Raw genomic sequence first — 70,741 nt, forward strand, 5'->3', positions numbered from 1 at the left:
GATTATACCATGTCAGTCTAAATCCAGTGTTCTGACAAATCAGTGAATAAACTTTCGAACATATAATTAAGATTATATTCCACTGTGTTGACAACACTATAATCATTAACAAATTCATATGTTCTGGACTTAAATAGAATTCATACATTATATATATAATCATGAAATAAATCATGTGAACCATGCAACATAAAATGTTATTTCTAATCTTTATTAATAAGTAAATCTGATTATATTGAAATGGGTTTTATTTAGGGTACAAAACCCAACACCTGTCTATGTTTAAAAGACTAAGATTAGGAGAAGCCAATGCCACAACAGTGACTCTACAAATGGTGGATCGTTCTTTGACTCATTCTCGGGGTATAATTGAAGATATTTTGGTGAAGATTGGTAAGTTTATCTTCCCTGTTGATTTCTTAATACTTGACATGGAGAAAGATGAAAACATTCCCATCACTTTGGGAAGACCATTCTTGGCGACGGGAAGAGCTCTAATTGATGTACAAAATGGGGAATTAAAGTTGCGGGTTCAAGATGAAGAGATGAATTTTAATGTATTTACTCCGATTAAAATTCCTACCTGTTGTAAGGTTGAATTAGTGAAAGATTGTCAAGAAGTAACTGTCGAGAAGAAGAAAGGGAAGCGCAAAGAACGATTTCAAACTTTTTGACGTCGTATGAATAGACTAATGTGTGGGAATTGTGAAGGTGACTCTCATTCTAGGGATAGCTTCAAAATTTGCAACGTTGGAGGACAGTTCTCTTCATTTGGTACAAGGGCCCTTATGGATGCAAGAGGTGGATTGTATCCTAGTTGAATTTTGCAACCACCACCAACACCACCGTCGCCGTCATACTGATGTGGCGCTCAGGTAACTTCCTTATTCTTTATTTTTAATGTCACATTGGGGACAATGTGTCACTTTAGTTTGGGGGTGAATTTAAATTTTTAGTTTTAAAATTTTTAAGTCTTTAAATTTTTTTAGTTTTTTGTGTGTCTTTGTTAATTTGCTAAATATGAGTCAATTTGAAAGTAGGTAGATAGCATGATTTGAAAAATTCATTTATTTTTTTGAAAAAACCCGTGAGCTTGGTGATATTACATTCTTAACTAAATTTAATTTTTGTTTTAGAAGAGCATGGAATCATATTAGGTAATTTTCTAGTAATTGAAATGGTTTATGTAGGCTAATTGTGACTTGTGAAAAACTGTTTGAGAAATTCTAGAACTCGCTTGCTTGCTATTTGAGGCGAAATAATAAATTTTGTACGACTAGAAAAGTGATTTAGGCATTTTTTTTTTTTGGATCAATTGTGCCTTTTAAGTCATCACTATCATTTTATCCTAGTTACCATTTTTTAGCCTTAACCTATCCTTTCTTTCTACACATTTTGAGCCTAGAATAGATAAACCCATGGATATCTTAAATTTAACCCTAATTGTACCATAAGTAGATTTTTAGTTTGGGGGAATTTGGATGGGAAGTTTGTTGTGTGTGTGTGAGAATAAGTGTGAAAATTGAGAGAATATGAAAAAAAAAATGATTGGCAACAACTTGAGAAAAAAAAAAAAGAAAAATCTGACAACCAGTGTCAAATTCAGAAAAAAAAAAAATCAATATAAAGTTATTACAATCTTGTGATAAAATTCTATCATGTAATTAGAAAGAAAAAAAAAAGTATCGGAATTGTGTGAAAATTATTTTTGGGGTGACATATTGGAGAAGCTTATGGTATAGGCAAGCCTAAATGACTATTTCAACTACCCTTACCTAAGCTTAACACTACAAGTCTAGAAAGATCTTCTGATTCTTGGTTGTGCATTACTTTATATTAGTGGAAAATAATAAGTGTTGCAAGCATATAGAATTTTAGGTTAGTGGATTGATGACTGTAATTGGCATGCATAAAGTGGTTCAATTGTTAGTTAATTGCATTCTATGGTTTCGTGAGCTGAATGAAAATAAATTGAAGTGTGTCAAGAGCGTAATTGAACTGAAATTCTAGATTGTATGGATAAGTGAAGTTTTTCATAATCATGTTATTGAGTCTACTTGAAAATTACTCATGTTCCGGAAATTGACTTGTTTAACTTTTGCTTTTCGTTTTAGTGTTTTACTCAAGGTCGAGTAAATGTTTTTTGTTAGGTTATTTTTAGTATTAATTTTAGTGTATTTTTAATTTAATTTTACTCGTGCTTGGAGAAATTTTATGCTTGTTATCTTTTATTTTTACAGATATAAAATAGAAAAAGAATAAAAAATATCAATGGAAAAAGATAAAAAAAAAAAAAAAAAAAAAAAAAGATAAAAGATTGCATAAAATATCACTGTGCAAACTCAGGATCCTACCTAGGAAAAAAAGATTGCACGCCTTGAAAATGTGGGGGAATTGAACACGGGCCGCGGCCCAGGAATGGGCATTCTGCGACCCGTATTATGAAAAAGCAGCATCCTCGTGTGAACAATGCACACAGGTTGCGGGACGATAAAGGCATGTCGCGGCCTGCCCCTATTCTGAAGCAGAAACATATTGTTTTTCTCAACGTGGGCTTATTGTGATGGCCTAATTCAAAGCTGAATAGGATTTCTAGCATGTGTATTTTTTTATCTTTTTAGTCCCTCAATGGCTATATAAGGAGCTATATAAGGAGTGAACTTCAATTGATTTGGGGGAGAAATTCAAAAGGAAATCAAAGGCAGAAAAAAAGAGTACGAATTTCAGAGACCAAATTCAATACTGGAGGCATTCTTCAAAGGGTTTTCAGCATTCTCTTCTTCTCTATTTTCTTCTCTTTTCTTAAGTTAATATGTGTGATTTTGCTACAATGAACATGAGTAGCTAAACATTTAATTAGGGTCTAGATGGAGATTGTTTGACATTATTTTATGGTTCTAATATGATTTTATTTTCCCTCAATTTCTATGTATTCTATTTCATTCGTACTTAATTATTTTTAATTGCCTGATCACCAATTAATTGTCTATGATTTTGATGCGAGATCTGAGAAGTGAGTGTCAATTATGCTATAGTGAAATAGAACTGAATTTCGATATAGGACGAGAGTACATGTATGGTTTAGATAGCTTATAGGGCTTCTATGTTTAATGCATGTTGCATGTTTAATTTATCACGATAGTATAAAATTTACATTTAATTGAGGTTTATATATCTGAGAAGACTATAAGTTACCTTAGTAAACCTGCTATTACATAGAAATTGGTAATAGGAAGATAATCATATTAGGCCATAATCAATAGATACAATTGAAATCGAAGCCCTAACTTTAATCATCATTAATTTCTTTTTGCTTTATTTGCTTTTTAATTTCACTGTTTTTTATTGTTTCTTAGTTTTAATTTTCTCTTAGTTTTGACATAACCAAATAAAAGTAAAGATTTAATTTTAAAGTACTTAACTACAATTCTTGTGGGATCGACCTCACTCTTAGTGAATCTATTACTTGTAAACGACACGTACACTTACGTGTTGAAATTACCACAACAGATATTTTAAATAACTGTAACATATACGAATATGAAAAAATTAGACTAAAAAATTCTTTAGAATGTCGAAACAAGTAGAGGGTGCATCAGTGCATCTCTTTTAAGGGTGTGTGTTTACCCAAATTTTAACGACAATGACGAGTCAAGAGTAGCAACACGTGGCACAAAAATACTGAGACTAAATTAATGAAGAATATGTAAAGTCATGACTGTTGGGGGGACTGTTAATCATGAAGGGTGGTCATGACCGTTAGAATGGAAGTCAGACGGTCACATTTACCCTTAGCTTGAGTAAGGTGGGCATCTCCAAGAAGGAAAAACGATGGACTAACACCTTCATAAGTACGATGAACAATCACCACGCACACACCTACAGGCCAAGTTAGTCTAGGGGGTAGATGACACTACCCCCACCATAGACATAAGGACATTCTCAAAGGTAGATGAGGACATCCACACAATACTATGACTACCCACAACATACAAGGGGTCTCGGGGGGTCACCGTGAGATGACAATTTGACGCCCCCCTCAGGTTGGGTCTCGAGGGTGTCACCCCCAAGTGTTAGCTTTTATCCCCAAAGGTGGTCAACGACCGTGTCACACTCTTAAGAGACCCTCATCGTCAATGACTAGTTCAAATGTTCAAATCCCATAAGAAGCTCAAAGATAGTTATAAACACACGAAATTAACGGGATATTATCATAAAAATCAGACTTCAACTACCTCCAAAAATTATGGAGACGGTTGAGATAGCTCCGCGTTGGTCGTGTCTCTTGAAGCAAGAAGTACCGACCTTTTCCCCTATATAAGGGGTCACCCATGGCCTGAAAAATAGATTCGCAATTTTGAGTACTTAGAGAAAAAACACTCTTTATTCTTTGCATTCAAGAGTCTGTTCTTGACTTTTGCAACTTTGATTAATAAAACACAAGGGGAGTAGGCTATTACCGACATCTTGGGTCGATCGAACCTCTTTAAATTTTGGTGTCTTTCTTTACATTTATTGTAAATTCCAGTGTCATTACTTACATTTATTGTTACGATTTTGGTTTAAATCTCATTTATTACGACTCCACGTCGATTGGCTAAAAATCCAGTCAATAGTGTGCATTATAGAATCACCCTAAAATATAATTTAAATATTAAACCAAAAAATTAAAATAAAAAAATTATATGAAATTTTATTAGAAAAAAATTTAAAAAAAAATTATAGATAGTTTTTAAAAATTGTGAAAAAATAAATAAAACTAACTATTGGTATTAAATAAAAATAATGTGAAAAAAAATTCAAAAAATATTAAGAGTATTTTTCAAAAATTAATTTAAGTTAATATTTTTATAATATTGAAGCGCACTTATAATTTTATGGAGTGTAAATAAAATTTCTCTATTTATTTTCTTAACTTCTTAAAGTTTGAAATGTTATGACATGCATCCATTAAGTACAGAAAAGTAATTTGATTAATATACATTAATTAAATAATTTTCTAGGAATTACATGCAAATGAAATACTGGGATATATATATATATATATATATATTTTTATATATTAAAAGTGCCTATCTAACGGCATTTCTTGGTTTAACAGAATGTACTTAAAAATAAAAGAATATTCTGTTAAATTTAACGATTAGGTTTGATCTCCCGTTAATAAATAAACCCAATAATTAAACCCAAAAAATTAAACAATCTTTTAAATATTAATAATCTCTTTTTTAATTAAAAAAATCATCTTAGCCACATATCTCTCTAACCTATCTTGGGAGAATATTAATAATTTTTTTTATTTATTTTTTAAAAAAGAAAAATCTTTATATATTAAAGTTAACCTCACTTATCTAATGTTTTCTCTAGATAAGCATAGGAAGCAGAAATACCACTTCTATCTTTGTGTGATTGCAGATATACCACTTCTGTCATTGACCCACTTTTTAGCTTTATAGATGGAGATGTTCATATAATATTAACACTTTACAGAATATTTATAGATATAAACTTACATTACAATGCTATGTTAAAAAAAGAACTAAATAGAATAATCTACTACTCAAATAATAAATTTATTTACAATTTTATAATTACACTAATATTATTTTTAATACATTATTAAATAATATTTCAAATATAAATATTTAATTTTTTCAAACAAAAAATTTGTAATCTTTAAAAATAAAATACATTCAAAATCTTAAATGAAACTAGCAATACGTGGCTCGGCACGTACATTCACCTAGTATATCTATTCTATATAAAGTGTGCCTATATAACTGAAATTCTTGGTTTATGAGAAATTTATGGGTAACTTTTTATTTTTATTTGATAAAATAATAAAATATTATTTATATATAATAAAATAATAATAAAACAATCCTATTAATATTTGAATTGATATTTAGCATATTTTAACTCTATATATAATCACAACTATAACTCTAGAAATTAAAAATATATATATATAAAATAATCGTCCATTTTATTTATATTATTTAGAATACTTCATTGTGGTTCAAGATCACAATGAACAGAAAAAGTGGCAAAAACACAAATGTAGTTCAAAATCATAGTAAACTAAGAAATAATGAGAAGAGATTATTAATCATTAAATATTCTCAGTAAACACACTCAAAGAATCGCATTGAGAGAGGAAAAAAAAATACCAATTGTGATATATATAAATAAATAAAAGCGAAGAATATTATATAATTATTTATATTCTATATAAAGTGTGCCTATATAATAGGAGAAATTTATGGGTGACTTTTTATTTATATTAAAAATAAAATGATTTATTAATAAAAATAAAATAGTTTATTAATTTTGAAAATACAATTTTAAAAATTAAAAAGTAAAAAACCAAACCAAACAGATTTTTTAACATTACCAACCAATCAAAAAATTTCGTGTGGACTCATCTTTTAAATTTTCAGAAACATAAAATTTTTTTGAATTTTAAACTAATCAAGCCTTTGTATATATGTACATTTTGATAATAGATATATATGGGGTGGATTTTTAAATAAATTTAATTTTGTAGGTGAAAAAAATGACAAAATTGGTTGTAAATCACAAAGAGATAATTGAGGTTGAAAGGATGAGTAGGGAACCGAATATAGTTTATGATCGTAGATGTATATTTATATTAAAAATAAAATGATTTATTAATAAAAATAAAATAGTTTATGAGAAATTCATGGTTTAAAATATTTAATTTGATATCTTAATTATTAATAAACAATACCATAAATATACATCTACGAACATATAAGAATTTTATTCTAAAACTATACGATCATAGATTAAGTGGTCAAGGTCCAAAGAAAAATAATAATTTCTTAAAATCTGAAATCAAGACACGAAAAACAGAAACTAATTGAATAGGACTCTATTCAATTGAGGTGTCGACCATGCATGGTAAGTAAAAAGCTATATATTAAATTTTATGCCATGATACAATTAAATATTAAATAAGAATTTACTACTATTTATATATTATATATATATTGCTAAATATGCAAAAGTATTGCATTTATATATCCCACGATGTTTCAAAAATACTTATTTTGGCTTCTTTAACCAGCTGCCACACACAACTTACTTACTCTGAATTTATAACCATTTACAATTTTTTAACACTTAAAAAGTTACTGAGTTTGTTTTTAATAGCTCTACTTATTAAGGTAGAAAAATATTTTTAGATTGACTCCATTTTGTTTATTAAATGAATTATTTTCAAGTTGACACATTAACTTAAAAATGAAACAATAATGACCTACTACAAAGTATACACTTATATTCATTCTATTTATTGAGAATCAAAACTTCAATCTTCTTCACTAGATTAGCCAGAGACACATAATATTTAGACATAAACACAGGACACAATATTATAACTCAAACTCAGAAACACTTAGTCGAAACTTGAATGAATAATGCCACTCTTTTAAGTTTTAAGACTGTATATGACTAGGCAATTATGGTTATTGTATTATTATTCCTGCTACATAGTTGATCATTTTTAAATTTTTGATGTGAAATTTCGTATTGTGAGCTTTTTAGAGTTTCTTATAGACTTCAATGAGTAATAGATTTATATAATTATACCTGGAATAAATTTTCATAATGTTGTTTGGTGGATTCCTATTTTGTTATTAGGTAACATAATATTATTATTCGTTAGGTCTGTCACAATTATTATTAAGTGAGAATGAATCAATTTAAAAATCTTTTACTATATTAAAATGTGAGATTGATTTTAATATGAGCTTAGTTATATTTAATTTTATTTTGTATATCTATTGTTTTATTTGAAAACAGGTGAATAAATGACTACACTATATACAACAATTAAGGACATCACTCCAACTACAGAAAGTTGGAAGAATAAAATGAGAGTGTTAAAAAAATTTGAAAAGCGGACAAATAAGAGTTCACCACTCAAATATCAAAAGCTTAATGTTAGCAAACAAAAAAGTATACAATCAGTTAATTTACTGTTGAAATTGTCAATACTCTACTAATAAATGCTATATTTTCTGAATTTTGCCTGTACTCGCGTTGCAACAAATTATTATTTCATAAATATTTTTTTTCCTTAAAAATGAACACAGGATAATGATGTTGAACCTAATAACTAATAATATTTTTTTTAATTTTTAATTGTATCACTTTTTAATAACGTAGAAAAAAACTAGCATAAAATTTAGTATACGTGCCTCGCACGTAACTTTTTACTAGTATATATATATGTATTTATATATATATTTATAGAATAATTTTATGGTAGTGACTATGTTTTTGTCCCTATACTATATATACACTTTTTTAACCATTCATTTATATGACTTTTTAAAGTCAATATTGTGTAACATGTATTTGTTTGTAGCTTATTAAATTTACTATTTTTTTTTAAAAAAAAAAAAAGGAAATAAACACCAAATTAAAAAAAAGTTAACAACCAATCAAAATTAACTTTATCATTCAAAAAAATAATTATTTAAATTATTTTTCTGACCAAATAATAACCTTCCACGTGTTTAAAAGTATTATTTTATGTAAATTTTATCAGTTTTTCTTTTTGGGATTTTATTACAAATCTTCTTCTAAACATATCTTTCTCCCATTTAATTTTTTTTTTTTACCAAAACAATTAAGACAATAATTATTTATTTTGTTGAAATAATTAATTAGTGAAAACCCATCTTATCCCAAAATAAGAAAATAAAAAAAGGAGAATAATTAGAAGTAGAACTAAGATACCATAATTTTTTACAAGTAATAAATTTTGACTTATATCATTAGTACTTTTCATCAAACCTCACCAATTACATCTTAATTAATGAAATATCCGTAGATAACACTAAAAAAATATGTAAACATATAGATGAATAAACATGGTTCCCAAGCAGAAGAATTGGGAAAGAAATATAAAGTATGTTTGGTATTGTTTTTTGTTTTTTATTTTTTTGTTTTTAAAAAATTGTTTTTAAAAATGAGAACAAAAAATAGTTTTTGAAGTTTTTAAAAACAAGTCATGTTTGGTTAGTGTTTTTTAAAAAACAATATTGATTAAAAGTGAATTGGTTTTTAAAACAGAAAACAACATTTTGTTGTTTTCAAAATTCTTGTTTTTTGTAACTTTGTTTTCTGAAAACTGTTTTAAAAAAACAAGGCCAAACATGCCAAATTGTTTTCAAAAAATAATTTTCTGTTTTTAAAAACAAAAAACAGTTTTTTAGTTATGATGCCAAACATGCACATAATATTTCTAAAGGTTTGAGATTTTGAATGAAAGAGAGAGAGAGAGAGAGAAAAAAAAAGATTAATTAATTAATTAAAGGAAGTAAGAATAAATTAGTAATCTATTTAAATAATTATAATTTAATTTAAGAATATTATTAAAAAAAATTAATTTTATGAATAATCTAGTACATTCTACATATTAACTATTTATATACACTCGTCAATTTATTACCATTAGATTAAATATCTATGACTATAAAAATATGTCTAACATAGGAACAAAACTAAAGTGCTTACCATAGACATATCCTATATTTATATAAGTGCTAGATAATAATATGATACCTATTTTTATGATTGTTTTGCTCATACTGAAAAAGAATGTAGACCAAGAACAATGAACATAAATCTATTTCAGATTCTAAAGAAAAAAGGTTCAATCATTTAAAATTCATGAAATAAAATTTCTTTGTATCATTCTTGGGGAAATCCTTCTGCTGATTCCCAAGGAAAATTTTATTAACAAGGCAGTTGGCATAACAAAAATGCAACACTAAGTTTTTTCAGCTATTGTTATATATCAATGTGTACACTGATTATTAGAAGGCCTTCAGAGAGTATGAAAATTAAGGTAAATAATATTTTAGAACTTGTATTTTGTAAAAATTATTAATTGGACTTTCTGTTTTGTTAAATAACAAAATGAATTTTATATTTTTTAAAATGATAAAAGTAAGACATTGAACTCAATTTTCAACAATTTTATTTTTTAATATAATCAACTTTAAGACAATTTTTTACACGAACAGATATAAAAAATGTAACCAGTTTTATCATAACATTTTTAGATCAGATTATTATTTTATTTTGACAAAAATAATTCAAAATTCTATCTGTACAATTTTAGAAAATACAAGATCTATTTTGTCATTTAACAAAACAGAAAGTCCAACTGGTAACTTTTGTAAAACATAGAGTCCAAAATAGTATTTACCCTAAAAATTATGAAGGAAATGAAAGAGTCCAATTGATGATCATATCCAAAATCTTCTTTAGCTCGACTTAGAAAGTCTTGGAATGAGAGCAAAAATTTGTAATCGAAAAAGTCCTTTGCTTGGCTTGAACTAAGATAGCAAAGCAAAATCCCATTACTGTAAAATTTTGTAAGGAAAGAAAGAGTACAAACAAAGACATCTCAGAAAGACATTGAAGTGATCCCTTTGTTTGAAAACTGTGAGATACAAAAGGACCTCTAGCACACTATAGTTGCTGATTAGCACAGTCAGTATCATGAAGCACTTCCTATCGGCGGAGAAACTGTCATGTATTTGATGCGTCGTTGGCTGCTTCATCAAAAGAGGCAGCCAAATACTCTGCTAGGCTTGGCTGAGAACTTACATTCTTTGGAGTATTGTCAACTTTAGTTTTGTGCATCTCAAAAGAGGATCTCGAGGTTTCAGAAGTGTACAACCTACTCAATGGAGCATCCACCCCTTTCCAAGTAATAGGTGTCAAAAACTTCCATGGATCTTCGATCATGGAACTATGAGAAAACCTCTCGGGCCCCAATGGTCTCTCCATTGTAGAGAAACGACCACCCATGCCTCGTCCTCCTCCTCTTCGACCTGAACTATGACTCAGGCTGTTACCCTGCCAGCGATTTCCACTCCCACCTCTTCCTGTATTAAAAGGACTACCCATTGGACCAAATCTAGGACTCTGAAAATTATGCCCTCTTGGTTGAACACCAGGAAAATTATAACCCATTGTACTACCTGGTCCATTTGAGGGACCTAGATTTCCTTGATCAAGAAAGTAACTTCCTTGAAACTGATGAGCTATAGGGGTCATTTCAGCACGGGGTCCTGGAACAGGATATGGAGCTCTTAGCATGGGTGAACCACTGTTGATTGGAGGTGTGTGAGTATAATGATCTAAGGAAACATGGTGACTTTCTGTATTCCTTTTCTTGTTGGCAGTAAATGCTGCCATAGGATCTGTATAAAAATCAAACCTAGATGGTTCTTGCGGTGGTGTAGCAGCGGAGGTCTCGATCAGTGGATTCGATAGGTGAAAAGGCATTGCAAGAGTTGTTTCACTGTCTTTAGAATTTTCAGCCTGATCAGCTTTTGCACGCATTAATCTCAATCTTTCCTTCCTTTCTTTTGATTCCTCCATGTAAAAAGTGATGCCTTCTTTGCTGAGATAGGTGGTGGAGGTTTGGATTTGGGCCTGGGAAAGTGGACTGAAGCTAAGATTCGATTGTTAATAGCTTGGTCGCGTCGTTGTCAGCTTCTTGGATGGAAATGGCTCTGCAGTTGACCGTGTGGTTGCTTTAAAGAATGGATCCCGTCGTGGGACAGAGCAGCAGGTCAGGGAGGTTCTGTGTTATCAGGGTCAGTTTGATAATGTTGAATTCATTCCTGTTTTCGGCAAACTACTGGATTGAGTACTGAGAAAACAATCCAATGATTGGTACATGAGGGGATTGGATTTCATAACTAGAGTACTTTCATCATTTAATTTCTCTTCTCCAGGTTAATTTTTGTTCCTGGAAAAAACACAATCATCAATTATGTTCATTCCAACCCATAACTTTTCAACCATTAAGATAAGTACATGGCAACTCAAAGGTGCTTCCCTCATAATCATACTAAAACTAAAAACAAAAAACCTCCTCATGTAAACCCCTTTTATGAGAAAGTACCCTATTTACAATCAAATTTATCACAATCATCAATCAATTTCGAACCCTTAAATTATAAATCAGGAAAACATGTGATAATGATAACTTAGCAAACTTATTAAGAATGCCACACACCTGCTAAATTTCATTTAATCTTAAAAATAGAGCACAAACTCAACAATTCAAAATCTATTATTGAGAACAATTAATATCACAAAGTGTATCAGAATTCCAGCTTTTCCCTTGGGTAAATATGAAATTATTCTCATCTCAATGGTTATATGGATTATGAAAAATGGAGTACCATGTCACAATCTGAAGTCTTTATGATATAAGAAAAGAGAGGAAATTTACCTCGGATGGTGGCGGAGGGATCTGCCCGTCGGGAAGGGTCTCGGCGTCGCAAGAAGTCGGAGTCGGAGCCGGAGCTGTCTAGTGCAGGCAGGCTGTCGCGTGTCTGGGGTCAGAAGAGAAGCTGAACACGGGAAGGGAAAGAGAGTTGAAATGAGATTTTAGGGCTTCAATTTTTTAATTTTTTTTCTCTATTTTTAAGTTAAATAAATGGAAATTATATAATATGGTGATTTTACAATGCACTTTCTTAAAAAAATATGTATTGATGTACCTTTTATTTATTCCGACATCTAAAAGAATTTTTTAGTCTAATTTTTTTTTTTTCATTTTCATGTACGTTATTGCTATTTAAGATATCTTACAAAATTTTGAGAAATTTAGAATAATTTATAATATAAAAAACAATATTTAAACAGTTTATTTTACACGCGTATAAAATAAAATAGTCATGCGTGCAATCGTAATTTTTGTCATGTTAAACTTTTTTGAATTTCTTAAAATTTTACAGGGTGTCTTAAATAATTATAATTTATACGACTATGAGAAACAATTTGACTAAAAAATTATTTCGTATATAATATTTCTCTTAAATTAATTCATTGAATAACAATGGTGTCACGTGTATAGATGACTAAAGTATTAATAAAACTAAGTAGATATCTCTAAATGTCACTATTTAACGAAAATTATTAGTTTAACAGATTGTTTTATTTTTTCGTTAAAGTTAATTGTTAAAATTAATATTATCAAATCAATTAATTAATTATTTTTTTTTAAAAAAAAATAATTTTAAATATCTAAATTTAATTTAAGATAAAATTCTTTAAATACATAATATTTCAAATTTTATACACTTAAATACCTTATTTTTATTTTTTAGGTAAAAATACTTAATATTATTTTTTTTTGAAAATAATTACTTAATATTATAATTTTCTTACACCCATTCTACTACTTCTGTTAATTCATAAATATTGACACGTGGAGGGCTCAAATGCATTACATTTATTTATTTTATTTTAAAATTTAATATTTTTAATATTAGAAACTAAATACTATTTGTTTCAAAAAAAAAAAAATAAGAGAGATGCAATACTAGCTTACCATAGCTGAGTGAACCAGTGCAGTATGTGGAACATGGTGAGAACTGGTTTTTTTCGTTGAAAAAAGTACCATGTGCATTATTCAAATGTCTATCCGGCCCAAAGCTATCAGATCTATAACTTGAAAAGTTAATGGGATCACCTTTCTCAGCATACGTTAATGCACTACCCCTACCTAAGTTCAAGATGCCAGTTTGGAAAATGTACACCGGGAAGGAAGATCCCCTGGTGCACATAAAATACTTTGAGATGCAAACAGATCTCCAAAAAGTAACTAGAGATGTACGATGCCAAATCTTCCCAGCAACCTTGTCCAAGACGGCCCAACATGTTAGAAATTATTTTACCAGTATCTAGATTTACTAACATGTATGATTGATTATAATTCTATAATCTAACATCCTAAATATGAATTTCTTAAAACAATGAAATCAAAACATTGATTACAGAAGAGGTCGACAGTTCAGATGCCACTAACTTTCAAGAAACTATGAGAAGTAAAGATGCTAAAGCATGGTTGCAGGCCATCCAAGAAGAGATGCAATCTCTTAGGATGTATATAACTTGTATTGTTGTGAAGAAACCAGAGTTCTACTAGCTGGTAGGATGTAAATGGCTTTTTAAGCATAAAGAAGGTTCAGGAAATGAACCTACCAGATTCAAGATAAGGTTAGTTGCCAAGGGGTTCACTCAGAAGAAAGGCATCGATTATAATGAGATTTTCTCTCGAGTGGTCAAGCAAGCTTCAATCAGAGCCATGATGGCAAAGGTAGCAAGCATGGACCTAGAGATTGAACAGATAAATGTAATGACAACTTTCTTACATGGGAAATTAGAAGAGGAAATATATATGCAACAGCCCAAGGGCTTTGCCAATGGAAACTCGGATGAGGTATGCCTACTCAAGAAGTCTCGTCATGGCCTTAAGCAGGCACCTAGGTAATGGAATTCGAGATTTGACACTTATATGTTGAATATTAGATACACTAAAAACAAGTACGACTCATGTGTGTATATCAATAATCAAACATATTTGCTACTCTATGTTGATGATATACTGATCTTTAGCAAAGCTAGGTCTGAGATTGACAAGCTTAAAAGAAAACTCACTGATGAATTTGAGATGAAAGATCTGGGAAAAGCAAAGAGAATTCTTGTGATAGACATAAAGAGACCAAAACCTGGCATGATAATACTTTCTCAAGCTGCCTACCTACAGAAATTATTGAATAAGTTTGGCATGGTCAAGTTCAGACCAGTTGCAACACCACTTGCTCAAGACTTCGAGTTGTCTGCATCTCAGTTACCAAAAACAGATGCATAAAGAGCCAAGATGAGCAAAATTCCCTAGGCAAGTTGTGTTGGGAGTCTCATGTACTCCATGGTGTGTTCAAGAACCGACTTAGCTCATGCTATGAGTGTGGTCAATAAGTACATTTTAAACCCTGACCCTAAACATGGAGAAGCACTAAAATGGACAATGAGGTACTTGAAAGGTACTCTGAACACTGGAATTATGTTCAGTAAAGAGAACTGGTTCAAGGAAGAAATCACTGGTTTCGTGAACTCAGATTTTGTAGCAAACCTAGACACTAGAATGAGCCTAACATGGTTTGTGTTCACTGCTCTTGGGGACTGTATCAGTTGGAAATCTAACCTACAGAAAGTAGTAGCCTTGTCATCAACAGAAGTTGAGTACATGGTTGCTACAAAAGCCATCAAAGAGGTTATATGGCTTAAGGGGTTAACAGAGGAGTTAGGTTTCAAATCTGAGGACATCACAGTTTATTGTGACAATCAAAGTCCTTTGCATTTTATGAAAAATCCAATATTTCATGAGAGGTTAAAGCACGTTGATATCAAGTTACACTTTATAAGGGATATTGCGTCATCCAAGCAGGTGCAAGTGAAAAAAATAAGTACACATGATAACCTTGCAGATATTTTTACTAAAAGTGTAACTAGAGACAAATTTAGGCACTGTCTAAACTCGTTGATCATTCAGGACATTTAATGTCCTCACTCATTTCTTTTGAACTCACTTAATCTGTCAAAGTCAGTATGTCTATCTTTTCTCTCATCAAATAAAATTTGAAGAAAGCTGTTGTTAGTTATAACAGTTTGCTTTGTCACCAACTTAAAGAGGGTCCCACCAACATCTATAAATAGGAGTACCTCTACTCTCTCAAGTGATCTCTAATCTCCAATGCTCATATTTTAGATTTGGAGTCAAGTTTAGAGAGAGAGAGAGAGAGAGTCCAAGATCATAGCGAGCGACGTGTGGGAGGGATGTAATGGGAGTATCACTCTTGAAGTGATTTTTCTCAATGCGAGACATTTCTTTGTAATCGTTCATTGTGTTGAGTGTTAATCTTGTACATATCCAATTGTGTACTACTGACTATTTCAATCAATAAAGATCCATATTTCATTCATTCTCGAGCTAAGTTTATTTTTGTTTAATTTAAATTAAATTCTAGTTTTGATTTTGTGATTGGTTTTAGTTTTAATTGTGCATCTTGAATATTGTTACTGCTGTAACAAACAATTTTAAGGGTGGTTATTCACTACAAGAAAAATTTCCATAAGTTGAAAGCAAAATTGCAATAGAAAAAAAAGTGTTTTATCATCTTCTCACCAACCCCACATAAAAGACAATCAATATTGTTTATATGCATTCTCTTTGTTACAGGACATTGGAGAGAACGCTCCACCACATAACCTTATATCGCTTTAACAACTTACAATTTTACAATTTGTTCAGAGCCACATCATAGAGAGGAGCATTATCAAACACTTGTGTTATACAATGTTGGTCTAGACTATGTATTTAACCTTTGTGTCCTTGTTGGAAGATGCCTAAATGAAGTTATTTATTTCTTTGAAAGAAAAAAAAATTACTATATATATTAGAATATATCCATATGTTAATATTACCTAATAAATGTTTGATAAATAAATTCACAAACACTAAAAGAATAAATAAAAACATAAGATAGCTCAATTATAAAAACAAACACCAAGTCACCTTCATTACAACATTGTTCAGTAGTTCAAGACAAAGAAAAGTCATAGAAAGAAAATGGTAAGAAATCACTCCAATAGTGAATCAAGATATGCACGACGACGTTGATCATTCATTCTCATAAATATTCCACGCCATTCTGGATTCGCAACAAACTCACGTAATGCTTTGATGTATTTTCTGTCATCTAAATTCGGAATACCATCTAGAATATTTTGACAGTCTTCCACATTACATGAACTAGTGATATTGCTTGATTTTCCATTGATTATCTTCTCCCTTGTATCAATATACTTACCCATACTTTCACTTTGTACAAGTGATGCCTCAGTTTTAGCAGCTATACTTTTTGCAAGTTCCTCCATCACATGTTCAATGATAGAATTAGTCCCTTTGTTCTTTTTCTCCTTTGGTCTTGGTGCATCAAGTGGAACAGAAGTAGCTCGACGACGTACACCAGTAACTTCTTCTTCCTCTCCAAAATTTTCACCATCGCATTCAATACCATCATCAACATGTGCTCCAGTGTCAATATAATGCCGCTCTTGTTCATGTTCCTCAACTGAAATAGGTGGAGGTTGAGTGGAGGTGCAACTCATCCCACCGGTAGCTGTTGTGTTAGTGAATATTTCTCCAAGCATCTCATAATGTTGCAACCCTTTTTTTCGATATCTCTTTGCATTTGGATATTTCTATAAAATCAAAAACACATTAGTATGTAAAAAGCATTTCAAATAAACAAGTAATCAACAACACAACTATAACATAACTTTATTACCTTTAGATAAGCATCCCAAACTTCATCACTTGCTGTAACAGTACTTGTTTGAGAATCCCATTCCATTCCATTTTGTTCCAAAAGATGAGAAAATTCTCGATATGCCTTTCTCAACCGATTGAATTTTGATTTCAATTTATCTATTTTGTATCTCTTTCCAAATGTACTAAATATGTCATTTTCTATTTTTAGCCACCCTTTTTTGTCCAAGGTTCTAGTTTGCAATCCTTTTTTGGCCTCTTCATACAAGAGACTAATAAAATACGATTCAATAGCCTCAGGCCAAGAAGCATGATCCTCAAGGTCTAAATTTTTTGCATCCATCTAATCAAATTAACTTCGAGTCAAAAATAATACTTATAAAGTTTCATAAAAGTCATATAACTGTAATGCAAATCCAAATTTAAATATGTTAACAACAAAGATATAACAAGCATGCACAAATATTTTGAAAAACACTTTTAATGCCATTTTTTTTCTTTTTCTTTTTTTAAAAAAACATTCATTGACAGAGAACAAATGAGATATAGTGATGATATTAATGTTGAATACAATGTCGTCTATAAGTGAAATACAATGATGACAACGATTTTAAAATCATAGAATGAATTTTTTATACATTTATCAATTGTCTAATTGTTAGATCTTTTTTCTTTTTTTAAAAAAGATTGTTCAATTTCTGATATTTTTTTCATTATAACGTTTGTACTTTGTATAGAAGTGAGTACTTAACTTATTGTTTGATTAACGTTTTATGTATAGCAAATTTATTGAGCATGATAGTGATGATTACAAGTGAGACATAATGACACATCGACTTAAAATTTAGTGGTGCCTACAAATAAGATATCAAATAAGATATGTTGATAATAACGATTTTAAAATATAACTTTTTTACAAATTTATCAATTGTCTTTTTTCAAATCTCTATTTTTTGTGATGATTTTTCAATCTCAAATCTTTTCATCACTATAACATTCTATTCAATAAATGATTTATTAAAAAATTAAAATTAAAGTTAATTATTTAATATAATTTTATGACTTAATTAACACTAAACAAAATACAAGATGGAAGTTTTATTTCCTAGTTTATCAATAAACAACACACTATCTCAACGAGAGCAACTGTGAGATTCTAGAAATGGTTAGGAAAACATTAGAGCTTCTTATGAGACTACTTAGGATGGAAATATGTTAGGATCAATATATACTGACATGATATATCAGTCTACAAAATATATACTACCAAGTTAGAGAATTGTTTTCAAAAGAAAATATTTAGCAACTAACATATAAGTATACAAATATATATTGCAGACTAACATTTTCACTAAATTATAAAATCAAACAAATCAAACTTTAAAACCTATTACATAAAAAGTAATTCTCTAAAACTTTTTCTGTTGGCAAGATTACAGTTGCTTCCCTTTAAAAATTATTTACTGTTAAAACTAAGGACTTACTTCTTTTATTAAGAGGTTATCTATAAAATCTAACTTAGCACATTCTCTTAGTTAAGATTAGCAAATTTAAAACTTTTTGATGAGAAATGATCATTTGAGAGCTTTTGATTGTGATCTTAAAATGGTTTCTAGGATTGGTTAGAAAGAGGGTGGTTAGTGTTTGTGAGAGTGGTTAGTAGAAGAAGCCATTGTTATTTCTTATTCCATTGCTCAAGATATGGTGCTCAACGGAATAAAGTCTTATTGGTCATACCAATTCTTATTCTGTACTTTTCTTTTTGTTTTATGGGAAGTGTCGGATTAAGAGTGATTAACTTTGCGAAAAAATAAAACTACAACAGTTCAAACAGCTACAGCAAAATCAGAACAAAGAAACAAAACTAGCAACACACCAAGAACATGGACTCAAAGAAAACTAACAACAACAATCAAACAGAACTAGATGAAAACTAACACCAAAACCAGCAGCTAAACAGACAATTAACGAGATCAAAGTAGTCCCAATGGACAAAACTAGATAAATGTTCTGTACTTGGTAAATGAGAGACAAGTTCTTATTAAAGTCTCAAACTTTGTTCACAAATTAACTTGTCTACCTCAAGATGATTGACATAAAACCCCCCAACCCAAATTTAAAACCTTAGAAGCAGTGTTCTATAAGAGGAAAATAAAATATTTATCAATTAACATATCAGTATGCAAAATCTTGAATAAAACCCAAAATCAAATAACCAAACTATACTTTTTTTTTTTTTCCAAAATCAAATAATCAAATAACCCTTGGCTCCCAAGGCCACTCAGTTTCAAAATCTATGACAAACCCCACCTTCCTCAAGGTCTCTATGTTATTGATCTCAAACTGGAAAATGCTCAACGGATGAGGTGTTTATTAGCAGAGTTTTTAACAAAGAGGATGCTGATATAATTCTTCGAATCCCTTGTGGAGACAGACGATAAATGACACGATCATGTGGAACTACTCTACCTATTGTGAATATAATGTCGACGCAAGTACTAAAGTGGATGAAGAAGGTTGTTCTATTGCAGCTACTCAACTATTTAAAGCAGTGAAGACTACAAGCTCTTGGCGCAGAGCTTCTGGCCATCAAGCACGGGTTGCAGTTGGCCTCAAATATGGACCTCAGAAGCTATACTATTGATTCAGATTGCAAAGAGGTGGTGGACTTGGTCACTGACAATTGGAGAGGATGCTTTGACTATGATCCTATCATCTGTGATATCAAGCTTTTGCTGTCTAATCCTAGATGTAAAACTATTATTTTTTTCTGTTAGAGGGACAAACAATGTTGCTTATGTGATGCTTATGAAGAAAAACAGTGTCTAGTCCTTGTGTTGCAAGAACTGCTCTATTGGCAGACTTGCCATATTCAATGTAAGATTGCCTCGCTTAATTAATTGATCTTTTCTCAAAAATTAATAAACAATACTATTTTCCCAAATCAAACAATCCAAACTAAATGCTAACCCTATAAAATATTAGCACATTTATAGGGAGAGAAAGAAAAATGGCAGATGAGTAAATCTATATTAGTAATACCTTGTGTTAATGGCGGAGGAGTGTAAATCTGGAGCAAGTAGATTTGAAGCTTGATCTGAGGAGGAGGCCTGTCGAGTGGGAATCAGCGTCGAGGAGAGCTGAAGAGTTCGCCTGGTTTCGTTCTACGCTTTGTCGAGAAGAAGAGAGAACGAGAGCAGTGAGAAGAGGAGAAAAGAAAATGGGTTTTTAGGGTTTCGGAAAATAAAATCCAAAAACTGATTTTAAAAACAAGCGACCAATCACTGATTTTAAAAAGTTTGATTCAAATATATTACCAATCAAGAACTACTGGACTGGACTAGATTCCTTCATTCTGTCAATACGACGGCGTTTAGTAGTTGCGTGAGGATTGAGGTTGAGGATGATGAAGAACAAGAGAGGGTACGCGTGGGCAATATCAGCTGGGCTCAACGCTGCCTTAGCTGCCATATCCGCCAAGCTTTTTACCTCTGAGATTATCAGATATGGTTTGGTACTACTCTTCAACCTCACAATGTGGGCATCTTATGTCAACAGCCTTAGATCCCTCTCTTCTCTTCAAGCTACAGTCACCAATTTCGCTACCAACTTCCTCACATCTGGCCTTGCCGGGTACTTTTTGTTTGAAGAGCCATTGTCAATTCAGTGGTTTTCTGGTGCTTTGCTTATCGTAGTTGGGGTTCTCATCCTTAGTAAATCAAGTATTCACAACAACAAGGCCTTGAAGACAGAGTAAAGCTTAGCTAAGTGTAAATCTCTTTCTTTCTATCTTTTCTAAACTGAATATTAGACTTTGTTGACAATGGATAATGATTCTATATAAATCTGCCATTGCAATTTATTCATTTGTGTTATTGTTGGGGGAATTCTTACTGTTTGATATGTATGCAGTATTGGGATTATATCATATGCCTTTACAAAATTGTAGTAATCAGTGGTATTTGTTAGCTTTTGTTCTACAATTTCTGTATGTTTTCAATGAAGGGTTCTTCATTGCAGGGAATTGTGAGAGCTCCCATTGGATGATCAAATCAAAATTATTGTTTTAGCTTGTCTAAGAAGATAGTAGAAACATAAGAATTGAGAGAGATGGGAGAGTCTAGAGAGAATAAGAAATTCATATATTCTTCACACCAACCACAAAATATGTTCTTACACTAATAAACTACTAAACTAAAGAGTAATATTTGTTATTATTCTGTTCTTTAATATTGGTTTAAGACGGGGTGTTGTATCGGCTTGACTTAGCAAGTCTTGGAATGATGGTTGGTTCAAGAGTGAGATACAAGAGGGGTAGCTCAATGGTTAGGCATGTTGTTTACTCTCGTAAGGTTTGAGGTTCGAGTCCCTCTCCATAGCAATTGCTATAGTTTCCTGATCCCAAAATATTGTAGGGTTAAACGGGGATCCTAGTTTCAAAAAAATAGCTGTCACTCACGAGTACCAATTCCAGGACGATTTCTTCAAATTTTGAGTCCTTGACTTAATGATCATTTTCCCACTGATTTATAATTGTAAACAAGACACATAAATGGTCTTTTGTTTTGGTCCTTTTCGTTTGCAAGCTGAGAATATATGAGGTAAAATAAATTCTACACATAAATCATGGAAGAAAAAGTGAAGTTGTATCATTTATATCATTCTTGGAGACTTTACTTTTGGTCTCCAAGGAAAAATTTGTACATGGTTTTGGCATTTCTGCCTTTAAAAAATTGTAGTAATCTGTGGTATTGTTAGCAGTTATTCTACTATTTCTATCTACTCATAGTTAAACGCTTAAGCGAGAAACAAGTTCAATGAAGGCATCTTCATTGCAGGGAATCGTAAGAGCTCCCATTGGATGATCGAATCCAAACTCTTGTTCAGCTTGATTTAGCAAGTCTTGAAATGATGGCTGGTTCAAGAATGATATAGGGATTACAAATCTCTTCATTCTCTTCTCCCCAACATAAACTGCCAAGTACCCTTTTGGAACATCTTTTGTACTTGAGAAAGGCTTCTGAATGAGTTGCTTGGCATGAACTAAGCTAGCAAAGCGAAAACCCATTGTTGTAAATTTCTTCAAAGAAAGAAAAAAGTGGGGATGGAGTAAAGAAATCACAGGGAAAAAAGAAAAGTTTGATGGTTTAGAATGTGAGGGCTTGTGGTGCTAAGGAGCCTGTTTTGATGAGTATATATAACCAATAATGCTGTATGTAGGACAGATGAGACTCAAGAGTGAAGAGGCAATGGGGTCTGGTGAGGAGGCATTAGCCATTGGGCAATCACATGGTATTGTCTTCCTACTCATTATAATTTCATATTTCTTTTGAAAATTTCTTGCTCTTCAATTCCCAACCCCACCACAACACAGATCACAAAATTTGTATAAAGATGTCTAAGGCATGCCCCAATTTGAAGGGTCACACAAATATTTATTATAATTGAAACCAAAGCAGCTTTTGTTTAAAATCTTTATCTGCTCAGCCACTTGATTGTGGATATGGCACATGCCTAAGACATCTAATGGCAATTTTTATAATCTCTGTTGGTTTGGTGGGGCTTGGAAAGAAGAGCAAGAAAATTGCAGAGAAAAAAGGAATTGGTATTTGTTTGAACCAATAAAGATGAGTAGGAAGACAATACCATGTGATTGCACATGAACTATAGCCTCTCACTAGACCCCATAGCATACAATCCACCTAGTTTGCTCTATAGTCTCTTCACCATTCATTTCAAAGTGATTCATATATCTATGTCCTACATATCCTATCAAGGGTATTATTGATTATAAATACATACAAGACTAGGATCACTACCATCCCAACTCCTCAAATTCCCAAGTAACAAGCTGATTTCCTAGCAAGTTTTCTAAAACATCTTGCTCGTTGTTTCTTCTTCATTGTTCCTTTAGACACTGCAATTATTACAATCATGGGTTTCAGATTTGCTAGCTTAGTTCATGCCAAGCAACTCATCCAGAGGCCTTTTTCAAGCACAAAAGTTATTCCGAAAGGATATTTAGCAGTGTATGTGGGTGGTGAAAGCAGATTGAATAGATTTGTGATTCCTGTGGCATACTTGAACCAACCTTCATTCCAAGACTTTCTAAGTCAAGCTGAAGAGAAGTTCGGATTCGACCATCCAATGGGAGCTCTTACAATTCCGTGCTCTGAAGATTCCTTCATCGATCTAATTTCTCGCTTAAGCTCCTAGTCATATGAATTTAAACACCAATAGATGATAAAAACCACTAACCAAATTTAATGTCAACAATTTTTTAGGCAGACAGACAATGCCTATATTTCTTGTAAATATTTTTTCCTTGGGATTTAACAAATACATGTTGTCCCCAAGAATGATACAAATGAATATTAAGAAATCTTCTTCTATGAGTTTTATGTGATTGGAACCTTTTTTTTCTTAAGATTCTCATATAGAATCCTTGTGCATCCTTGGTCTTCATTCTTTTTGGCCTTTTTAAAACCAAAATATTGCAGTACAAATTAAATTCTTGAGGCGTTTGGTTGGGAGGAATGAAAATATAGGAATAAGAATGGGAATGGGAATAGGAATAGGATAGGAATGGAATGAAATTTAAAATACACAAAAAAAAAAAAATTAATAAAAAAATAATTAATTTGTTTTTTCTTGTTACATTGGAATGGTCATTCCTTTCTTTTTAAAATGGAATAGGCATTCCACCAAAATGGTGGAAAGAGCATTCCATTGGAATGCCATTCCAATACTTTAAAATGCAACCAAACAAAGGAATGGAATGAAAATTATTTCCTTTCCATTCCATTCCATTTTATTACCTCCAACAAAACGCCACCTAAGTTCTAAGAAATTGATTGTATCTGTCATTGTTTATGTATAGCAAGAATACAAGATACAATTTTCGATACATCAAAGCACAAAGTTACTCAAAAGTCGAAATGGTATATTATTTGGTCTTTGACTTGAGAATTAAACTCTATTAAAAAAAGTTTGTGTCTTTATTTGAGGAGCTTATCAGGTATATGATCAACAAAAGAAAATTATTCAAATTTTGATGAACTTACTTCACTCATTCAGTATAAAAAGTTGAGTCATTTCAAGGATGATTCCTTTGTATTTTTATAGGGTATGACTAATTATTCTAAGTTCTTATCAGATAAAGGACAATGGGTTTTGAGTATGGTATGGTACATATTATTTGATAGAATAGATGAAGACATAAATCTTTCTAAAGAGTAAAGATACCATTTTAATATATCCAATGAAAGGATAAAACATGTAGACTCAAATGAGCAAATTCTGTACATAAATGTAACTTTCCCAAGTAATCAAACAATTTCCTTTTTATGGTCAAAGTATATGATTTACAAAATTGTTTCCGTACTAAATTATGTTAGTTCTTCTATGATTTAAAATCAATTCAACCGCGAAGTGAGATCAATAAAGATGTCTTATGTGCAAGGAATTGTGAGTCCTCCCATCGAATGTTGATGTCCCCGAATTCTTATTCAGCCATGCTTAGCAATTCTTGAAATGCAAGCTCACTTAGGTACGAAAGAGTACTAAATAACGGTTTCTTTTTCTCTGCTCCTTTTGAAATGATCTTGGACTTCACATCAGCATCTTTATTGCCCGAAAAGTGATCTTTCTAGAGCCTTCTTAGACTGAACAAAACCAGGAAATGCAAAAGCCATGCTGATCTTCCTATGTATTTTATTGACTATTTCCTTAATAAGTAATGCTTATCTTTAGAAGTTTAAGCGAGAAAGGGTTCTTCATTGCAGGAAATTGTGAGAGCTTCAATTGGATGATCAAATCCAAATTCTTGTTTGAACTTGTCATACGACCTTCTATTGTATCAAGAATAGCCAAACATTGTGTTGACTTACTCCATAACTAAGAAGACGAAAAATTTAGAAACACAAAGAATTGAGAGAGGGAGGAGAGTCTAGAGAGTATTGGTAAAAGTGAGCCAATAATTCTATTTCACAAGAATAAACTACTAAATTAAAGAGTAATACACATTTTGCAATGTAGAGCTAATATTAGTGTATCAGCTTGACTTAGCAAGCCAATAGTTATATATGAACAGATGTTTTCGTGAGTACATTTACCAATATGAGGAAGATTTCTTCAAATTTTGAGTCATTGACTTAATGATCATTTTCCCACTAATTTATAATTGTAAACAAGACACATAAATGGTCTTTTGTTTAGGTCCTTTTCCCTTGCAAGCTGAGAATATATGAGGTAAAAAATAAATTCTACACATAAATCAGGGAAGAAAAAGTGAAGTTGTATCATTTATATCATTCTTGGAGACTTTACTTTTGGTCTCCAAGGAAAAATTGTGTACATGGTATTGGCATTTATGCTTTACAAAATTGTAGTAATCAGTGGAATTGTTAGCTGTTATTCTACGATTTCTATCTACTCATTGTTAAACGCTTAAGTGAGAAACAAGTTCGATGAAGGCATCTTCATTGCAGGGAATCGTAAGAGCTCCCATTGGATGATCGTATCCAAACTCTTTTTCAGCTTGACTTAGCAAGTCTTGAAATGATGGATGGTTCAAGAATGATATAGGGATTACAAATCTCGTCATTCTCTTCTCCCCAACATAAACTGCCAAGTACCCTTTTGGAACATCTTTTGTACTTGAGAAAGGCTTCTGAATGAGTTGCTTGGCATGAACTAAGCTACCAAAACGAAAACCCATTGTTGTAAACTTCTTCAAAGAAAGAAAAAAGTGGGGGATGGAGTAAAGAGATCACAAAGAAGAAAGACAAGTCTGATAGCTTAGAATGTGAGGGCTTGTGGTGCTAAGGAACCTGTTTTGATGAGTATATATAACCAATAATGCTGTAGGACAGATGAGACTCAAGAGTCAAGAGTCAATGGGGTCTGGTGAGGAGGCATTAGCCATTGGGCAATCACATGGTACTGTCCTCCTACTCATCACAATTTCATATTTCTTTGAATATTTCTTGCTCTTCAATTCCCAACCCCACCAGCCACCACACCAACACAGATCACATAATTTGTGTAAAGATGTCTAAGGCATGCCCCAATTTGAAGGGCCACACAAATATTTATAATTGAAATCAAATCAGCTTTTGACTAAAATCTTGATCTGCTCATCCAATTGATCATATCAGTACCAGCTGTACAACTTGTACTGCTATTGCCTATCTTATTAGTGGCACAGAACTTTATAGCTTATTCCTATTATTTCATTTAGTGGGAAAATACAGAAAATAATATTTACCTGAAAAGTACTTTTGATAAGTTCATTTGAATGATTAAATCAAATCACACTGATTTTGTTTCTTAGTTCAGGAGATCCGTTTGTTTATCATATTAGAGATAGAAAAAATAAAATAAGAAACCTTACAAGAAAAGGGAAGGCTTGTTCTGCTTTTGAATTTAATCCTTATCATAAATAATGTCATAAAGTATAGTTCAAAACCACAAAGTTAAACATCACATAGAATTTTCTTTCTACTCTATACATGGAAAAGTTGTTTTTCTTTTACGTTAGAAATAGTAACACACTAGTGGGTGACTGATATCCATATACACATTGATTAATTTGAAAATCAGTTAGACCATAAATGGCATGGATTCATGGATAAGAGCCACTCATAGTGTTTAGAATAACATATGGCCTACTCAAAACCCACAAAACTTTTGGTCATTTCCTCCAACTCAAGGGTGGGTTATATTGTGATTAGAAGCACCAACCATGTGATGTTGTTTTGTAATATTAACACAGCAGCAAATAAGCTTTATCAAGTATTCCTTTAGAAACTTAAAAATTATAACAATAAATTACAGAGTGTAAATTTGATTAATAATTATCATTCATAATCCGAAAGTGACTGAATTGTCAAGTAAAGAAAGAAATTATTGCCAAATTACTGCAGCATTTCAAGAGTCCTGAAGATTAAAACATGTTGACATGAATAAAAGTTAATTGGACAGAAATGGAAAATTCATTGTTTATAGTATTATGTAATCATGTTTCATAACATCCTCATTCTGGGAGCCATAATTAACTCCTCAAGAAAAAGAGAATAAAAAATCTTACATGGAAAAAATGTTCTATATTGTATGGACATTGTTCACTTTACAAAATTGTTGTAATGAATGTGCCTAATGTTGTTGAGTCTCATGAAGCATTACATCGACAAACACATGTTGTGTGCAGGGAATTGTTAGGCCTCCCATCGGATGATCATATCCATATTCTTCTTCAGCTTGAGTAAGCAACTCTTGAAACAAAGGTTGGCTCAAGAATGAGACAGGAACAACAAACCGCTTCTTTTCATTCTCTCCAACATAAACTGCCAAATGTCCTTTAGGAATATCTACTGCCATTGAGGCTTCTTTGTTTGAATTATTGGAAAAAGATCGTCGAAGCAACTTCTTAGCTGGAACTATGCTTGGCACACGGAAACCCATAGTGATCGATGTATGTAGAGAACTTATTAAGAACAAGAATAGTTGAAAATAAAGAATGGAGAGAAGAACTCAAAGGAAGTAGAAAAGCTTTGGTTATGCTTGATGTGGTTTAGCTTGCAATGCTATGCTTATTTATATTTGAACAAGTAGAATAAGGATGTGTTGTGTTGATTTGAATGAGTGGTTGATAGAGTGAGTTAGGCTTATGAAGTGGGGTAGTGATATCATCACATCACATGGTATTGTCTTACAACTCTTCTTTATTATCAATTTAATGAAGGAGACACCATCTCCATTGCAAGGACTTTGATGTTGCTTTGGACCTAAACATGTTTATTGCTAACGACTATCTTTGAATGACTCTGTAACATCCAACTTAAGCTCATAGGCATTTGGACGTGGTTTATTGAGAAACATTATCTTAGCATACATAATCACATGTAATGTCTAAACATGAAGATAATGCAAAATAATGATTTTGATTGCACAGTTGCAAACCCAATCACGTTTTTTTTTTTTAGTTTTTTATCACTAGTCAATATTTAAATAGTTGGTTCATTTTGTCAATTATCACAGCCAAAAAAAAAAAAGTATATCACATAAATTATTAAGAACAATTTAAGTTAAAGGTTCAAGGTTCAATTATTAAGAACATATATATATATATAATTTTGAAAATGATTAAATAATCTTATAAGTATTTGACTCAAAATATGGTCAAAAAGAAAGAAAGAAAACTTAATAAAAATGTAGACTCATTCTACAATTAAATTTAATATTGAAATTGGCATGACTCCAATACTTCAGTGTAAAGTTCTTCAATATATTTTGTCCTTGATCTATATTTTTATCCAACAACTTATAAATTTGAAACAATAGAATAGGATATGGGCAAGAAAATAAACATCAACCAATAGAATTGAATGAAGAAAAAGTGTTGTAGTATTGATTTTTATCGATCTTAGGGACATTCTTAACTTTTGGTCCCCAAGGAAAAATATTTACATAGTATTGGCAATGTCTGCCTTACAAAATTGTAACAATAATTTTTGTTAGAGACTGTCAATAATCTTCATTGCAGGGAATTGTAAGAGCTCTTACAATACCCTGCTCTGAAGATGCCTTCATCGATCTTATTTCTCGCTTAAGCTCCTAACCATATGAAATTAGACATTAATACATCATAGCAACAGCTAACCAAATTTAATGTTTACAATTTTTTAGGCAGACAAATGCCTATATTTCTTGTAAATATTTTTCCCTTGGGATTTAACAAATAAATGTTGTCCCCAAGAATGATACAAATGAATATTAAGAAATTTTATTACATGAATTTTATGTGATTGGTGTTTGGAACTTCTTTTTTTTTTAAGATTCTGATCTAGAATCCTTGTGCACCCTTGGTCTTCATTCTTTTTTGGCACTTTTAAAACAAAAATATTGCAGAACAAATTAAATTCTTGACATGGAATATGTATAATCAGCAATATACATAGGACAGTCAAACTTAAGTACTAAGAAATTGAGTGCATCTGTCATTGCTTATCATAGTTGGGGTTCTAATCCTTAGTAATTCAAGTATTCACAACAACAAGGCCTTGAAGACTGAGTAAAGCTTAGCTAACTGTACATCTCTTTCTTTATTTCTTTCTTTTCCAAACTGAATTTTACAAAATAAATGCAGCTTTTTATGTGGTTTTGGTTGATTTAGACTTTGTGGACAATGGATAATGATACTTATCATTAGAAGTTTCAAGAGAGAAACGAGTTCAATGAAGGGTTCTTCATTGCAAGGAATTTTGAGAGCTCCATTGAATGATCAAATCCAAATTCTTTTTTCAGCTTCCCTTAGCAAGTATTGGAATGATGGCTGGTTCAAGAATTATATGTAAACAGATGTTATTCATGAGTAGACTGCCCAATTTGAGGACGATTTATTTAATTTTGTGTCCTTGAATTAATGGTCATTTTCCCACTCATTTATAATTGTAAACAACATACATTTGTTTTAGTCCTTTTCATTTTTGCAAGCTGAGCTGCTATTCATGTAATTGTAGAATCAAAACTGGACTATGGATAAAGATTCTATATCAAAATATATCAGAAGAAAATAAATTCTACACATAAATCAGGGAAGAAAAAGTTAAGTTGTATCATTTATATCATTCTTGGAGACTTTACTTTTGGTCTCCAAGGAAAAATTTGTACATGGTTTTGGCATTTATGCCTTTAAAAATTTGTAGTAATCAGTGGTATTGTTAGCAGTTATTCTACTCATTGTTAAGCGCTTAAGTGAGAAACAAGTTCGACGAAGGCCTCTTCATTGCAGGGAATCGTAAGAGCTCCCATTGGATGATCAAATCCAAACTCTTGTTCAGCTTGACTTAGCAAGTCTTGGAATGATGGCTGGTTCAAGAATGATATAGGGATTACAAATCTCTTCATTCTCATCTCCCCAACATAAACTGCCAAGTACCCTTTTGGTACATCTTTTGTACTTGAGAAAGGCTTCTGAATGAGTTGCTTGGCATGAACTAAGCTAGCAAAGCGAAAACCCATTGTTGTAAAGTTCTTCAAAGAAAGAAAAAATCACAGGGAAGAAAGAAAAGTTTGATGGTTTAGAATGTGATGGCTTGTGGTGCTAAGGAACCTGTTTTGATGAGTATATATAACCAATAATGGAGACTCAAGAGTCAATGGGGTCTGGTGAGAAGGCATTAGCCATTGGGCAATCACATGGTACTGTCTTCCTACTCATCACAATTTCATATTTCCTTGAATATTTCTTGCTCTTCAATTCCCAACCCCACCACGCCAGCACAGATCACAAAATTTGTATAAAAATGTCTAAGGCATGCCCCAATTTGAAGGGTCACACAAATATTTATAATTGAAACCAAAGCAGCTTTTGTTTAAAATCTTTATCTGCTCATCCAATTGATCATATCAGTACCAGCTGTACAACTTGTACTGCCATTCCTTTTATTTTCATTCAATGGGAAAATACACAGAAATTAACATTTATCTGAGAAGTATATTTTATCCTGAAAAAGAAAGAAGATTCAAAATCAGTAAACTACTTATGATAGTTGATTTGAACGATTAAATCAAATCACACTAATTTTGTCTCTTAGTTCAGTAGATCCATTTATTTATCATATTAGAGAAAGAAAAAGTAAAATAAGAAAACTTAGGCTTGTTCTGCTCTTGAATATAATCCTAAATATCATAAATAGTAATATATGATATGAAGAATAGTTCAAAACCACAAGTTAAGCATCAACAGGGACTTTTGTTTCTACATTTGTTCATGGAAATTTTATTTTTCTTTTACATTGAATATCGTAACACACTAATTTTTACTTAATTTCTAAGTGACTGATGTCCATATACATTGATTAATTTAAAAATCAATTAGACCATAAATCAATTGAAGGGGTAATTTTGTTTTGTAATATTAACACAGCAACAGATAAGCTTTAGTAAATAGTAAGTATTCTTCTACAAACTTGATAATTATAACCAATAAATCATTATTCACCATATAAATTTGATTAGTAATTATTATTCATAATCCGAAAGTGACTAAATTGTCAAGTAACATTTTTTTTTTTTGCCAAATTACTGCAGAATTTTAAGAGTCCTTAAGATTAAAGCATGTTGAGATGAATAAAAGTGAATTGGGCAGAAATTAATAACAAAATCTTGAAAGAAATAGAAAATTCATTGTTTGTAGTATTCTGTAATCATGTTCCATAACATCCTCATTAATTCTGGGAGCCATAATTAACTCCTCAAGAAAAAGAGAATAAAAAAAATCTAAAATGAAAAAATGTTCTATATTGTATGGACATTCTTCACTTTACAAAAATGTTGCAATGAATGTGCCTAATTTTGTTGAGTCTCATGAAGCATTCAGATTGGAGATGACATCGACAAACACATGTTGTGTGCATGGAATTGTTAGGCCTCCCATTGGATGATCGTATCCATATTCTTCTTCAGCTTGAATAAGCAACTCTTGAAACAAAGGTTGGCTCAAGAATGAGACAGGAACAACAAACCGCTTCTTTTCATTCTCGCCAACATAAACTGCCAAATGTCCTTTAGGAACATCTACTGCCATTGAGGCTTCTTTGTTTGAATTATTGGAGAAAGATCGTCGAAGCAATTTCTTCGCTGGAACTATGCTTGGCACACGGAACCCCATAGTGATGGATGAATGTAGAGAAAGAACAAAAATAGTTGAGAATAAAGAATGGAGAGAAGAAAAAGGAAGTAGAAAAGCTTTGGCTATGCTTGATGTGGTTTAGCTTGCAGTGTTATGCTTATTTATATTTGAAACAAGTAGAATAAGGATATCTTGTGTTGGTTTGAATGAGTGGTTGATAGAGTCAGTTAGGCTAATGAAGTGGGGTAGTGATATCATCACATCACATGGTATTGTCTTACAACTCTTTCCTTTATCAGTTTAATGAAGACTCTTGATAGGATTGGATATATGTAGTGTAGATGGGTTCTGTTGAAAGGAATAGTCCTTTACAAATCACATGCTATTGCCTTTCCTACTCATCAATGCTTATGTTTTATGTTCTCATAATTGTGTGGTCAAAAGCCTTCATATCCAGCTTGTTGAAAAGAAAACAGATTGTTACTATTTAAAAAAAAAAAATTAAATAAGAAAAGAGTACAGATTGTTACTTTAGGTTGTACTAGCTTCACTAGAATCACAGAACATGGGAAGCTTACATTTTGTTCATTATTTTTGTTTCTGTATTTAATGCTTAGATCTTTCATCTATTTGTGAACACATAAAATGTCCAAGACATGTCTCCTATTGCATGGGGCCACATATATTAATTGTCATTATCAGCTTGGCTGTCATTGCCCATTTACTGGATAACAAATAAGATTTATAATATTGCATCATAAAATTTTGTAGGATCAGATAAAGAAATCACATTACTGATTGTTTCAGTTTTGGTTTGGTGGGGTTGAGAAAGAAGAGCAAGAAAATTGCAGAGAAAAAGGGAATTAGTATTGTATTTGAATCAATAAAGATGAGTAGGAAGACAATACCATGTGATTGCACAAGAACTATATGCCTCTCACTAGACCCCATAGCTTACAATCCACCTAATTTTGACCATTCATTTCAATGCAATCCATAACTGTGCTACATATCTTATCAAAGGTATTATTGATTATAAATACACACAAGCCTAGGATCACTACCATCCCAACTCCTCAAATTCCCAAGTAACAAGCTTATTTCCTTCAAGTTTTCTAAAAACATCTTGTTCATTTTCACTTCTTCATTGTTCCTTTAGACACTCTTATTATTACAATCATGGGTTTCCGGTTTGCCACCTTAGTTCATGCCAAGCAACTCATTCAGAGGCCTTTCTCAAGCACCAAAGGTGTACCAAAAGGATTTTTAGCAGTTTATGTTGGTGGTGAAAGCAACTTGAATAGATTTGTGATTCCAGTGGCATACTTGAACCAACCTTCATTCCAAGACTTTCTAAGTCAAGCTGAAGAGAAGTTCGGATTTGATCATCCAATGGGAGCTCTTACAATTCCGTGCTCTGAAGATTCCTTCATCGATCTTATTTCTCGCTTAAGCTCCTAATCATATGAATTTAGACACCAATAGATGATAACAACAGCTAACCAAATTTAATGTTCTAACAATTTTTTAGGCAAACAATGCCTATATTTCTTGTAAATATTTTTTTTTCTTGGGATTTAACAAATAATGTTGTCCCCAAGAATGATATTAAGAAATTTTCTTACATGAATTTTATGTGATTAGAACCTTTTTTTTATTAAGATTCTAATATCGAATCCTTGTACACCCTTGGTCTTCATTCTTTTTTGGCATTTTTAAAACCAAAATATTGTAGTGCAAATTAAATTCTTGACATGGAATATGTTTAATCAGCAATATACATAGTTTAATTAACATTAAAGTACAAAGCAATTGAGTGTATCTGTCATTAGAACAAAGTTATATTTTTAGCCTCTTTACTCAAAATTGTATTTATTTGGTCTTTGACTTAAGAATTAAAATACAAACTATTTAAAGAAACATTAATTTAAATTAAATTTGTGTCATTATTTATGGAGCTTATTATCATGGATCTGAACTGGATTTATGATCATCAAATGAAAAATAACATTCAAAAAATGATGAGCTTACTCACTTATTCAGTCTAAAAAGTTGAGTCTTCTTAAGGATGGATCCCTTGTATTTCTAGAGTGTGTAACTAATTATTCTAAGTTCATATCAACAAAAGAAAAATTATTCTAAGTTGTTATCAGATAAAGGTTAATGGGTTTTGAAGATGGTATGGTACAACAAGAGATTTTATATGATAGAAAATGGCAGTGTAATTAAAGCAAAATATAACAAAGTATGAGATGAAGACATAAATCTTTCTAACTATCCCATTTTAATTTTCAATGAAAGAAGAACATGTAGACTAAAATGAGAAATTTCTGTATATATAAATGTATCTTTCAAAAGTAATCAAACAATTTCCTTTTCATGTTAAAAGTATATGATCTACAAAACTGTTTCTGTACTAAATTATGTTAGTTCTATGATTTACAATAATCAATTCAAGTGAGAAGTGAGATCAATGAAGATTTGCTCTCTGCAGGGAATGGTAAGTCCTCCCATGGGATGCTCATATCCAAAATCTTGCTCTGCCATGGTTAGTAGTTGTTGAAAAGAAGGCTCATTCAAGTACCAAACAGGTACTACATGTCTTTTCTTCTCCTCATCCTCTCCTCCAACATACACTGCAATGTACCCTTTTGGAACCAAACCACTCTTCAAACCTCCTTCTTTAAGCCCCGAAAGAGATCTACGAAGATTCTTCTTGGCATTGAGAATACCGGGCAATTTAAACGCCATGCTAGCAACAATCTACCAGTGCTATGTATTAGGGAATGTATGAGAGTTTCTCACAACAGAAAGAGATTTGGTTGTAGTTGTTGAGATGGAGAGTTGATGATTAAGGTGTGTGGTAGTGTGGTTGTATATATAGATGAATGGCTGTGAAAGGAGGTGGATTCAGTTTTGGGATTTTCAAGGGACATAGGCATTTGAAGTTCACATGGCACTGTCTAGGAAGTCATACATAGAAAATAAGCCTATCAAGAGAAACAAGCTACAAAGGCAGGACTATATCCACATCTTTATTTTATAATTTTTATATGAATATGTGATCACTTGGATATGAGACATGCCTAAGACATATTATGGTCAATTGTCCTCAAAGTTGTTGTAATGGGGTTTGAAATATATATATGATATTGGGGTATTTTGTTTCATTTCAAAGTTGGGTCTCACCTTTGATATGCCTAAAACATCTAATTACAGTCCATGGTGACTTGTTAGACAATACCATGTGATTACACAAGGAGTATACCTCACTAGACCCCATCTAAGCAAATTTTCTCTGTTTTTTCCTTGACCATTCATTTATGTGAACATCCTATCAAAGAGTATTGGTTATAAATACACCTATGAATGATATCACTAACCATCCCAAGTCCTCAAACTCACACTTACCAAGTCTTTCTGATAATCTCTAGCCACCTTTCTTCAAACACACTCTTATTATTACAATAATGGGTTTTCGCTTTGCTAACTTAGTTCATGCCAAGCAACTCATTCAGAGGCCTTTTTCAAGCACAAAAGACATTCCAAAAGGCTTTGTGGCAGTTTATGTTGGCGATGAGAGCAGAATGAAGAGGTTTGTGATCCCTGTGGCATACTTGAATCAACCTTCATTCCAACACTTTCTAAGTCAAGCTGAAGAAGAATTCGGATTCGATCATCCAATGGGAGCTCTTACAATTCCATGCACAGAAGATGCCTTCATCAATCTTATTTCTCACTTAAGCTCCTAAGCTTATGAGCTTACACACCAACAGATGATAACCACAAACAAACCTTATTGTTACATTTTTTTTGGGCAGACACAATGCCTTTATTGTAAATATTTTTTCCTTGGGAACAGAAATTTGTCCCAAGAATGATACAAATGAATACTATTAGAATTTTTCTCAGATGAATTTCATGCCATTTTTGAACCTTTTTATCTTTTGAACTTAACATAGAATCCTTATCTATATAGGCTCTTGGTTTTACTTTCATTTTTGCTATTTTTATAACCCAAAATATTTCAAGTATAAAGTAGAATTCTTAAAATAGAATAATGCATTGATATAATAGGTATAAGTAATAAAAAGTTGCAACCAAGTATGAAACAAAATGAATAATATTGAAAATTTTATTTTAAAGAAACAAAATTCTGTCAATGCCATATGATTGGTGAAGTACTTTGCTTCTTACTTAGGCTGTCTCCAAATTGATCATTTTCAAACGAAAGATTATCCGTTAAGATGAAGCTTTGAGATTATTGGACACAAATCAAAGCATTCATTTAGACTTATTACATATATATATATATAACTATGGATATTCATTAAGATACTTTTTCTAAGCACAAGAAATAAAATGCTTTTTATGCATGTCATGAACAAATTAAAACATTTTCATGATATACAACTACATATGATCGATGAATTGCATAATCAAATCAAAAATGCTTTTTTTAAAATCTATTAATCAAATGAATTAGGAATATTACATTATCATAATCTTGATAACATATGACATGAATTCCAAGTTGAGCCACTACTACATAATAGTTGCTTCAAGAAGAAAAAGACAAAATCTAAATCTAAAATAATATAGACTAGTGTTGATGATGTTGATTGAACCAAGAGAGAGAAAGCAGTGTTGGAAAGTAGGTATGATATTGGTTCACTAATTCATTACTAAGTAAATCTGGAAAACTTAGTTTTTCAAATGTATCAGTGTTTGGATCATAAGTCATAAAACACTTTGAGACATAACATAGTAATATTTGACCATTCTCCCATGGCCCCACAACTCTTAATGGATTAGCAAAGAAAGGAGATTGATCAAGTGGTGCTAATTTGATCCATTCTAATTTATACATTTTAATCCAATATTCTTTCTCATAATCCTTCAAATTCCATATCTCAACGCGATGATTAGGAGTCTTATCCGAAGAATCCACCAAACTAAGAACCCCATTATTAAGATGAGCCAATTCAAAAGAATCAATATTAGTTATTGGCAAAGAAACCAATCCAAACTTCTCTTTCTCTATATCAAAAGCCATGATCTTACAAAGGTTAAGAGGACTGTTGTAAGTGTAAGGCTTAGTATTATCAAATTGACGCAAACCAATCCAATAAATAACTCCATTAACACACTTTGGCATTGGTATTGGAAGACATTGAGGTTGTGATTTGGTGATCATATTCCATGATGATGATGATGATGATGATGATTTTTTCTTATCATGATCACGTAAATGAAGTGTGTAGATCATAGCTTCAATTTTATCATTAGAAGAATTGAGAAAAACACTCACAACTTTGTAGTTTCTAGATGATTTATCAAACCCTAATCCGTAAGAACAATAACGAACTTTGGAAGGAGTTATAGATGGTAATTCTAGAAACTCTTTCCTTGAAGGGTTAGCCAAATAGGGTTTAGTCTTAGTTTTTTTTGTGAAGCAAAGAATGCCATGCAAAGAACTCTCCAAGGAGACTTCTTCTTCTTCGTCTTCCTCTTCCTCTTCGGGCCATGGAAATTGGTTAAAATTAATCTCCAACACCTTTTCTTTGGATATTCCATCGTTTGAAACCATGTTAAGGTTATTGATGTTATTAATGATGGCGTTAATCCTTCTTCTTTTATTTACTTCATCCCAAACTGTGGAGGCATCATTGTTGTTGTTGTTGTTGTTAGGGTTTTGGGTGAGAAGTAATAGTAAAGGGTCTTGTTCATCAACACCTTTATTTAAGAGATTCTCTGCTAATTGGACTCCATAATAGCTTTCATCGATGATTTGACGCCATTGTTTGCATACCAACCTTAAATTTGTAAGAATGGTTTTGGCCTTTAAATTGGAGAAAATCTTAACAATTACGTCCTCAGATAATTGATCCATTATTTGAGCTCTTTCTTTATAATTATTATTATTATTATGAGAATGTATGTAAAAGAAAAGGTACATATATATAGGCGGAGAATGTTTTATATAGATTCCAACCTATTACGCATCTAAATATGGTTATCTTTTCGTTCATAGATAATAATAATATTATTATTTTTGAAAATTAATTACTTACTCTAAATTAAACATTATTTTAAATTTATTATCTTTATCAAATTTAAATTTAATACAAATGTAGGAATTTCAATATTTTTATGATTTTTTAGATTTTATTTATATAAAATACAGTATTTTAATAATTTTATGTTTTATTTTTGTTATTTTGTTGTTAATTTTTTATCATTTTTATATTGTTTTTATGTTGTTTTAATATTATTTTGATGGTTTTTCTTTTTTTTTTTTTGTTATTTTCATGTAATTTATTTTTTATATTTTTATAAAATACCATAAAAATATATAAAAAAAAAAAAAAAAGTGTAAATTTTTTAATATCTTATATAATTATCTATTTGTTTGACTACCTACAATCAATAACAACATTAATCCAAAATTGAAACTTAATTTTACTATAAAAATAATTAGAGAATTATTTAATTTATGTTTTCTTTTTAATTTAAGTTTGTGTGGAAAAATATTTTCATATTCTTAAGTTTTTATTAAATAAAACCACATTTTATTTTATTAACTTATGTTTAAAGATTTTCTTAATATTTTTTCAGAGCAAATCATTAATACATATATATACTATTATATTATTTTTTTTATTATAATTGTTTTATTTATCATTTTTATTGTTTCTACTCTATATTTTTTTTTTTTTCTTACCTTAAATTTCTATAATTTTATGTTATCTTTCAACAAAATTATTTTATATTAATATGTGTAGACATTTTTTTTCTTACTTAATCATTCTAAAGTATTTGTTTATTTATTTGAATATAGATTAATATTTGGGTAAATACTATTTTGAATCTTGTATTTTGTAAAAATTATCGATTGGACCATGTGTTTTGTTAAATGATAAAATGGACCCTATATTTTCCAAAATGATAAAAATAGGACCATGAGCTTAATTTTTGATAACTTTTTTTTTTTAATATAATCAACTTGAAGACAATTCCTAATACAAACACATACAGAAAATGTAAACAGTTTTGTTATAGCACTTTTAGATCGGATTATAATTAAATTTTATTTTGACAAAAAATCAATTCAAGGTTCCTATTTGTACCATTTTAGAAAATACAGGGTCCATTTTGTCACTTAACAAAATAGAAGGTCCAATTAATAACTTTTGCAAAACACATGGTCTAAAATAGTATTTACCCTTAATATTTTGATATTGTAATATTTGTAATAGTTGAATTAGAGTAATCTTGTCTTAGTACCAAAGTCGAATGGCTCATGGTGCACATGCGTGGAATTTATATATTTAAATAAATCTTGTCCTAAATTAATCATAAAACCCATTCTTTGAAAAGCTCTGTTAGGGCTTCTTTGACTCAGATCTCTAAATCGGAGCTATATGGCTAGTCATGGAAGTCCGAGAAAGGAAGTTTTGAAAGGGTCGGATAACAGGGGTGCTGCTCCAAATAACATCAAAGGGAAAAAGAAGGTGACATGGAATGATGGTAAGAAGAGGGGACCGCCTTCCTCTAATTTAGTCCTCAAAACTAAATCAAATGGATGCTGTGCTTGGAATCGAGCCTATTGATTTCTCAGATGCGGAGACGGAGGAGGAAGCTAAGGATGTGCGAATAAGGGATAATGAAGATGCTTCGAGAGTTCTACTGCTAAAGATTCATGAATTCTTCCTTGAGCCTCTCTCGCCTAAATCTTCTCTGAGATCTATCAAGTAGCAGGAAGATATCAGGAAAGGTTTTATGCAATTTCTGGAAGCTAACAATCGGTGTTTTGAGAATTTAGCGTGCAATTTCTGGAAGCTAACAATCTGTGTTCTGAGAATTTAGCTCAAGGTAAGATATCTAATCCCCCTATTCTACGTTCTGGTAGTGTGAAACGCAATTTGAAAACTTCTTTTTCGAAGTCAGCATCAGCTAGTAAGATTAAAATTACTATTGATGATATACATGAAATTGAATTCTGGAAGCCTTCAATAGTGTGTTATGTTTTGGGTGCAAATCCCCCACTTTCAATATTGGAAGGCTTAGCTCGAAGGATGTGGAAGGAAAAGATTTAACGTGTTGGAATGATCTCGTATGGTATTTTTCTAATTAGGTTCAATTCTATAGAAGACAGTGTTGGAAATTATTTTACCAGGATCTTAGATCTACTCACAAGTATGTTGATTAACACCCTAAATATGAACTTTCTAAAACGATGAAATAAACACATATAAAGTTTAGGAAACCTTACATTGGGTGCAGCGGAATTAAATGACTCCTTCCGTTCAGATCTCTAACCCTTGTATCCTTTATGTAGCAGAGTATTATCAAGACCTGAACCTGGATCTCTTTCTCTGAATCTTTGATGCTGAAACTCCTTTGCTGATGATCTTTCTTCACGATCTTCCTCACTATGATTGAGGTATTGCTTGTTGTGTGTGGGCACTACTCTAATCACTAAGGTGTTTCGAAATTATCAAGGAAGAAGAGAGAGAGAGAGGGTGGCGGCCAAGGTAGAGAGAGAAAGGCTCAGGTTTTCTGAATCAGAAGTGTAATTTTCCTGAAGCCTTCACTACCTATTTATAGCATTCCACTAGGGTTAGGTTTGAATTATTTGGCATTAAAATAATGAAAATATCAGTTTAAATTGCCTACAAAAGTGGTCGGCCATGGCTTATTGGGTTTGGGCCTTACTTTTTGCAATTTTGCAATTTTAACACTTTTGTATCTGATTTTCTCAAAAACGCCAATTTTCTAATTCAACCATTCAAATGCCAATTCTAACTATTTAATAACTATAAATAATTATTAAATAATATTGTCATTTATCATATTTATTAATTGAACCATACAAAGTATCATAATTAACAAATATGCCCCTAACAACTCTTTCTTTACAATTTCGCCCTTACTTAGTGAAAATTTCACAAATATACATAGTCTAATTTGAGAATTATAATTGATTAATCAAAATCAATTACATGAGTCTTACAAACAATATTATCTCAACTAGTGCGGGGACCATGGGTCTATATAACCGAGCTTCCAATAAGTAGATCAAGAATTTAGCACTAAAATTCACTAACTTATTAATTCTTCGTTGAATCCACGCATAGAACTTAGAATTGCACTCTCAGTATATAGAATGCTCTATATGTTCCACCATATAGACGCATCATTAGTTATCCATTGTTATAATCCTAATGTGATCAATGATCCTCTATATGAATGATCTACACTGTAAAGGGATTAGATTACCGTAACACCCTACTATGTATTTTATCCTTAAAACACTTGACCCCGTATAAATGATATTTCAGCTTACGTGAAATGAGTACTCCACCATTTATGTTCGTTTGGTCAAGCTCGAAGGAGATCATCCTTTGCTTACTATTCGCCAGATAGAAGCTATAGATTCCATGTTTATGTTAGCGCTCCCACTCAATTGCACTACCGTGTTCCCAAAATGTACGTATCACCCTGACCTAAAAGTAGGCTTAACTAACAAATCAAAGAACACGAATAGCCTTTCAAGATTGAGCCTAATCATAACAGGATTAAGAACATTTGATCAAGGATCAACTTGGCGATATTGACTTGAATAGATTTTACGGTAAGTTTAATTAAATCTAAGTCAAAGTTCAATATCGATTCCTTCCGATGCATACTCCATGCATCCAACCTGAGCTTTACTTTAACCAATGTTCCGGAAAGAACATAGCATTTCTCCAAATGCAAGTAAACTCTTGTTGTAGATTATCATATCAGTAAAACTCTTGTGTCTGATAAATCTAGGAAACTTTATTCACATAATCATGTTTACTCTCCAATGTGATGACAACACAATAAACAGGATCAAGTATGTGAAAAGGGTTTAAGATGAATTTATAAATCAAATAGACAAGCAATTGATAAAGTGAACCAAAACATACACAAATGAATGAAAAATACTTATGTTTCTTTATTGATGTTGAATAAAATAGATTACATTGAAATGGAGTTTTATTTAGGGCATAAAACCCAACAGATAGAGATAATGTTTTGAAAGGGGATACATATTTTTCAACAAAAAGCCTATTGTCATGAAACCTTGGGATCATGAGGTTAACTTCAAGAAAGAAGATGTTAGGGTGGTGCCTATTTGGGTTCACCTTGATGACCTTGATTTGAAATATAGGGGAGAAAAATATCTTTTAAAAATTATAGGCCAAATTGGAAAACTGATTATGGTAGATGAAGCAACTAAAAGGAGAGACAAGCTTAGCTTTCCTAGAGTTCTTCCAAAGGTATCTTCGAAGCAGGAATTTCCTAACACTATAGAATTCGAGGATGAAAAAGGGTATAACACAACCGTAGATGTTTCCTATGAATGGAAACCTGTCATTTGTAGTCATTGTTCTGGTTTAGGGCATGTGTCTACTGATTGTAGGAAGAAAGGGGTCTTGAAACAAACTTGGGTGGTGAAAAAGCCAATGGAAAATCGGTGGAAAATGATGTCAGAGTGGTTGGAGCCACTGTTGATTTTGAGGGCTTTCAGCCAGTGGTCAAGGGGTTGAAATCAAGAGACAAGGTTGTTGGTATAACAGCAGTAACAACTAATCAATTTCAAGTCTTAATGGGGAATACTTCAACTAAAAATGGTGGGGAACATGATAGCTTGTCAATAGATAGAATTATGAGTTGGAACATCCGAGGGATCAACAACCAACAAATGTAAAATGCAGTCAAGCAATTGATTTTTCATCAAAATGTTGGGCTTGTTGGTCTCTTCAAGACGAGAGTTAAGGCTCCTAACCTAAGAGTCTTATATGTTAGAATATTCTCGGGATGGTGTTTTACTTCCAATAGTGCTTGGCATGACGGAGGTAGAATAATTGTGAGTTGGAATCCATTTAGTTTTTCAGTTAATATTCTCCATTGCTCCAGTCAACTTATTCATTTTCATGTTGAAACTATAGATAAAAAAACAAAGTTTTTTGTCACTTTTATTTATGGTTTCAATGATGAGGATGGAAGAAGAGAGCTTTGGAAGGATATTAAAAACTTGGATACCGATGATGCTTGGGTTGTTCTTGGTGACTTCAATAACATCTTAAGACAAGATGAGCGAATTGGTAATCGGGCTAAACACAAAGGATCTAAGGAATTCAAAGATTGTGTGGATGTATGTACTTGAAGATGTTAAGTTTACGAGTAACTTTTTTACTTGGAATAACAAACAAAAAGGAGAGAAAAAGATTTATTCCAAGATTGATAGAGTGCTTGCAAACCAAAAGTGGCTGGATAAGCACCCTGCTGCTGAAGAAGTATTCCAAAATGAAGGGGTTTTTGATCATTCACTTGCCATATTAGGTGGCAAGAAACCATTTAAATATTTTAGGATGCGGTCAAATCATCTTAAATATGTTGAATTAGTCGTTGTAGAATGGAGGCAGTATATTTTTGGTACAAATATATATCAAGTTGTGTCCAAACTGAAAAGATTGAAGTGTGTGTTCAAGAATCTCAATTAGCAGCACTTTGATCTATTAAGATTTAAAATATATTTGTATCATGATATGTATTAAAATAAGAATATAATATAGATTTGATCTATTTTTTTATATTAAATATTAATTAGATGTATAATTTTAATAAATAAATATAAATATGTGTGAATTTCATTGAATAAGATACTTTTACATATCAATTAATATTTAATCTGCACAAGTGCGAATTTTAAACTTTTCAATCGACACAAGTATTAGTATCTACACTTTGCATATTGAATTGAATATTTTATATATGTATGAATGTCCCATCACTTACCCTTTTTCTTTTTCTCTTCCCCACTTTTGCAAACAACATTGGGTCGAAAGGCAATTTCATACTAACATCCCAATAATTTAATGAATTGGGTCGAATTATAAAAGCGTGCATATGCTAAATTGATCTAATAATGAAAGCCTGTAAAAACTGATCTTTAACAAGCTCAAATCAAAATTGTGGGATATAGACTTTCTTACTTTTTATATCCCAAAAAAGGAAAGGAAAAAAAACTGTCTATTTGAATTTTGACAATAATCCTACTAATCCTGTTCATGTACATTCTACCTTAAAACATAAAAATACATTCCATTGCAAATGTCCAGAATGAAATCCCAATTTGAGTGGCAACAAAATCACACAAAAAGGTCATTTTATCAGCCTTAGCAATGGGATGAAACAATGCTTGATCAATTCAAGCCAATCTTGGGCACAGGCTGAAGTCAAAAGTATGGATGAACTCGTAAAAGTTCTTCCAGCTCTTCCCATAAGAATTCCCATGTGTTACATTGAAGTTGAACACTGTGTGTTTCAATTTAGGTTTCGGTTTCCCTTAGTAATGTCCAGTTTCACATCTAGCTTGCACCAGTGGAAGATTGTTTCTTTTTTCTCTTGTGCTTGGGCTTCACTGCATCCTTCAAAGTTTTTTCTCCTTTAGATTGTTGTTCGGGTTGAGCTGGATCAACTGCTAAAGATCCTTGATTAACAACTGTAGGAGGTTCCTCTAGCTTGATCTCAGATAAGGTATGGTTTTTCTTCAATTCCTCTTGTTTCTTATTAGTTGTTGACCTTCCTGTTTCCACAATTAACAAAGTTGAGGGAAAAGAAAGTAAGGCAAATGTAAGGTTTTAAAATAGTAGAAGAAAGAAGCTATGAAGATTTTCATTTGTTAATGCCCATATGCATTTGATAGGATTAATGAGACAACAAAATATCAGCAGAACGTACCACGTGATGCTAGAGATGCTTTTAAGAATTCTGGATCAACACCCTTCGAGTAAGGATCCCTGAGAAAAAGAAGATAATTTTAAAATAGAACTAAATCAACATCAATGGTTGCAAAGGACATGAAAGAGCTTTAATGATAGATTACCATTAGCCGCAACTTTCCTAGTGACTACTGCCTTCAGAACATATATCATATTATCACTCTACAATACACATAATGAAGTAAGAAGCTTTGCTTTTATATGAAACTGGTTTAGTTTGAAAATTCGTAAAATAAGGCTTCTGACAAACTAATAATAAAAACTAAGTATAGTATTGGGTAAAATAGGATTTAATACATATGCTCACACGCAATAATAAACAAAATAATTGAGCACAGATTACACACTTTGAATGTAAAAAAAAAAAATTGAAAAGGTTTAAAGTGATCAAAACTCCTTTAGCTTTTCCTAATAAATGATTGTACATGTACCAATTATACATCCAAACATGTTTTAAGTATACTGTTTACTAATGTTGAATTCTAAGCAAACCAGAGAAAGAAAAGGAAAGAGAAGAAAGAGAGAATTGGCTGATTTCATTGATTGATAGAATGGTACAAAGAAACACTTATATACAGCTGAAAACCAGCAACAGAGAGCAGCAGAAAAACAGTTAGAGAAGAGTAACAACCCAACTAACAGATAACTAACTCACTAACTAACTAGGTACTCTTAACAGCCCCCTTCAAACTTAGGGTGGTGAAGCAAACCACACCAAGTTTGTCACGAAGATAAGAGAACCTAGAGCTGGAAATTGGTTTAGTAAGTGAATCAGCTAATTGATGTTCGGCAGGAACATGTTGAACAAGAATTTCTTTGCCCATTACTTTGTCTCGAACATAATGGATGTCAATCTCTATATGCTTAGTTCGAGCATGCAACACCGGGTTGGCCGAGAGTTGAACAGCACTGAGATTATCACACCATATAACAGGTGGCGATGAGGACTGTTGGTGCAGTTCAGAGAGGAGGGACTGCAGCCAGCTGATCTCTGTGACAACAGCAGCAAGGCTGCGATACTCGGCCTCTATTGAAGATCTGGATATTGTTGTTTGCTTTTTGGACTGCCAACCAATGAGATTGCCCCCTAGAAATATGCAATAGCCTGTTGTTGATCGTCTGTCATCAGGATCAGCCGCCCAATCGGCATCGCAAAAAGCTTCAAGATCCATAGAAGTAGGACATTTTAAGTGTAAACCATAATCGAGAGTGCCAGCTAAATAACGCAAGATGCGTTTGACAGCCACTAGATGAGATTGCAAGGGAGATTGCATAAATTGACACACTTTGTTTACACTAAAGGCGATGTCGGGTCGAGTGATTGTAGCATATTGAAGAGCCCCAACTAAAGATCGATAAGCTGTAGCATCGATGCTTAGGTTCCGCCAAAGTTTGATAGTCGAAGCCCACTATTCATAGGTGAGCTTTGAGTTTTGACCCCTTGCATTTCAGCTTTGCATATGATATCTTGAATGTACTTTTGCTGAGAAAGAACAATGCCATTTGCAGTAGGAACCACCTGAATTCCAAGAAAGAAGTCCATGATGCCAAGGTCTTTCAAGGCAAACTTGGAGCTGAGATTGGATATTAAGGTGGAAACTTGATGAGAATCACTTCCTGTGATTAAGATATCATCCACGTAGATGAGAACATAGATGACACCAGTAGAGGTAAATAAGGTGAACAAGGACTGATCGGTTTTGGCACTTGTGAACCCGAGTTGAAGAAGAACAATGGACAATTTTTCAAACCAAGCACGAGGTGCTTGTTTGAGCCCATAAATTGCCTTATGTAGTTTGCACACTTTGGTTGGATGGTCTGGATCAACAAAGCCAGGAGGTTGAACCATATATATGTCTTCATGAAGGTCCCCATTGAGAAACGCATTGTTCACATCTAATTGGCGAACCGTCCAACCTTTTGAAAGAGCAATTGTGAGCACAACCCGAATGGTCACGGGCTTAACTACTGGGCTAAATGTTTCATGGAAATCGAAGCCCGCTTGTTGGTGGTATCCCTTGGCAACAAGCCGAGCTTTAAGTCTGCTAACTGAACCATCAGCATTCTCTTTGATGCGGTAAACCCACTTGCAACCAATAGGCTCACGGTTAGGAGGCAGGGGGACCAAAGTATAAGTGTTGTTCTTCTTTAAGGCTGTGTTTTCTTCAGACATGGCTGCAAACCATTTCGGATCCTTTAAAGCACTTTTAACAGATGCTGGAATGAGGGAGGCCATTAGGACCTTGGGCTTTCGAATACCAGACTTGGCCCTTGTTGTCATTGGATGTTTGTTGACCACAACATCCGGTTGTTGAGTAGTTCCAGAGGGGGGAACCGGATCTGAATGTAACCCAGGTGTAGAGATAGGACTAGTAGAGGCTGGTATAGTGGCAGGCACGGGTATAGCAGCTGGTGTAGAGTCTGTCACAGGTTGAGCTGAAGCTTCAGTTGCTGCACCTGTAGGAAAATTGTCTGCAGAAACCACATTAGTAGGATAAAAACCAAAATTTTGAGCATTGGGCAGACCAGTGGTAGCACAAGGAGTTGAAGCAGCAGAGTTTGTGGGTTGAGAGGGGTGAGAGAAGCCAGGAGGAGGGCCAAGAGAGCTAAGTCTTGGAGGGACACCAGAGGCAGACACATGAGGAAAACCAGAGGTAGTGGTTCGAGAGGTCTGATTGGTGTTGGCGTCAAGAGCAAAGGGGAACACAAGTTCATCAAAAAGCACATCCCTAGAAATATAGACCCTTCCGTCCTTAGACAAACACTTATACCCTTTATGAGCTAGACTATAGCCTAAAAAAGTACAAGGTTGTGATCTAAATTGAAGTTTGACTTTATTATAGGGTCTTAAGTTTGGGTAGCATAAACAACCAAACACTTTGAGGGAGGTGTAGGCTGGTTTGACTTGAAATAGGATCTCAATTGGTGAAAGATGGTGTAACTGGGGTGAAGGCATTCTATTGATTAAGAAAACAGCAGCTCGATATGCTTCATCCCAGTATTTTAAAGGCATACTAGCTTGAGCTAATAAGGTCAAACCACTCTCAACTATGTGTCTATGTTTGCGCTCAACAACTCCATTTTGTTCATGGGTGTGAGGACATGAAACCTTGTGAACAATACCAGATTGTTGTAGGAAGTGAGTAAAGGCTTGGTACTCACCTCCCCAATCTGATTGAATTTGCTTGATTGGTAAACCAAGCTGGAGTTCAACTTGTGTTTTGAAAGTGATGAAGGTGGAGAGAGCCTCATCTTTTGTTCGCAACATGTAAATCCAAGTGTGTCTTGAAAAGGCATCGACAAAGCTAATGTAATATCGATATCCACTAGAAGAGGTAATTGGGGCAGGACCCCACAGATCAGAATGCAAGAGTTGAAGAGGGGCAGTATAGACAGTGGTGGATTGGGGAAAAGGAAGTTTGTGATGCTTTCCAAGACAACAAGCAGAACATAATTGAGTGGAAAAATCAATGTTTTTATTGCTTGTTTGAATATTACATGAGTTGAGTACATGTTGAACTATTTTATGGTGAGGATGACCCAACCTTTTGTGCCATAAAGCAAAAGTATTACAAGAATTTGACAGTGTATTAGAATTACATTGTGTTGACAGAGGACTCAAGGTACATTGATTGGCAACAGTGGAAACATCAGGGATATTGGAAGAGGATGATGGTTCCTGCTTGCTTAGGGACAGAATGTTGAGTTGATTTGGAGCAAATTTGTAAAGACCATTGTCAAGCTTCCCAACAAGTAAAATCTTCGAAGTAACCTGGTCCTTAACAACACAATGAGAAGGGTGAAACTCAAAAAAGACACCATTATCTTTAGAGAATTGAGATACACTGAGAAGATTCTTAGTAATTTTAGGCACATGCAAAAGATTATTCAAAACAAGAGTTTGATTGTAAAAAGGAGACACAAAGGAGGAATGACCAATGTTTTGAATGTTCAAACCTGTGCCATTGCCCATATGAACCTGCTGCTCACCCGTGTAACTGCTGCTATTGGTCAAGTTCTGTTCATTTGGTGTGAGATGGTTTGTAGCACCGGAGTCGGGATACCAGTTCGGATCATTAATCACTTCAGGTGTTGCATAATAGGCTTGCATTTCGGCTATATTAGCATTAACATGACCTGGGAAGTTTTGGAATGATTCGGGTCCTGTGAAGGACTTATCGAATCTATAGAAACACTGCTGAACCATGTGCCCCAGCTTGTGGCATAGCTGACATTGAGGTTTTTGTCCCCAAATGGTGGAAATACCTCGACCACGAGAAACTCCTCCTCTGAAGTTGCCAAAGTGACCACGAGTTGAAGGACCTGAACCTCTGGAAACAGGCAAGAAAGGTCCAGATTGGAATGAATTTTGTAGAGGAAACGAGGAAGGATTACCTCGATACATGTTGCCTGATCCATAGGAAGGGAAATTTGGAGATGGAGAAGTTGTTCCTCTGCCAGCTTGAGCTTTTGTATTAGCAAGATTGGCCTCACTTTTGGCAACATCAAGCTCCTTAGCAGCTTTGTCCAACTGAACCTCCTGAGCCATTAAAAGAGCTTCAATCTCAGGCACACTGTAAGCATCGGTTCTGGTATTCACGGATGTAATGAATACATTGTATTCGGCAGGCAATCCATTAAAGATTGCTTCAATATAATCTTGAGTAGATGTAGGATGCCCAATCGAAGCAAGAGTATCGATTATGCTTTTGAGCTTAAGGAGATAATCACTTAGAGAGTTCTGCATTTTGGTGTTGCGGAGGAGGGTTTTGTATTGGCCAATCTTAGCTCGGTTGAGAGAAGTGTAGTACTCACGAAGATTATGCCAGATCTGAGCAGCGGATTCAGATCCGACCATTCTTGTGAGAACCTTCTCGGACATGGACGAAAGAAGCCAAGAGACGAGAACATTGTCCTGCTGCTCCCAGTCCTCAAACTCAGGGCTCACTTTGTTTTGCAGCCGATCTTCATCAGAGAGAAATTTTGGTGGTGCGAGTTTCGGATCGAGAAATTTCTGTAATCTACTTCCTTTGATTGCAGCCAAGACTTGGTGCCTCCATGGAAGATAGTTAAATTCATCCAATCGAACCGAAAGAGAGTGCGAGAAGGAAACAAGATTAGTTTTAGGTAAAGGAATTTGAGATGAATTTGGAGGAGTCAACGAACCTCCATTGTTGTTTGCAGATGATTGCTCCATGACAAGAAAGATTAAAGCTCTGATACCATGTTGAATTCTAAGCAAACCAGAGAAAGAAAAGGAAAGAGAAGAAAGAGAGAATTGGCTGATTTCATTGATTGATAGAATGGTACAAAGAAACACTTATATACAGCTGAAAACCAGCAACAGAGAGCAGCAGAAAAACAGTTAGAGAAGAGTAACAACCCAACTAACAGATAACTAACTCACTAACTAACTAGGTACTCTTAACAACTAAATCCTCAGCAATACATCAAAGTGAAGTTGAGAAAAGCTAAAATATTATTATTTCTCTTTTCAAAAATGACAACTAGTAGCCTACCAGGATGAAGGGCCCCCGATGAATTTCTTCACTTCATTTCCCTTCTTAATTTGTCCTTGTTCTAATGATTTAGTTCCTCCCTCTTCAACATTTTCAGATTGACCGGAAATTATGGTATCAGTTTTATCAACTAGCTCGCTCTTTATTTTCTTTAATTTAGAATCAACTTCATCAATATCCATAGCAGTAGAAGCAGGATGGCGTTTAATCTTCTTTAATGCTCTCTGTGTGTCAAATGAATCCACCTAATAGAAATGTATTAAACAAGTTATAAATGTAGCAATGCTAGTTTTTTATCATTCCAAATTTGCCAAAATGAACCACGATACAAAACACACTGCACTGCAACATGAGGGAGAAAACAGGTTTTTCTCCTGTCACAGTTTTATAATGAAGGCATTGCAACCAAGCAAAAAAGAATGGTCATTCCCCTATCACGATACTAAGGATGAAGGCTTTGCAAGCAGTTATTTCTCTAATGAGATTCAGAATGATCTGTGTATATATTCAAGTCTTGGGTTTCAATTATCAAAGAGTAATTTCATATGGGACAGGGAAAAAAACATACTGCCTTCTTTATCTTCTGGGTTATATCACCGGCTTTCACAGAGGCGATTCGCAAACACTGCATGATAACACTTTGCAAGACACCTTCCCCTCCAGCTTTTTGAATAGAACAAATATCACCATTCGCATTTAGTGTGGTTGTCATTCGTCCTCCCATAACAGCCTCTTCATAATGAGTTGGATCTATTACCTAGCCAACATTCATACAAATTTAGAAGAAACGATATGTGCCAACCACATAACAAAAGCTCAAGATAACCCTCAACTACAAGAGACATTTTCAGCTTACCACACTACTTTCACTACCAATAAATGCAAAGGTTATTGCTATAGGAAGATGATGTATTATCAGAGGTAAAGGGTCTCTCTCCTGCCACAATTCAACAACATTACAAAATTCAAAGAAAGTTCAGTTTATAATTCATTTTTTCCCCTCAATACACTTGTATAAAAGTTGATAATTTACAAGTTCAAACACAAAATTCCAATATGCAAACCTCAGGTGGATGTACAATCACTTCTTGACCATCATCTCCTCCTAATGAGCATTCGGGCCTCCGAAACGTCATGAGAGCAGCCAAAGCAGCAATATTTGCAGTATCCACAAGGTTTCTATTAACAAATTGTTCAAAATGAAAATTCAATATACATACTCAAAACAAATGAACTGCACATTGTGCTTGAGGGGACAAGATTTACAGCATACCCTCCATTATCTAGAATATGTAGGTCAATACGAATGGCCCAAACCAATTTTCCTGGAAGAACACAAAGCGATTCAGTGTCAACAGCCCTGCTTTCTCTGCACATACATTTAGAAATTCAAATTGTTAACATTTCTTTTCAGTTTACAATCAAACTAATTACTAATGGCAAAGACTATCAAACCTTAGGCCACGGTCTATAACACGGCCAAGCTCAATAGCAGCCTCGGTGGGGCGGCCAGGCTCAAAGGAAGGATCAGCCATAGGAGAGAACTCAGTGAAGATGGAAAGCGTGCCCTCATTGGAGCGGTCACGATAGGGTTGAACCAATTGACCCGTCACAAAACCCATGACATGGGTTTGGCCCAGCTGCACCTCTGCCGAGCCATCGTCCTTGCCGAAAGTGATGATGACATTGCGATAGTCGAATGGACGGCGACCATCAACTCGGAGGTCGGAGAGAAGAGCGTTCTCGATAAATTTCTTCTCATTGACTGTGAGACGCCATGTATTGGCCAGTCGTTGCTCCATTGTTAAACTTCAACAAAATGAAACTTAGTACAAATCCAACAACGAACCTTAGCTTAAATTGGTGACAAAGATGGCGGGGGAGATGCCGGAGAGAGAGTGTGTAATGTCGTCGGCGGGAAGAGGAGATGGCGAGTGTGAGAAGGTAGCAGCAATGGAGATGAAACCCTACCAGTGTTACAGTTATTAGGCTAAATCATATGGTAGTTTTCTAGACTATAAATATATTTTGACATATTTATTTCTTTTTAAATAGATATGGTAGTTTTCTAAATTATTAATATATTTTGACATATTATATTATGTATTAACTTTTGACATATATAGATACGAGAAATGCTAATGTCTCGAGCACCCAGCACAGCATAGTAATGGAAAAGATATCGATTATATGAGAGAAACTTTTCCTTAGCATTTTCACAATGCGAAACACTAAAGTTACGTTTGGTTCGGACGAATGAAAATATAAGAATATAAATAGAAATAACAATGAAATGGAATAAAATTTAAAATGCATAAAAAAAATTGATAAAAAATTATTAAATTTTTTTTGTATTAGAATGGTCTTTCCTTTTATTTCAAAATAGAATAGTCATTCCACCAAAATAATAGAAAGGTCATTCTATTAGAATGATATTTCAATACTTTAATATGCAATCCAGGGTCGGCCCTGAGCATAGGCAGGCTAGGCCTGTGCCTAGGGTCCACCTAGCTCAGGGGCCTAAAAAAAATTTGTCTCCTTTTAAAATTACACATTTTTTTTATCAATTTTAAAAAATATCACTTTTTTTTTCTAAATGAGGGCCCAAAAATATTTTTTTTTCTCCTATGGCCCACTAAATTTCAGGACCGGCCCTGATGCAACCAAACAAAAGAAATGAAAATTATTAAAAGGTTTTTGTTTGAAAACGTTTGGCTCCAAAATTCTAATTAGGACAACCAAATAAATGAGAACTGGAAACCTTCTACCAACATCTCCAATCCCATCACTCACCTCGTGGATTTGCAAGGCAATTTGGCTAATCACCTCCAAAATTGGAACCCCAAATCCACTTTTCAATTCAAAAGTCGCATCGACAGACATACGAGGGATTTGGACTCCATTCAATCGAATAGGCACTGGAGCCCTGATCGTATTCATCACATTAAGAGACTCCACAATCAACTTGATGACTTGCTTCATCAAGAAGAAATCTTTTGGAAATAGTGCTCTCGTGTCCACTGGCTCAATCATGAAGACTGCAACACAAATTGTTTCCATAAATTTGCCTCGCACAGGAAATCTCTTAATAGTGTAAAGGTGCTTGAAATAGCCTAAAGCCACTCACCGATCCTTTCAGAGATAACAATTATTTTGAAAATCTCTTCACCTCTTAACATCAGCATTGCCCTGGAAGGCATTGACTCAAGGGTGAGCAATAGTAACAAAGCCATGCTTAGTGAAGTTTTCTCAGAGACAGAATTTCAAAAAGCTTTCTTTAAACTCCCCTTGGACAAAGCCCCAAGAGTGGATGGTCACTTTGGGGGAATTCCTTATTTTGTGGCTTTAATATTTCTAAATCTGTTGTTTCATTTTTTTAACAAGCATAGATCTTTAGTGTGTCTCCCAATGTGTCACTTTTTTTTCCTTGCTCTTTGGGCATGAATAATGTATAGAGATTTGTCAGGTTAACTTCCATCTGCTCCTTCTTTAGTTCCCTTTGTTGGTGTCCAAGGAGAGTTTTCCCATTTGAGTGTTCACAGGTCTGGTCAAATCCAGAGAGAGCATCTTGATGTTGTTCTATTTTTTTTCCACCTGCAAAGCCCTCTGCCCAGGAGAGTTTCCATGATGGGAGTGTTTCATTATGCTCAATGAGCGGGAGATATTAGTTTATTGGTGACAATTATGTGACAACTTAGCATCTTTGGTTTTTGTTGGTTTTTCATTAGTTATTAGTCATGCTCTTTTATGTTGTTGGTTGCATTAATCATAATTTTCCAGGGGGAGAATGTAGAAACCATATCTTTGTGTGTGTCAAATTATGTGTGTGTCTCTGGTTGGCTATATGGTCATACTATGGTCATTCTCAGTGTATGTTGTTTTTTGTTGGTTCAGTTTTTTTTAGTTATCTTTCATGTACTATAATTTATTCATTGACCATAATTTTTCAAAGGGGAAATTGTAAGTAGGGGTGTTCGCGGTGCGGGTGGTGCAGTTTTTGACTATTTTTTCAAACCAACCCGTACATATCGTTTTTTTAATTTCCCAAACCGCACTCGCACCGTGAAACTAAAAACTGCACCACAAAAGATAGTGCGGTGCGGTGCGGTTTATGCGGTTTGGACTATCACTAAATAATTAAACTATCACAAATACAACAAAGTTTGACAACACTTGTCAAAAATATCATAAGGCTTGAAAATAAATATGAAAAAAAAGTTTCAAGTTTCAATAATACAATAATTAGTGGACTTAGGTTGGGCCTTCACATATTGGACCTAAATAAATATAAAAATTAGTATTTTTATAATATGCGGTGCGGTGCAATTTGAACCGCATATTGACAATTCAAAACCGCAAACCGCACCACACCGCGCAGTTTAGAAAATATTCAAACCGCGACTGCACCGCAAAGAATTTCAAATTGTATTGTTTTTTTTTTTTGCGATGCGTGCGGTTTGAGCGGTTTGATGAACACCCCTAATTGTAAGTGTCATATTTTTTCAGTGTGGCAAATTATGTGGGTGAATCATCTGGCCAATTGGTAGATTCATCTGGGTTTATTTTAATTCTTGACATGTCAGCATTATTTGGAAAAAGATCTGGGAGAGCTATCATTAGCTGGCTGATGAGCTGTCAAGGTCGGTTTAAAAGAGTTGTAGAGATATAATCTTGTTTCTAACATATTCTAATTAACTCTCTTCATCTTTGATAGAATCTTCTTGTGATTCTTGCTCTACTAGGGAAAACTTTTTTCTTGTTCTTGTTTGTGTTGTTGGTGCTTGATCATTGGATCTTTAGGAGCTGAAGAAGGGATGGTGAACTGCATTATCTGAAGGGATAGTTGAAGGGATTTCAGCTAAGAAGAAGTAAAGGGATCTTGACTTCAGAAATCTTAAGGGACTTAGATCTTGAAACTTGATTTGGAATGAAGTGTTAGGGTAATTTTTGTGTGGATTCATTTTTGCTTACTTGTAATGTGTTGTAAATCAATACTAGATATTACATCGTTGATTTCATAGTGAAAGTTATCTTACTCTAGTTCAAGGAAACTCAAACACTAGTCACCTAGAATGTGTTTCTAGGACATACAAAGCTTATAAATTTAGTGTTCTTTGATTTCCTTTCTGTTTTAATACTTAAGATATTAATCTAAGAATCAAAAGTAGGAAATGGATAAAATAGACCTTTCATGGACAAAACCATGTGATTCCACAAAGGACAATGCCTCACTTGACCCCTTTGAAGTTTGAGCTAATTTTCTTTCAGTCTTGAACCTTTCATTTCAATATCAATATATGTATATATCCTACACATTCTATAGAGCATTTGTTAATGGGGACTAGTTACACATATGAATGAGATCACTACCATCCCAACAATCAAGCCCTCCTTGAAAGTTCTCTAAAATATTCTACTCACTTTTGCTTCTTTCTTCTTCCTTTAGACATACTTATTATTACAATATGGGTTTTAGCTTCGCTAACTTAGTTCATGCCAAGCAACTCATTGGCCTTTCTCAAGCACGAAATACATTCCTAAAGGTTTGGCACTTATTATTGGTAATGAGCGTAGGATAAAAAGATTTATAATCCTGTAAGAACTTGAGATAAGGTGAATGTGGTTCCATCTCAAAACTAATTGGTTATAGGAAGAGTAGCTCATTCCTCTTATATATTCTATTATCTTGCCACACATTAGCAATGTGAGACTCTCTAACATCTCCCCTTAAGATGGTTGCTATTTTATATACTCATCATCTTGGACAACTCGATCATAAGCGACTCTTTTTTGGCTCACTATCCCTAATCACAAGTGACTCGTTTGTTCTACTTTTTGAATCGGTATTTTTGGATTTTTGGCTCTTGAATCAGTTTTTTTGGATTTTTGGTGGCCGTTTTTTTTAGCTCTACTTGATCAGGTTTTTTTAGGTCGGATAGTCGCAAGACATTTTTTTTTTGGGTCCCTTGTAGAATACTTGAACCAATCTTCATTCCAATACTTTTTAAGTCAAGCTGAAGAAAAATTCAAATTTGATCATCCAATGAGAGCTCTTTCAATTCTATGTACAGAAGATGTTTTGATCGATCTTATATCTTGCTTAAGCTCTTACACCAATAGATGATAACAAATAACAAAATCTAAATGTTATAATTTTACCTTGTAAATCTTATTTTTCCTTGGGAGGTTAACAAATAAACGCTGTCCCCAAGAATGATGCGATTGGAATTCCTTGTCCATATTCTTGGTATAAATTTGTTAAAATCAAAAAAAGTTCAAAGTAAAAAATCTTGGCATAGAATATAGATAAACAACCATATACATACAAAAGTAAATTTCAAATGCTAACCTAAACAACTGTTCCAGCAAAAGAAAAAAGAAATTGCTAAACAGTTGAGTGTATCTCAAGTCCTATCATTTTATTTTAATTACTTGCATTTGTTTTATAAGATTCTGCTTGTAATAGAAAATGGCAGTAAGAAACAGAATCTAGTAAGATATGAAAACATAAATCTTTCCAAAGATACAAATAGATTAAAATGAGCAATTTTTATATGTACAATCACAAGTAGTTAAACAATAGGAGTATATGATCTACAAAATTGTTTATGCTAAATTATGTTATGTTTTCTATGATTTACAATCAATTCAACTGAGAAGTGAGTTCAATGAAGATGTCTTCTCTGCATGGAATTGTGAGTCCACCCATTGGATGATCATATCCGAACTCTTCTTCAGCCATGTTTAACAATTCTTGAAACGCAGGCTCGTTTAGGTACGAAAGAGGTACTACATAACGCTTCTTTTGCTCCTCTCCAACGTAGACTGCAAAGTAGCCTTTCGGAATAGTTTTGGACTTCAAAGCAGCTTCTTTAATTCCCGAAAGCGATCTTTGGAGAGCCTTCTTGCCCTTAACAAAACTAGGCAATCCAAATGCCATGATGATATGTATTTTCTTGAGAGAGTAAGTATTGAGTACACAAAAAATATTTTCTTGTTGTGAAAATGAGGAGTACTTGATGATTTAGCTGTGTGGTTTTTGTACTCTATTTATAGATGAATGAAATCTCTTCTCTTGTTATGAGTAGTAACTTGTTATGTGGGGTTTTTTTAAAGACAAAAGCATATGAAATTGTCTCATGAATATACATTCAATTGAGATTTATATGGCTATCATTTGTTAGATAAAAACATGATGGGACTCCACTTGTTTCATTCATGTTGTGTTGTTATCACTACTTGATATATTAGAAAAAGAATTGTAACTTTTAGGCACTAATTGAAAAAGTATCAAAGAAAAATCATAAATAGACTTGAATAATCAAAATATTAATTATGAAAGAGACTTGTTAAAAGAAATCATATTATGAAGATTTATGTGGTCCCTTGCAAAGGGGACATGTCTTGGACATTTTATAGCACAAATTTTGTGTTTATAAATAAATGAAATGTGTAATGCATTAGATAGAGAGTTCAATCATAACAACAAAAAAGGTACCGCATTAGCATGTTCTGTGATTCTATTGAACTAAGCTAGTACATCCTGCAAGTAACAATTTGTACTATTTTTTTTTTTTTTTATTTTGATTTATTTCTTAAAACTAAATTGTGTGGTCAACATAGAGGTTTTTAACCACACAATGTTGAGTACACAATACTTATTGATGAGAAGGACTACCACATGATATGACCATATAGCATGTGATTTTTTAAGGACTATTCCTTTTCACTTGACCCCATTTAGTCACAAGCACAAAAAAATTTCACATTCTCAAGTATTCAACTTTCTTTTAGAAATCCGTTGAGCTAGATCTCTCTTTTCTTTCTTCCTTTGGAGATAATCACAAGAATGGGTTTTCAACTCATGCTAAGAAGCTAACCCAAAGACATTTTTCAAGTTCAAAAGATGTTTGGAAATAAAGAGATTTATGATCTCTTTTATCATATTTGAACTAGCCATCATTCTAAAAGTTGCTGAATCAAGCTGAAGAGGAATTTGGATTTGATCATCTAATGGGAGCTCTTACTATTCATGTTGTGTTGTTATCACTTCTTGATATATATATAATGAAATCATTGATGAAAGAGGCTTGTTTTATTTTCCAAAAGAAATTGAGAAGAAATAAATAAGTGAGCAACTAGCCATTGCAGGATCAAATAATGAAGATTTATATGGAAAACCAAACTTAGGATTAATTAGGATGCTTACATTGTGTGAATATATGTGGCCCCCTTGCAATAGGGGACATGTTTTGGACATTTTACAGCACAAAATTTGTGTTGAGAAATAGATGAATTATGGAATGCATTAGACACAAAGTTCAATAACAACAAGAAAATATGTAGAGTCGCAATGTAAATATGAGCATTCTCCATAAAAAGTAATAATTTTATAACAAAATAATTCACATATGTTAAAATATTAAAAAATACGTAAGTAATTAATGAATTTATAAAATAATGATTCACATAAAATGTGAGTAACTAACTCATTGATAATTTGATTTATTTTATATGTAAATCTAATAGGAAGAATAGTGATAACTATAAATGAGATACGGTGATAATATCGACTTTGAATATAGTGAAAAGTAAGATCCAATGATAACATCTACTTTAAATATAGTAGCTACTACTACAAATGAGATATGAGATACTGTGATGATAATAATTTTTATATGATGAGTATTTTGTAAAATTTATCAATGGTCTTTTTAGATCTCTTGTGTGAGGATTCTATAATTATCTTTTTTAATTTTCTATAGCGTTTGAACTTTGAAGATATCTCTTTATTTATTTATTTATTTTTGATAAAAAAATTGTATAGTGAATTTTTCTAAAATATTCATTTATTTTTTTGAGTTAAAAAAACAAACAATTTAGTGTAATACTTACTCTTATTATGAAATGAAAAATTACATTAAAAAAATATCAAAATTTAAAATTTGATATAGTTTTACAATAGGTGTTTGATATTTAATAATGGTTAGAATTATATGTGAATATTTTTCTTAATTAATTTATCAAATCAATAATAAAAAACTCAATAATTTTCTTTTTTTAAAAAAAAAAATGTGAGATTTAAAAAGAGAATAGATTGAATGGGACATTTGGAGTAATTTTAGAGTTTGATTAATAAATTACTGGTTGTACATGAATTTATATAATTTATAAGTCACTACAAAAAATCTTACTTTTAGTTACAGTAAAATTTGTGACTAAAAGTGAAAAAGTTGTGACTAACCATAAATTATCATTGCAACGTTGTGACTAAAAAGTCCGTGGCTAAAAGTATTAGTCACAAAAATCACAATTTGTTGTGACTAAATGTGTTCTTAGTCACAATACTTGTTGTGATTAAAACTAAATTAGTGATAACTTGAATCTAAATGTTATATTTTAGTCACAAGTAATTTTTTGTATTTATGTTGTGATTAAAAAGTTGTCACTAAAAGTGATCTTTTTTTTGTAGTGAATTAACGTGTAAATAGATTATTAAGAAGAGGATAGATAAGGATATTTTGAATGATGTATATACCGTATATGAGATACGGTGATGACAACGACTTTGACTTTGAATGTAGTGGCAACTACAAGTAAGAGTACTGCAGTTTTGAAATTATAGTTTTTAATAAATTTATATAGTAACAACTATAAATAAGATACGGTGATAAAAATATTTTTAAATGTAGTGGCGACTACATGTACTAATTTTGAAATCATACTGACTTTCAATTATTCATATTATATATAAAAATTATAATTTTTTTTTATTTTAATACAATTTTATAATTCAATTATCATTAGAAAAATACAATCACGCTAGAAGCGCTATATGTTTCTTATATATATAATATATAGAATCTCTATTTGTCTAAACATACTTTATTAAAGAATAATTTCTAATTTGTTATTAAAAAAATCAAGTCTGAATTTAGACCAATTAAAAATAAAAATAAATAAATTAAAATTAGTTATATTTTTTTAAGTGTCGTAATAAAAAAGTATACATTTATATAAGAATAATTATATATATATTAAAATGTATACACATAGTTTATAAATTTATTTATGTAAAATTAATAATTTTATTCTACATTGTATAAATATATATAATATACATATAGTATTAATGATTGTTTATTGTTATTGTTGTTACATTTGTATTTTGATTTTCTTTTCTAGTGTAACTCTATTATTTTATTAATTATAACCAATTATAGAATACAATTTGTTTAGTTCTAAAGGTATTTTTAAACACAGAATTTACTCTATATATAACTGATAATATAATTCTATTTTTTATTATTAAAAAAATATATATTTAAACTTTGATTTATTCTATCTAACATCGATTGGTTAATAATAATAATAATAAACTATAAATACACTAAGGGCTCGTTTGGTACAGTTTTTGGAAAAGCTAAAAGCTGCTTTCTAAAAAAGCTGTGATAAAAATGTGTTTGGTAAATAGTCAAAAACAACTTTTTAAAGAATTTTGGGAGAAGCTACAGCTAAAAGCTAAAGCTGCTCCAACCCAACTTTTAGAAAAAGTTGTTTTGAGTAAAAGACTATAATAATTTTTTTTGTACTAAAACCATATTTACTTATTTATTATATATTAAAAAAATTAAAATAAACATTATAAAAAAAAAAAAAAAACTTATTGAATCTCTTATTTTTTTTTTTAAAAAAAAATAATTTATATTTTATTTTAATATTAACAAACAACATCAACCTAGAATTTTTCTTATGTACTTGAGTTTCTATTTTTTTTTTACATTAGATAAAACATGATACAAAAAAATAATATAAATTATTTTTATCAAATCCATATAAATTTATATTTGAAAAAAAAATTAAAAATATATAAAAAAATAAAATATTATATAAAATAAATTTTTACATATTTGTGATTATAATAAACTAGATTATAACATTATCATTATCATTATAATATTAACAACTCACAGTACTTTGAAATTTATAATTTACCAAACACTCAGCTCACCTTTTTTCCACAGCTTTGCTACAGCTGCTTTTCCTTACAGTACAGCTACAACTGCTTTTTCTCACAGCACAGTCGTGCCAAACTGGTCCTAAATTTAAAAAGCAAGTAAGAGTTTAATAGCTTGTTTGGTTGTGTTTTCAGTTTTAAGTTTTTAGAATTGTGTTTTTAAAAGTGAAAATTGAAAATAATTTGTCATTTTAAAAATTTAATGGCGTTTGGCACAAGTTTTTTAAAACTATTTTTAATTTTTTTTCTTACTAAAAAAATTAATATTTTAACACCATACCATAATATGAACCCATTGGGGTCCGAGTTTAGGATCTATGTGAGCAAAAATATAAAATATAATATCTTAGATAAAAAAAATTGTTTTTGAAAATTGAAAAAAACATTATGATGTTTTCTGTTTTTTAATTTTTTAAAATGTTTTTAAAAAATTGTGCTAGACAACCACTATTAGTTTTTAAAAACTGTTTTCTATTTTTAAAAAGTGAAAACAGTTTTTAAGTTAGGAAGTCAAACAATCCTTTATTTTGGAAAATTTACATGGTATACTAACTTTTGCTATTTTTTTACAAAAATACTGCCAGGCGGTATTTTTTACTTTTTTACTGTGTTTTTTTATAAGTTTTATACTGTAGTATATTGTGTTAAGTTTTCACTAGTATTCTACTAGTGTTTTACTAGTGTTCTACTGTTGTTTTGAGTTGTTCTGCTTTGTATTTTACTGGTGTTTTATAAAAATACAGTATTTTTGAAAAAAAATTCTGTGTGACAGTATTTTTGTAAAAGTTAACCCAAATTTCAGTATTTTTTTTTTCTTTTTTTGTAAGTTTTCCTTTATTTTTTGCATTAATTTGGGCTGATTTATTTGAGTGATGATGAGTTAGTAATTTTTTGTTTTGAAAGAATTAACAAAAATATATCTAGGTCGTACTAATTCACGAGGATTGTTTCTTCCAATATTAGTTGTCACTCTTTTGACAGATTTTTCAATTTAATGAATAAATGGTATTTTCATTGAAAAAAAAAATATCAACCATTGAGGAAAAAGTTAATAATCATAGACAAGCATTGTCCAAATATATTTTTTAGCAGATTTATAATAAAAGTAGTTATTGGGCACAGCCAACAGTATATATATAAATGAAACTGTGTGTGTCTGGGGAATTCTTAACCATTTTTATCATTTCAATCTCAAATAAGTTTTTTTTTTTTCAATCGATTTTATTTTATGATATTTTTTCAAATTCTTTTTTCTTCATTTATGTATATATACATTCCCATTTAAAAATGATCTTTATTTTTTCAAATGTAAAGATTGAATTAATTAATATAAAAAATCTAATATTCATATGATATTCTTTAAAATACAATACAAAAAGCTCTACACTAAATCGAAAAAAAAAAAAAAAACTAATAAAAATATAATATTCATATAACCATAATTATATATATTCTAATATAGTTGGCTTGAAAGCCAAGAAAGAGAAAGCAAGGTTGGAGAGTAGGTATAGTATTGCTTATATTGCTCATGTTGTGGGAGTGGTGGAAATTTTAGGGTTTTAAAAGTATTTGTCTTTGGATTATAAGTTATGAAAATACTATAAAAAATACCTTTAAGTAATATTTCACCATTCTCCCATACCCCTATAACTTGATATGGATTGAATCTACAAGGCCAATTGTGTGGTGCTTTGATTTCAAATTTCAACATTCTAACCCAATTTTCCTTCTCACCATGATCACTAACACAATTTTTCAAATTCCATATCGCAATGTGATCAGTTGAAGAAGATAAATCCACCAAACTCAAAACTCCTATGTTGAGATCAATCAATTGATCAAAATAAAAACATTCTTTATCACCATGAACAAGTTTTGAAGGCATAGAAATCAATCTTAATTGCTCTTTCTCCACATCAAACCCCATGATGACATACTTATTATTAAGAGCATTGGAATTATAACAATTCCAGTAAACAACTCCATTAATACACTTAGGACCTCCTTTTATTGAAACACAATGTTGTTGATCAGGTTGTGATTTTTCTAGTTCAATCCATTTTGAATCTTTTAGTATGTAAAAGGTAGTGGTAACAGGTTCAAACATAGCACAACAACAATCGAGAACAGCACATACAACTTTGTACTTTTGAGTTGATTTATCGAACCCTAATCCGTACGAAAAATTTACATGATTTGGTACATCTAAAGGTGGTAATTCTAAAACATCTTGTCTCAAAGGGTTAACCAAATAAGGTGTAATACCTAAAGATGTTACTCTTGAGAAGCAAAGTATACCATTGACACAACTCGCAAAAGAGATTTCGTCTTTATTATCATATAATTGTGAAACCGGCCATGGAAACGATTGAGCCCATGGAAATAACCTCAAATTCACCTCCAAAATATTTTGATTCATACTCTTATTAGGGTAAGGGTTGTCGTCGTCGTCGTCGTCATCATCATCATCATCATCATCATCATCATCATCATCATCATCATCATCATCATCATCATCGAAATGACATGGCTTATAATTAGTAAAAAATAAGAGTAAGGGGTCTTCTACTACATTCTTCGATTGTTTCTTTGCAAGTTGTGGCCCATAAGAGCTTCCATCTATGATTTGACGCCATAGTTTACAAATGCATCTTAATCTTAGAATGGTTTTTACTTCTAAATTGGAGAAAATATTCACAATTAGATCCTCGCATAATTGATCCATTGAGTAAGATAGAGAGTGAGTAGTGATAATTTAAATGGTGGGAGAGAATTATTATGTGTATATATAGGCTTTGAATTTCCATATCCTATTCAAATTATATTTATATAATATCTAAAAAAGATATTGTAAATCTTTAAATACATATTCTAAAAAAAAAGAAAAACGTAGTTTAATCTTTTTAATTAATGTAATTATAAATTCAAGTTTAATTAGTACCACACGCTACTTCAAAATCTTAGGCTAAATTAAAATTTAATTAAACTTTTTTTTAAAAAAGAAAATAACGGTCGGTAATCAAAATTTTGAAACTCTTGAATACATATTTTTTTTTTTTTTGAACAAATTAAAATAAGTAGATAAGATATTTGATTAAAAAAAATTAGCTTTATTTGGGTGATTTCAAACATAAAAGTTAATCAAAACACATTTAAAAATAAATTAAAATTTAGAAAAATAAACAGAAATTAAATAAAATCAAACCTACGAAAATTAGTATCACAACTGGATTTGTTTTTCTTTAATAATATTTATAACTGATACTTGAACTTTAATTTTTTTCAATCTAAGATTTTAAGTAACACAGGCATATTTTTAGACACCAACTAAAAAAAATGATATTTATAGTTATAGTTAGCCGTTTCGGGTAGGTAGGAGGAAATTACACCCTATACTCTTTTTATATTGTCTTTTTTTATTTTTACCTTCTTTTTTAAAGTCTATCATTTTTACCTTTTTTTTAAAACATTATACCAATTTTGTCCCTGTCACTTTTTTTACCTTTTTTTTAAAACATTATACCAATTTTGCCTCTGTCACTTCAAGATACTCTCTATGTAACTCTCTTTCAGGGTATTTTGAGTACAATACATATAAAAAGAGGTATATTTCAATTAAATATAAAATTAGAGGTAAATTTGATTAATTGATTAAAAAAATGGTATTTTTCAACTTACCCCTTCCGTAATTGGCCATTTAGCCAAAGTCAGCCCAGCCCAAGGCCCCAACCCTGTCTCATTTCCTTACAAAAAGAGGCCCAATTTGTTTTTTGAAAATGTCATTTGTAAATTTTTTAGGCCCATTTATTTTTTCTCAATTCAGAAAAAGGTCTTTTTAAAATACCATATTTTAAAATGGCATTATTTCACAAATACACAGAAATAAAAAAAAAAAAACTATAAAGTACGGTTGTACGGAATTTTAAATATTTTTACGATTTGTATGATTTTATTTACAGAAAATACAGTCTTTAATATATTTTTATATTGTACTCCTGTTAATTTATTGTTAATTTTTTGTTATTTGTATGTTATTTTTTTTTATTCTTTTGATGCTATATTCATGTTACTTTTATGTAGTTTTCTTGTTATTTTGGTGTTGGTAAAAATATGAAAAAAAATTACAAAAAATAATATATTATATAAGTATTCAGATTAAAATCAAAAATATATTTATATATATTATTTTTCTTCAAAAAAATCCAATTATTATTTTCCCAAGCGCATGAGAAAGACTAGAGAATGGATGCAAATGCAATAGTGCAAAACATAAGCCACACTCAAAGCTCAAGTAGAAAGCTATTAAAGAGGCTCTTCCCCTTAAAAAATAAAAGGGATTATTTTATAATGAGTAAATACTATTTTGAATTTTGTGTTTTGTATCTGTTTTGTTAAATAACAAAATAAACTTTGTATTTTCTAAAATTTTACAAATAGAATCCTGAACTGATTTTTTGTCAAAATAAAACTTAATAATAATATGATCTAGAGATGTTATGACAAAATTGGTTACCTTTTCTCGTGTTAGAAATTGTCTCTAAGTTTGTTATATTAAAAAATAAAATTGTTGACAATTGAGTTCAGGGTTCTATTTTTACTATTTTGGAAAATATAGGATAAATTTTTATCATTTAACAAAATAGAAATCTAATTTATAACTTTCGCAAAACACAGGGTTTAAAATGGCATTTACTATTTTATAAATACACACAAAATAACAAAAAAAAAATCACAGAATACAATTGTACGAAATTTTAAATATTTTTTTATGGTTTATTTATTTATAAAATATAAAATATTTTGATGTTTTTAAAATTATATTTTTTTTGTAATTTTATTGTTGATTTTTTATTATTTTTATATTATTTTAATATTTTTAGATTGGACTTACTTTGATTTGGATTCAAAGGCTTGAATATTTCTCTTTTCTCAGCCTCGTAAATATATAAATAAATAATTATAAGGGTTTTTATACATAAATATGTATAAACAAAGTTAGTTTACATAAATATCGTAAGAAAATTTAATATAAAAAAATATGGTATTTAAAATAAAAACTTAACATATATGAGATATGCTACTTTGAATTATCATAAAAAAATTAAAATTCTCTTCATATTTTTTTTCAAAAAAATAAAATAAATGAAATTATAGTGATCGCTGGATCTCGTCACTAGTGCTGGAAAAGTTATCGGAAAAGTCGTCGAAGTAGCTATCAGTGCCGGGAAAATCGTCGAAGTTGCTGTCGGCGCCAAAAAGTCATTGGAATTGGCATTATTGTCGAAAAAATCACCAAAAAATTACCAAGAAACTGGTTTCTACTGGTTTCTTCATCAAGAAACTAGTTTCTCGAAAACCAGTTTCTTAGTCATTTTTCTGGCGACAATGCCATTTCTGGCGACTTTTTTGGAGTTTGCTGTCAGTATTAGAAAAGTCGCCGGAGTTGTTGCTGATGTCAAAAAAGTCGTCGGAGTTACTGCTGGCACTAGAAAAGTTATCAGAATTGGCATTATCGTCGAAAAATTACTGAAAAAATCACTAAAAAACTGATCTTCATCAAATCAGAGCTTGAATTGAATGGTCTTCTGGGGAGGGGTACCAGGTTGGAATTAGCCTTGGTTACAACTCCAAGCATCAATACTAATCATGTGGTGGACATCAAATTGGTTAGTTTACTTTGTCAAATTCATTGTTAAGGAATTATTCATTAAATGAAACGATTTACTATTTTCCACTTTACCTATTTGCTTGATATCAATCAATGTAAAGACTCTCAAATATAAAAGCACTAAAACTAGCAAATAGGGAAAACACAATACATTTCCAAGGCTGGGCTTAACCTATTATGTAAAGAATCCTAATAAATTGAGCATGGTTTGCTTTTTTAAATAGGCAGATGGCTTTAACAAGTCCAAGGCATTGTTTTTTTAAATTTACAAATGTAGTGTATTAATTAGAATGATATTTTGGCACTTTTCATTTTATTGGGAGATAAAAAGTGGAATGATAATGTTTCTTCTCTTGTGGATAGAAGTATGAACTTTTAGTGTCATAGATCAAAATTGTTACAAATTTACCTTACTTACATAAACAATTAATGGCATGCTGATTTTTTGATGAGCTAAAATGACAATTCTGATTAATCATCTGTCAGGTACTTGTTATATTTTTTTTTTTTTGAACAATTATATGTGGGAGTGTCATTTTATTCATTGCAACCATTAAAATGCCAACACATCATTGTTCTTTTAATTTTATATTTTTCTTTTAAAGGTTAGACACATGGCTAAATAAATACTGAGATCTGCTGTTAATACTAACATTATTAGCGGCAAATTTGATCCGTCGCTAATAAATCTGCCGCAAATTGATAAAATTGTTGCAGTGTATATACATTCCCATATAAAATTGATCTTAATTTTTTCAAACGAAAATAATTGAATTAAGTATTAAATATGAAAGATATAATATTCATATGATATTCTTTAAAATAGAATACAAACAGAAAAAAAAGACTAATAAAATAAATATAACATTTAACTTCAAATAAAAGAGTACAAGGGAAAAAAATCTAAATATAAATATTCAAACCATAATTATATATATTCTACTAGAGTTGGTTTGAAACCCAAGAAAGAGAAAGCAAGGTTGGAGAGTATGTATAGTATTGTGTATTATGATCATCTTGTGTGAGTAGTGGAAAACTTAGGGTTTTAAAAGTATCTGTGTTTGGATTATAAGTTATGAAACTATCAAAAACACCTTTAAGTAATATTTCACCATTCTCCCATACCCCTATAACTCGATATGGATGAAATCTATAAGACCAATTGTGTGGTGCTTTCATTTCAAATTTGTACATTCTAACCCAATTCTCCTTCTCATCATGATCACCAACACAATTTTTCAAATTCCATATCTCAATGTGATTTGTAGAAGATAAATCCACATAACTCAAAACTCCTATATTGAGATCAATCAATTGATCAAAATAAAAACATTCTTCATCACCATGACCAAGCTTTGAAGGCATAGGAATCAATCTAAATTGCTCTTTCTCCACATCAAACCCCATGATGACAAACTTATTATTAGGAGCATTGGAATTATAACAATTCCAATAAATAACTCCATTAATATACTTAGGACCTCCTTTTATTGGAACACAATGTTGTTGAGGTTGTGATTTTTCTAGTTCAATCCATTTTGAATCTTTTAGTGTGTAAAAGGTAGTAGTAAAAGGTTCACACATAACATTATACCAATCAACAACAGCACATACAACTTTATACTTTCGAGTTGATTTATCGAACCCTAATCCGTACGAAAAATGTTTTTGTATTACACCATTTATTAATTCTACGTTTAAAGGTGGTAATTCTAAAACATCTTGTCTCAAAGGGTTAATCAAATAAGGTGTAGTACCTAAGGATGTTACTCTTGAGAAGCAAAGTATACCATTAGCACAACTCTCAAAGAACATTTCGTTTTTGTTATCATTCAATTGTGAAGCCCATGGAAACAATGACTTCAAATTTATCTCCAAAAACCTTTGATTCATACTCTTATTAGGGTTAGGGTTAGGGTTGTTATGGTCCTCATGGGATTGAGATGGCTTATAATTACTAACAACTAAGAGTAAGGGCTCTTCTACTGCATTCTTCAATTGTTTCTTTGCAAGTTGTGGACCATAAGAGCTTCCATCTATGATTTGACGCCATAATTTACAAATGCATCTTAATTTTAGAATGGTTTTCACCTCTAAATTAGAGAAAATATTCACAATTAGATCCTCACATAATTGATCCATTGAGTAAGATAGAGAGTGTGAGTAGTGATAATTTAGATGGTGAGAAAGAATTATTATGTGTGTATATATAGGCTTTGATTACTTATTCGGTTATTTCCATATCCTATTCAAATTATATTTATATAATATTTAAGATATTGTAAATCTTTAAATGTTTAAAATCTTTTTTTTTTTAAAAAAAAAAAAGAAAAAGAAAAACGTAGTTTAAATCTTTTTAATTAATGAAATTATAAATTCAAGTTTAATTAGTATCACACGTGTGCTACTTCAAACAAAATTTCAATTAAGGCAAAATTATAATTTAATTAAACTTTTTTTTTAAAAGAAAATAACGGCAATCAAAATTTTGAAACTCTTCAATAAAATCTATTTTTTTTTTCAACAAATTAAAATATCGTAAATAAGACATTTGATTAAATAAACATTAGCTTTATTTGGGTGATTTCAATCATAAAAGTTAATCAAAACACATTTAAAAATAAATTAAAATTTAGAAAAATATTTAAACAGAAATTAAATAAAATCAAACCTAGGAAAAGTAGCGTAAAACCTAAACTATACATTTCTAATATTTATAACTGATATTTGAATTTAATTTTTTTCAATCTAAGATTTTAAGTAACACAGCCATATTTTTAGGGGATAAGGTGATAAATACTTATTTCTTTTTTATCTATTAATTAAAAATACTCTTAAATTATATTTTATTTAAATATACTAACTTTGTGAGTGAGTTACCCAAATAGGTATATTTTAAAGAATATAAAATAAAAGTAAAATTAAAACAAAGTAAAATACAATGTAATTTCATCTAATTTTAGACACCAACCAAAAAAAATTGATATAAATCAAGATTATATTCCATAAAATGATATTTCACTAAAAACCGTCTGGTGGCTGTTATAGTTAGCAGTTTCCGTAATGGGCCATTTAGCCGAAGTTAGCCCAACCTAAGGCCCTAACCCTGTCTCATTTCCTTACAAAGAGAGGCCCCAATTTGTTTTTCAAAAATGTCATCTTTAAATTTTTAGGCACATTTATTTTTGGGGTAAGTTGAAAAATACCTCTTTTATTAATCAATTAATCAAATTTACCTCTAATTTTATATTTATTTGAAACATACGTTTTTTATATGTATTGTACCCAAAATACCCTGACATAAGAGAGTCACATGGAGAGTATCTTGAAGTGACAGGGGCAAAATTGGTATAATATTTTAAAAAAGAGGTAAAAATGATAGACTTTAAAAAAGAGGGTAAAAATAAAAGAGAACAATATAAAAAGAGTATAGAGTGTAATTTCCTCTTTATTTTTTTTCTCAATTCAGAAAAGGTCCATAACTGTTTCTAAAATACCATATTTTAAAATGGGATTATATTTCACAAATACACAAAAATAACAAAAATATAGTTGTACTGAATTTTAAACATTTTTACGATATTTATGATTTTATTTACAGAAAATACGCTGTTAATATATTTTTATGTTATACTCTTGTTAATTTATTATTAGATTTTTGTAATGAGTAATTTGCGGCAAAACCCCCTTAACTATCAATTTACTTGCAAAAAACCATCCAACCTCATATTTTGGTGGGAAAACCCTCCAAAGTACTATTCTGTTTACATTTTAAGATGCCGTCCAGCTCATAATTTTTCCCACGTGGCAATGACAAGTCACTAAAAAATTATCCTATGTGGCCATATTTTACAAAATAAAAATAAAATTTTAAGAGTAATTTGCGGCAAAACTCCCCCAACTAT

The 70,741-nt window shown here is 31.6% G+C and overlaps 14 protein-coding genes across 14 annotated transcripts; 4 read left to right on the plus strand and 10 right to left on the minus strand.

Annotated features, from left to right (window-relative positions):
- Window positions 1–10,279: 10,279 nt before the first annotated feature.
- Window positions 10,280–12,474, minus strand: LOC115695839 (protein SICKLE). The gene is made up of 2 exons (XM_030622927.2): window positions 12,293–12,474; window positions 10,280–11,803 (listed from the first exon to the last, which is right to left on the minus strand). Exon 2 carries the CDS (start codon window positions 11,428–11,430, stop codon window positions 10,573–10,575), a length of 858 nt encoding a protein of 285 aa, XP_030478787.2. The 5' UTR covers window positions 11,431–11,803; window positions 12,293–12,474; the 3' UTR covers window positions 10,280–10,572.
- Window positions 12,475–16,374: 3,900 nt separating this feature from the next.
- On the minus strand, window positions 16,375–20,343 carry LOC115695777 (uncharacterized). Its single transcript, XM_030622855.2, has 3 exons — window positions 20,222–20,343; window positions 17,199–17,522; window positions 16,375–17,112 (listed from the first exon to the last, which is right to left on the minus strand). The coding sequence occupies exons 2-3, from the start codon at window positions 17,520–17,522 to the stop codon at window positions 16,489–16,491; spliced, it is 948 nt and encodes a 315-aa protein (XP_030478715.1). The 5' UTR covers window positions 20,222–20,343; the 3' UTR covers window positions 16,375–16,488.
- A 239-nt stretch (window positions 20,344–20,582) lies between these two features.
- LOC115695778 (uncharacterized) lies at window positions 20,583–21,131 on the plus strand. The gene has a single exon (XM_030622856.2). It carries the CDS (start codon window positions 20,583–20,585, stop codon window positions 20,934–20,936), a length of 354 nt encoding a protein of 117 aa, XP_030478716.2. The 3' UTR covers window positions 20,937–21,131.
- Window positions 21,132–21,806: 675 nt separating this feature from the next.
- Window positions 21,807–22,247, minus strand: LOC115695783 (auxin-induced protein 15A-like). The gene has a single exon (XM_030622861.2). It carries the CDS (start codon window positions 22,245–22,247, stop codon window positions 21,969–21,971), a length of 279 nt encoding a protein of 92 aa, XP_030478721.1. The 3' UTR covers window positions 21,807–21,968.
- A 139-nt stretch (window positions 22,248–22,386) lies between these two features.
- On the plus strand, window positions 22,387–23,395 carry LOC133039368 (auxin-responsive protein SAUR24-like). Its single transcript, XM_061118249.1, has 2 exons — window positions 22,387–22,471; window positions 23,094–23,395. Exons 1-2 carry the CDS (start codon window positions 22,387–22,389, stop codon window positions 23,393–23,395), a joined length of 387 nt encoding a protein of 128 aa, XP_060974232.1.
- Window positions 23,396–27,161: 3,766 nt separating this feature from the next.
- LOC115695780 (auxin-induced protein X15-like) lies at window positions 27,162–27,985 on the minus strand. Its single transcript, XM_030622858.2, has one exon. The coding sequence runs from the start codon at window positions 27,641–27,643 to the stop codon at window positions 27,335–27,337; it is 309 nt and encodes a 102-aa protein (XP_030478718.2). The 5' UTR covers window positions 27,644–27,985; the 3' UTR covers window positions 27,162–27,334.
- Window positions 27,986–29,771: 1,786 nt separating this feature from the next.
- On the minus strand, window positions 29,772–30,429 carry LOC133038899 (auxin-induced protein 15A-like). Its single transcript, XM_061117489.1, has one exon. It carries the CDS (start codon window positions 30,200–30,202, stop codon window positions 29,924–29,926), a length of 279 nt encoding a protein of 92 aa, XP_060973472.1. The 5' UTR covers window positions 30,203–30,429; the 3' UTR covers window positions 29,772–29,923.
- A 919-nt stretch (window positions 30,430–31,348) lies between these two features.
- On the minus strand, window positions 31,349–32,103 carry LOC115695779 (auxin-induced protein 15A-like). The gene has a single exon (XM_030622857.2). It carries the CDS (start codon window positions 31,851–31,853, stop codon window positions 31,548–31,550), a length of 306 nt encoding a protein of 101 aa, XP_030478717.2. The 5' UTR covers window positions 31,854–32,103; the 3' UTR covers window positions 31,349–31,547.
- A 749-nt stretch (window positions 32,104–32,852) lies between these two features.
- On the plus strand, window positions 32,853–33,475 carry LOC115695781 (auxin-responsive protein SAUR24-like). Its single transcript, XM_030622859.2, has one exon. The coding sequence runs from the start codon at window positions 32,994–32,996 to the stop codon at window positions 33,273–33,275; it is 282 nt and encodes a 93-aa protein (XP_030478719.1). The 5' UTR covers window positions 32,853–32,993; the 3' UTR covers window positions 33,276–33,475.
- Window positions 33,476–34,000: 525 nt separating this feature from the next.
- On the minus strand, window positions 34,001–34,683 carry LOC115695459 (auxin-induced protein 15A-like). Its single transcript, XM_030622522.2, has one exon. The coding sequence runs from the start codon at window positions 34,563–34,565 to the stop codon at window positions 34,263–34,265; it is 303 nt and encodes a 100-aa protein (XP_030478382.2). The 5' UTR covers window positions 34,566–34,683; the 3' UTR covers window positions 34,001–34,262.
- LOC115725651 (auxin-responsive protein SAUR24-like) lies at window positions 34,633–35,725 on the plus strand. The gene has a single exon (XM_030655232.2). The coding sequence runs from the start codon at window positions 35,285–35,287 to the stop codon at window positions 35,564–35,566; it is 282 nt and encodes a 93-aa protein (XP_030511092.2). The 5' UTR covers window positions 34,633–35,284; the 3' UTR covers window positions 35,567–35,725.
- A 692-nt stretch (window positions 35,726–36,417) lies between these two features.
- LOC115695460 (F-box protein At3g07870-like) lies at window positions 36,418–37,707 on the minus strand. The gene has a single exon (XM_030622523.2). The coding sequence runs from the start codon at window positions 37,705–37,707 to the stop codon at window positions 36,418–36,420; it is 1,290 nt and encodes a 429-aa protein (XP_030478383.2).
- A 6,034-nt stretch (window positions 37,708–43,741) lies between these two features.
- LOC115694746 (exosome complex component RRP45A) lies at window positions 43,742–52,239 on the minus strand. Its single transcript, XM_030621839.2, has 8 exons — window positions 51,607–52,239; window positions 51,425–51,520; window positions 51,216–51,330; window positions 51,008–51,088; window positions 50,720–50,908; window positions 50,152–50,396; window positions 44,592–44,650; window positions 43,742–44,436 (listed from the first exon to the last, which is right to left on the minus strand). Exons 1-8 carry the CDS (start codon window positions 51,951–51,953, stop codon window positions 44,219–44,221), a joined length of 1,350 nt encoding a protein of 449 aa, XP_030477699.2. The 5' UTR covers window positions 51,954–52,239; the 3' UTR covers window positions 43,742–44,218.
- Window positions 52,240–56,621: 4,382 nt separating this feature from the next.
- LOC115724709 (auxin-responsive protein SAUR21) lies at window positions 56,622–57,227 on the minus strand. Its single transcript, XM_030654046.2, has one exon. The coding sequence runs from the start codon at window positions 57,089–57,091 to the stop codon at window positions 56,795–56,797; it is 297 nt and encodes a 98-aa protein (XP_030509906.1). The 5' UTR covers window positions 57,092–57,227; the 3' UTR covers window positions 56,622–56,794.
- Between the last annotated feature and the right edge of the window lie 13,514 nt (window positions 57,228–70,741).

The sequence above is a fragment of the Cannabis sativa genome, chromosome 6, assembly GCF_029168945.1.
Source record: "Cannabis sativa cultivar Pink pepper isolate KNU-18-1 chromosome 6, ASM2916894v1, whole genome shotgun sequence".
NCBI classification, from domain to species: Eukaryota; Viridiplantae; Streptophyta; class Magnoliopsida; order Rosales; family Cannabaceae; genus Cannabis; species Cannabis sativa.

Coding starts and splice junctions, on each gene's coding strand:
- LOC115695839 (XM_030622927.2), bottom strand. CDS start 11,430: ATGGAGGAATCAAAAGAAAGGAAGGAAAGATTGAGATTAATGCGTGCA.
- LOC115695777 (XM_030622855.2), bottom strand. CDS start 17,522: ATGGATGCAAAAAATTTAGACCTTGAGGATCATGCTTCTTGGCCTGAG. Junction 17,113..17,198: donor TTTGGGATGCTTATCTAAAG/GTAATAAAGTTA, acceptor TTGATTTTATAG/AAATATCCAAATGCAAAGAG.
- LOC115695778 (XM_030622856.2), top strand. CDS start 20,583: ATGATGAAGAACAAGAGAGGGTACGCGTGGGCAATATCAGCTGGGCTC.
- LOC115695783 (XM_030622861.2), bottom strand. CDS start 22,247: ATGGGTTTTCGCTTTGCTAGCTTAGTTCATGCCAAGCAACTCATTCAG.
- LOC133039368 (XM_061118249.1), top strand. CDS start 22,387: ATGCTGTATGTAGGACAGATGAGACTCAAGAGTGAAGAGGCAATGGGG. Junction 22,472..23,093: donor AGCCATTGGGCAATCACATG/GTATTGTCTTCC, acceptor TTGTTCCTTTAG/ACACTGCAATTATTACAATC.
- LOC115695780 (XM_030622858.2), bottom strand. CDS start 27,643: ATGGGTTTCCGTGTGCCAAGCATAGTTCCAGCTAAGAAGTTGCTTCGA.
- LOC133038899 (XM_061117489.1), bottom strand. CDS start 30,202: ATGGGTTTTCGCTTTGCTAGCTTAGTTCATGCCAAGCAACTCATTCAG.
- LOC115695779 (XM_030622857.2), bottom strand. CDS start 31,853: ATGGGGTTCCGTGTGCCAAGCATAGTTCCAGCGAAGAAATTGCTTCGA.
- LOC115695781 (XM_030622859.2), top strand. CDS start 32,994: ATGGGTTTCCGGTTTGCCACCTTAGTTCATGCCAAGCAACTCATTCAG.
- LOC115695459 (XM_030622522.2), bottom strand. CDS start 34,565: ATGGCGTTTAAATTGCCCGGTATTCTCAATGCCAAGAAGAATCTTCGT.
- LOC115725651 (XM_030655232.2), top strand. CDS start 35,285: ATGGGTTTTCGCTTTGCTAACTTAGTTCATGCCAAGCAACTCATTCAG.
- LOC115695460 (XM_030622523.2), bottom strand. CDS start 37,707: ATGGATCAATTATCTGAGGACGTAATTGTTAAGATTTTCTCCAATTTA.
- LOC115694746 (XM_030621839.2), bottom strand. CDS start 51,953: ATGGAGCAACGACTGGCCAATACATGGCGTCTCACAGTCAATGAGAAG. Junction 51,089..51,215: donor TGATTGTACATCCACCTGAG/GTTTGCATATTG, acceptor GAATTGTGGCAG/GAGAGAGACCCTTTACCTCT. Junction 50,397..50,719: donor CCCAGAAGATAAAGAAGGCA/GTATGTTTTTTT, acceptor CATTTCTATTAG/GTGGATTCATTTGACACACA.
- LOC115724709 (XM_030654046.2), bottom strand. CDS start 57,091: ATGGCATTTGGATTGCCTAGTTTTGTTAAGGGCAAGAAGGCTCTCCAA.